Genomic DNA, 72,089 nt, shown 5'->3' with positions numbered 1-72,089 from the left:
GCCACCAACGACAATTACCCAGCGGTGGGGGTTCTACTTGCAGTACCGGCTCCTGCGGAAGTGCAGGGCATCCTGGAGAAGCCATCTCTCACCACCCCTCTCCCCCCAACGCCGCCCAGGGTCCCTAATGGGCAAGCTTCTTTTTCGGGAAGTCCACTCTCCCGTTCCTGGCTGTAGTGTTGGGGTCCTCAGAACACTGAGACTCTCCCCAGGCCTCCAGCAGCTCGATCACCTGCGACTTGGCTCTCCAAGCCATGAGGAAGCAGCCTGGTGGTCGTCAGCCTGGCAAAGCCAACGCAGAGCCCCCGTGCTGAGTGGCCACCACCAGCCACTAGGTTCATCAGAAGCCCCCACTCCCGGTAGCCTAGGCAGGCTGCAGCCAGCAGAAGCACCTGAGTTCTTTTTTATCCAAACAGCAAAACACCACAAACGGAGTTGAGAGAACCCCACTCTTTAGTATCCAAACTAACAAGCTTTCCTGATGCCCTGGAACCATGTGTCTTGCACCAAGTAGAAAATGAACTCCAAGCAGCCAGTAAAAAAGAAAGAAAAGACATAGAAAAATATTCAAAACATATTACTAAGTGAAGAAAAATTAACACTTTGTATAGCTTGATCTCATTATGCTTTCATATGTGTATATGTATACATAAATGAAACTTTTACATACACATACACATATTCATATAAATATATGCTCAGCAAAAATGCTGAAGTGATAAAATCCAAACTATTAGCTGTGGTTTTATCCAGAGAGAAAAACTGGATGGAAGAAGGCAGGAGAGAGGGAACTTTCACTTTTCACTCCATATAGTTCAACAAAAGTATAACTGTAAACTTTGAAGAACTAAATTGAAGCGAAGAAAATACCACTGAAAACTTCAGAGTCATATTTATCACCTCATGTTCACCACTGTTTATTTACTAACACATAGAATATTCCACCACTTTAAGGAATTGAGAAAATTCCAGGAAAGTAAGTCTAGCAGAGGCATGGGTCTTTCTTTCAATGTCTAAAAGCTTTCTTCCTCCTCCTACCTATCATTTATGAAACACTTTTGAGGGTTGAGCAATCTGTACGAAAGAGTCTATTAGTCAGAGTTCACCAAGAGAAAGAGAAATGGGAGACTTTTAATCAGGGATTGTCTTACATGATCGTAGGCGTTTGCCGAACAAGTCTGGAGTCCGCGTGCTGGCCGCTAGGAAAACAGGCTGGAGCTCTACAGCAGGAGCCAAAGCTTTCGCTCTCAGGTGAAATTTCTTTGTGGAAGCCTGGGTTCTATTCCATCCTTTAAACTAATTCAATCAGGCCCACCCAGATTATCTAGGAATCTTCCAGTGAACTGATTACGGACTTCAGTCTTATCAAGAGACTATCCCAGAGTAACAGCTGGGTTAGTGTTTGAATAGCCCGGCCTAGGCAAATTGACTGATAAAAACACATTTCACAGTACGTGTATGTAAAGAACAGAAAAAAAAGACATATATCAGAACCACCATTTTTAAACTTTTTTAGAAAAGATTTTTAAAAATTTATTTATCTGAGAAAGAGACAGAGTTGCACGCACAAGCAGGGGGAGGGGCAGAGAGAGAAGCAGACTCCCCATTGAGCGTGGAGCCTTACGTGGGGCTCAATCCCAGGACCCTGAGATCCCAGGACCCTGAGATCCCAGGACCCTGAGATCATGCTCTGAACCGAAGGCAGACGCTTAACTGACTGAGCCACCCAGGCGCCCCATAGTAACCATCTTTGAGTGCAGACCTTAGGCCCGTCGTGGGGCTAGCTGCTTAACACGTTACCTCACTTGGTCGCTACGGTATAACCCCACAGTCAGCTACCAAAGTAGATTGAAATTTAGGTACCAGTGACTCTGAAGTTTACTTCTATTAATGTAGCTCATATAGTTGCAGAGACCGGCTTGATTTACAAATAAAAAGGGGATTTCTTTCATAGCCACAGGTAGACTAACTGGAAAAGTAAGATGGTTTTACTAGCAACTGATATGGTTCTGTGACTGCCTACTTTTTCTCTTTTTCAGGGACCATGTGACCTCTGTCTCTCTTAGAGTCTCCTTTTTTCCCCCTAAGGCTTCCCTCTGTTCACCTCCATTATTTATTTATTTTTTTTAAGGTTTTATTTTCAAGTGAGCTCTACACCCAAGGTAGGGCTTTGAACTCACAAGAGTCACGCACTCCAGTGACTGAGCCAGCCAAGCACCCCCGTTCACCTCCCTTCTCAGCTGACTTTCTCTGCTAACTCCAAGTTTGTTTCATAACACTGAACTTGCATATAATCCCTCATGAATGCTCCCATCCTATTTTTTTTATTTGTAAACATTAAGGCTAATCGGCAATTTTTTCAAATTCCCCAAAGAAGGACAATTTAATTGCCTCGACCATCTTTTGGGCTGTTCAAAACATGTTCCTACTAAGGTGATATCAGCGGGAATTAGAAAGGAGAGGCATGAACCAGTTTATAGACTTCGAAGAGATGAGTGATTAGATATGAACGTTGCAAAGGGAGAGTGAATTCAAAGCAAATCACAGGTTTCTACATTGACTGGAGTGTAGACATTGAAAACAGCTGTATTTCAGAGAAATACATTGCATCTGAGCCCCTAGGTCTCACCCAGTGGTCCCCGTCCTTGCCTAATTGCCTGTCTCCCCATCCCCTGATCCCATAAGCCAGTGTGACTCATGCAGGAACCTAAGAGCACTGCAATTCTAAACTCTAAGCCCAAGGCCAGCCCGTGTTTCTCACCATCACCAGGACCCCCGTGGCTTATGTCTGGTCTGTCTGTCCTCTAAACTCAGTGTCATTGAATCACCTCAATTCTAATCTCTGTTCTAGGTTTTGCATCTGTGTCTATTCCTGATATTTCCATCTTGATTCTCCTCTATTCAACCTTAGCATAACTCTTCAGTTCCTAATAAAAGTTGTTGATTTTGGTAGGAACAGAACTCTATCTCAAAACTCTGGAATTGAATTCCATTTTCTAGTGACTATGGTCAGGCTGGCGATGTCTCCTTCAAAGCAGAGGAAGAGGACACTTCTGTTTGTGTATCATCTATCTTTTAAGCACCTACTATTTTTGTCAAACACTGTGGTGGGTACTCATGCTACAAGGTTAATGAGAAACAATCTTCCCCCTTCAAAAGCTCCTAGAAAAGCGAGAGGCTAGCAAGCCACAATGTGACACAAGTGCACAGACGTACGTGTGGAGGAAATTGTTTAAGTAGCTTGACGTTCCAAAGAAAGCTTCCCAGAGCAGAATACCCAGGAGCTTACTATTTTTAAGTTTTAAATAATTTTTAATTAAAATGTTATGCACATAGAGAAAAGTGCATGAATCACAAATGACACTCTGAGAATTTTCATGAATGTATGACAAACACCAAGATCAAGAAATAGAACATTACTAGCATTCCAGAGTTCCGCTTATGCCTCCTCCCAGTTCTCTTGCTTATGTCAAAAGTTAGGAGTGAAAAGTGGTAAGGATACACTTAGCAGAAAGAATAGCATGTTTAAAGACTGAGAGGTTTAAAGTAGTGCAGAAGATAGAAATTGGTGTGACTTAAGTGGTGGGAGAAGGGGGTGGTTGGAGATAAAGCCGATCTCCATAAGCTGGAGCCTGATCATGAAAACCCTTGTCTTTTTTTTTTTTTTAATATTTTATTTATTCCAGAGAGAGAAAGAATGCACAAGCAGGAGAGACAGGCCCAGGGAGAGGGAGAAGCAGACTCCCTGCTAAGAAGGGAGCCTGATGGACAATGGACGCGGGGCTCAATCCCAGGACCCTGGGACCATGACCCGAGCTGAAGGCAGACGCTTAACTGAGCCGCCCAGGCACCCCATGGAAACCCTTGTCTTGAGTTGAGGAGTCTAATTTAAAAACTAAAGGCTATGGAGAATATCTGAGAGAATTTTTTTTTTCCAAGGGGGGCTAATTTGATCCAATTTGCCATTTTGGAACATTCTGGCAGCAGGCTGGAGGATGAATGAGACAGGATCAACTGGAGACTGGAAGGTTTCTTAAATGCTATTGCAGTTAGGCCTGGATACCCTCAGTTTGTTTCCTATAGTTAAGAGTCTCTTATGGTTTGCCTCCCTCTCTATTTTCATCTTATTTTATTTTTCCTTCCCTCCCCTTCCCCTATGTTCATCTGTTTTGTTTCCTAAATTCCACATAGGAGTGAAATCACATATTTGTCTTTCTTTGACTGACTTATTTCACTTAGTGTAATACCCTCTAGTTCCATCCACATCGTTGCAAATGGCAAGATTTCATTCTTTTTGATGGCCTAGCAATATACCATCATACACACACACACACACACACACACACGTATACGGTATGGTATATGTGGTATACTATATATAGTATACCGTATCTTTATCCATTCATCTGTTGATAGACATCTGGGCTCTTTCCATACTTTAGCTATTGTGGACATTGCTGCTATAAACATTGGGGTGCAGGTGCCCCTTTGGATCATTATGTTTGCATCCTTTGGATAAATACCCAGTAATACAATTGCTGGGTCATGGGGTAGCTCTATTTTTAACTTTTTGAAGAACCTCCATACTGTTTTCCAGAGTGACTGTACCAGTTTGCATTCCCACCAAGAGTGTAAGAGGGTTCCCCTTTCTACACAACCTCGCCAACATGTGTTGTTTCCTAAGGACAATGGGTTCATGTTGAGACATGTTAAAGCAGGAAAATGGTTATAAATAAGAGATGTGGGTTGGAAAAAATAGATTTGGTAGCTATCAGCCTTATACTTTCCTAAATGAATCCATGCATGTGGGAGGTCCCCAAGAAGAAAGTATATAAAATGCAAACAAATGAGAGAGAACTGGGGGGCACAGACATGTAAGGTGCAGAAAGGGAAAGAATCATCTAAGAATGAGTCTCAGAAGAGACATCCAGAGGGAAAAAAGGGAAACCAAGGGAGCAGGATCCATGGAGGCAAAGGAGTGGGGAGTTTTCAGAAAGGAGTGGTTAGAGGCAGATAAGATAGTAAGTACTGACTGAATTTAACTATGCGGAAGTGAACAAGGGCTTCAGTGGAATGGTGGATGTACTAGGTTGAAGAAACAATGAGCAGGGAAGAATTGGGGATCAAGATCACTAATCAGAAATTGTTCTTTCATAAACTTTGACTGTATGAGGGAGAATTACAGGATTTGTATTCTTTTGTCCATCACTGTCTTAGAAGATCATCTGAAACATGACAGACCTTTGATATAGACATTGTTCTGATTGATTGCATCTTTTTTTTTTGTAAGAAAGAGAGCATGCGGGGAGGGGAGGGGCAGAGAGAGTAGGGGCGAGGGAATCTTTTTTTTTTTTTAAGATTTTATTCATTTGAGAGAGAGAGAGCATGCACAAGTGGGGAGGAGGGGCACAGGGAGAGAGAAGCAGACTCCCCACTGAGCAGGGACCCCCCCCCCCCCCCCCCCCCCGTGAGGCTCGATCCCAGGACCCTGGGATCATGACCTGAGCCAAAGGCAAACATTTAACCAAGTGAACCACCCAGGCGCCCAGTTGATTTCACCTTAAACCAGGCTACAGGTCAAGCTCAGCAGCAGATTCTTACTTCTACTGAGATTGCCTGCACCCAGGCTACAATTTCTCTTGTCCAGGAGGCACAAATAATAAATATGTGCTGCTTTGATGGAGAGCAGGCAGCTTTATCTTTTCTGTAGTGGATCAGATCAGTTGATGCCTGGTATCACAGCAAGCCAAGGATTGCAAGTACATTAGTCAGGGGTGAATCTGTCTGGTCTTACTGAGAGGAGGGCTGATATGATATCCATTAAAATTTGAGATTACCACAGCCAATCCCTCCTAAAAAATGTGAAGGTAGATAAAGGACATCATGAGATTTGGTAAACTAGGTTATTGCCTAGAGTCTCAGCTATCCTAGGCCTTATAAACTTTTCAGAGGTCTAAAAACTATTTGAGACCTAAAAGCGAACACCTCTAAAATACCCAGCTATCCATTGCCAAATTCCTGAAAAGCAAAGTAAATAAATACTTAATTAAACACCAACAAAACAGAGCATGCCAATTGGCCAATAGTTACTTAACTCACAAATAAATTTAATGTTCCATATAAACAACTGATACATAATAGGGTCCCCTGTGTTGTACATATATTTTTTTTAAAGCACTCTTTTCTTTTTTTTTTAAGATTTTATTTATTTATTTGACAGAGAGGGAGAAAGAGAACAAGCAGGGGGAGTGGCAGGCAGAGGGAGAGGGAGAAGCAGTCTCCCCGCTGAGCAGAGAGCCTGACATGGGGTTCTATCCCAGGTCCCTGGCATCATGGCCTAAGCCCTGAGCTGAAGACAGATGCTTAACTGACTGAGCCACCCAGGTTCCCTGTTGTACATATATTTTTTTAAAGATTTTATTTATTTGAGAGAGAGAGAGAGAGGGAGAGAACGAACATGCGTGTGTGTGGGCATGAGCAGGGGGAGGGGCAGAGAGAGAGGGAGCTGACTCCCCGCTGAGCAGGGAGCCCGATGTGGGGTTCAATCCCAGGACCCTGGGATCGTGACCTGAGCCAAAGGCAGACGCTTAACCGACTGAGCCACCAAGGCGCCCCTGTTGTACATATTTTTAAACTTTTTCTATGTATTATATTTTGACACCTTAAAAAGAATCATCTAGCTGGCTTAGTCAGTAGAACATGTGACTCTTGACCTCAACGTCCTGAGCCTGACCCACACATTGGGCCTAGAGATTACTTTAAAAAAACAGTAAAATTAAAAAACAAAACAAAACACAACCACCTTCTGGGTGGGAAGAGGCTACCCCTCCAGGGACTAGCCAATTCTTAGAGAGAGCAAGGACCCAGCATGTCCTTGACGTCAAACTAACAAATCCACAGCCATACCTCCCCTAGTTGGCCCATATGCCCCAGGAGGCAAAATTCCTCTTCCTTATTCATCCCAAGGCCAGATACCAGGCAAGGAGGGACGATTTCTACAGGTTAGAGCCCAAAAAAATTATTCAAACTAGATAGTCCTAAACTGTTTACCTACCCTGCCTTGCCTTTCTCCCTGGAAACTCCAATGCAGTCTCTCCCCTAAACCTTCTCCTCCCTCCAGTCTTCTGCTTCCTGACCACTCTGATGTTCTTTCATGGGGCCCTGTGTCACATGCTATGCCTCCTGTCTCTAGAACTTGTGAATAGAGTAAATTTTTCCTGAGTGTCTCAGTCTCTTCTTATGGCTGCCCTTAACTGATCATCTCATAAAAGAATATAAAGCATGCCCCAACAAAGGACTGCCTCATGCCTACAGGTCTTACAATAGCTCCTAGCTATCTCCTTGACCCATCACACATGACTGTATCTTAAACACGCCTCTTTCCCAAGGCCGTGAATGCATCTAGTTAGCGAGCCTGAGAATGCCCTCACCGCCCAGCCAGGTCATATACTGCACTGGGTATTCCCTTCAACCCCTGAGAGTGTCTCTTGTTTTATCAAACACAGATGGCAGATTCTTGTCATTCTCAGGTTTAACGTTTCCTGGTTGAAGGAGCGAATACGCCACCCCCAAATATTCCACTTCGGTATATTGACTATTGTGAATCAAAGGAACTTGAGAAACAGCTGGTGCAAGGAGGACGCTCTGACCCTCCTTCATCCTCCTGGAAGCAGAAGATAAATCTCCCGTGTGAAAGGTACCTTCCCTGGACGGGGAGGGTGGAAGGCATCCTTCTCAACAGAGAGAGAATTTAGGACCGAGAAGGCTGTATAAGCAAGTCTTGTTACTTCTTCACTATGTAACTGTCTGAAGCTCAAACCCTGTTGTCCTGCCAATTCTTCACAAATTTGTGTTTCTTTGTCTAAAAGTTCCCTGCTTTGGTCACTTCTTTGAGTCTCATATTTTAATGGGGCTACTGTACATATAAAATTAAATTAGTTTTCTTCCTGTTAATCTGTCTTATGTCAATGTAATTATTACACTGGCCACAAAACGTAGAAGAATGGAACATTTTCCATCCCTACACGGTTTTATTATTTCCTTAGAAGACGAAGTTTCCATGATATGCAATGAACTACCTTTTTAAAAATTTATTTATTTATTTATTTGAGAGAGAGAGAGAGCACAAGTGGGGGGACAGAGGGAGAGGGAGAAGCAGTCTCCCCACTGAGCAGGAAGCCCTTCCCAGGCTCGATCCCAGGACCCCGAGATCAACCTGAGCTGAACGCAGCTGCTTAACCGACTGAGCCGCCCAGGTGTCCCTGCAATACCTTTTTATTTTTATTTTTTATTTTTTTATTTTTTTTTAAAGATTTTATTTATTTATTTGACAGAGACAGAGACAGCCAGCGAGAGAGGGAACACAAGCAGGGGGAGTGGGAGAGGAAGAAGCAGGCTCATAGCGGAGGAGCCTGATGTGGGGCTCGATCCCATAACGCAGGGATCACGCCCTGAGCCGAAGGCAGACGCTTAACCGCTGTGCCACCCAGGCGCCCCCCTGCAATACCTTTTTAATTTGTGCCTCAACTTTAAGGCTGGTGTAAAGGACGTTGGCAGCCTCGAATCTATATTTCAGCATGGTTTTATTATTCTTTACTCATCATACAGGGAATATATGTTGTTTCAGGGACAAAAATGACTTGAAGTGATATATAAAACTTTACTGAAGGCTGAAAAGTTTATTCCCTTATGGTATAAGGAAGTTCTTAAGGAAGCATGTGACTCTCCATGGAAATGTGATTTGAGATACAGGTAGGAAAACTGTACAAACATTTCCCTCCTCAGGGATTTGGGGGCTCAGGAAGATATAGGGTAATTTTCCTTATTATTTGAAGACTTGAGCTTATTCTCCCTCTATTGCTTACCCGACTACATAATCTCCTAGACAGCTCTCATTTTAGATTATTCTGCAAAACAGTGCGCAAGCCCTCTACTTAATGACTAGTCAGAACCCAGGAGAAAGCCTCTGCCATTATTCTCTCAGAGAATGTGACTGACTCACCAACCTTACCTTCGCAGAAATCCCATAGAAGAATTTACTCCTCCATCAAGAGCACACCATTCTTCAGCAGTTCTGCCTTTACCTTAGGAACTTGCTCAAACCACTCCGCACTATCACAAGCCCGGGAAGATCTCCACCACCCACCAGCTTTTCTAAGATATTTGATAAGCTGTAGCATAAAGTGAAAACATCAAGTACTAATAGAAAATTCAAGCTACGGAAGTTGACTGGTTTGCTTCTTGATAGGTCTCCCCTACCTCCAGTCCAAGCTGGAAGACTGTCCCCTCCTTGTAAAGCTACTGTGGTGATAGAGTTAATAAACCCTTTAGATTCTCATCTCCAACAGCCCCTCTTTATTCAGATACACCCTTGCTGAAACTTCTAGCTCACAAACCGGCATCCAGCTCCAATAAAAATGAAAAAGAGTAGATGCTTGGGAAACTGCCGGCCTTCCTCTGAGTCCTTGGCCATCTCTAATACTTGATGCGGTGGGAAGACCATGTGACCCAAAGACAGGATCCAGTTGCTTGCACTGCATGCTTGGGTATACAAGAGGCGTGCTTACGTCCCGTTCCATACCGGTGTCCAAGCTGAGGGCTGGCTTTATTTATTTTCCTGGCTTTATTCCTGGCTCTGTAAGCCATAACGACAAACTGATACATGCATCCACATGCTAGTTCACAAAGACAATCACCAAATAGTGCGAGTGCCTACAAACCTGGGAGAAGCAAGAATGTATTTCCCATTGATTTCATAAAAACTATCAGAATGCCAGCAGCAACAGACGGCACACTTTAACTATTTACAAGGTGAGAATAGGACTTAAGGGAGCCAAAAAGAGATCATGAAGTGTCCTGGGGCTAGTAAGTGAAGTGTCCTGGGGCTAGTAACAGCTTAGGAGGGGTCCCACATCGTGGCTGAGAGGCAAGGGGAAGGTGCGATTGTCAGGACCCGGACAGGTGAGCTGTGGAGAGGCCAGCTCAGGAGAGAACTTGTCTGAAGTCACACACCATCAGCGAGACAGGCACAGAGCTGGGCTAGGTTGAAGCATAGCAAGCTGTTCTAATCTTCGGACCGTGAAACCTGCACAGCACAAACAACCACCTCTGAGTGTTAATCAAATAAAATCTGCCCCTGGGGTTTTAAAGCTGTCATGGTCCATGAAAATGGGCTTTTTTTTTTCCTTCTGATTTAAATCCCACAGGGACTGCTTGTACCCTTTATCAGAGATGAGATCCAAACCCAAAATTAAGCCAGGAGAGATAAAGAATATTGAAACCAGTGAGCTACAGAAGTTGGCAAAGGCCTTCATAATGATTGGTGAAGTGGAACTAGAGTCTTAAAAACGCAAAATCAGTCAACGAGAGAATGATAAAATTAGAAGGAGCTTGTGGTGGTCATCTACTTGGAGTATAAACTCTCACACTTTTTTTTTCCTAACTAAGAAAGTTACGATACTATTTTTAATGAAATGTTTTCACATTGGTTCACACAAAGTTGAGATTTCATATGTATATACTACAAAATAAATATGGCAATCACTTATATGGCAATAGCTTAAGCTCAGAATTCCATCCTGTGTCCCAGGATGGCTCCTCTGTCCCATATTTTAATTTTTTTAAAAAGATTTTATTTATTTATTTGACAGAGAGACAGCCAGCGAGAGAGGGAACACAAGCAGGGGGAGTGGGAGAGGAAGAAGCAGGCTCCCAGCGGAGGAGCCTGATGCGGGGCTCGATCCCAATGCCGGGATCAAGCCCTGAGCCAAAGGCAGACGCCCAATGACTGTGCCACCCAGGCGCCCCCATAATTTTAATCTATTCAAGCTACTGTTCCTCTTTCTTTGGTTCAGTACCTGGTGCTCTCCTTTAGACGTCTCTTGACATTGACACTTCTATTATAAAACAGTTATTCCAGATGATCCAGTGTATTCTTTTTTTTTTTTTTTAAGATTTTATTTATTTATTTGAGAGAGAGAGAAAGAGAATGAGCCAGGGAGAGGGGCAGAAAGACAGGGAGAAGCAGACTCCCCATTAAGGAGGGAGCCCCATGTGGGGCTCTGTCCCAGGACCCTGAGATCATGACCTGAGCCTAGCCTTAATGATTGGGTCCCCCAGGAGCCCCCCAGTGTATTTGTACATGAAAATTTGTAATTTGTCTCTGATGATTTACGTTTGGGAAACGCTGCCTTGCCAGTTTCAAAGGATGCCAGTTCTCAGAAAATATAGGGTCTCGGTGAAGCTAAGTGACTGTCATCAACACTAGAAACATGAATAGAATCCTTCTCATTATACTATGTAAAAATTATGTACTTTTTTACTTCTTTGTGGGCAGGTCAAAATTGATTATCCAGTTGTGTACATAGGTACACATATCTGTGTGTTCACTTGCTCTGAAGGTAGTTATTCAGAGAGTGATTCAAGTTCGTTAGTTCCTTTGACTCCAACTTTCACTTTGCTTCCAGCAGCATTCATTTCCTCTTTAATAATTAGGCAGAGAAGCAGGGCTGTTTGAGCAAACCGAAATGGTTCTATCTCAGAAAACTAACTGTTTATATTAAAATGAAGAATATATCTTTCATGATAAAGGATCAGATGTTTAAAAGATCAAAAAGTAAGTCAGCATCAGGGTCCTGATCCCAGGTATAATGAAAGGATATATTGTTATATCAACTAGCAGAACAAGTGTCCACAGCTTGTTCCTCCGGGGGATACTTTAGAATTGTAAAATCCAGAGCGAAAGAGATCTGACATATAAAGAGAGTTGTAAGAAATGCTCTTTATGCCACAAATAACTGCTTCCTCTTTGGTGAGGCTGCAGAGTGTTGTGACAAGGAGCTTAAGTCTGGAGGCACAGTCGTTTAAAACTTAGCAGCTACGTGACCTTGGTCAAATCCTTTGACCTTTCCGTGCTTGTTTTCTTATCTATAAAGTCGGATGAGAATAGTACTTACTTGATGGTACAGTTGCTAAGATTAAGTGGGGCCACACATATGAACAACTTATAACAGTACCTGGTATGTGATGAGTACCTTATATATTTGCTGTTTTTATTACTTTCCCCGATCCAACCCAGTACCTATAATCAAGTACATACAAAATTTGTTTGCCCGATTTGTTTACTAGGCTGTCTCTACTAATCATACTGAAACTTGTAGGTTTCCCAAGCATCCACAGTATAACTGAGGGTGGGGGAAGCCACTTAATCTATACCTTTGAAATTCAGGGGAGGGAAAGGTCAGGATTAGAGACATAGTTGTAGAATAATGAATAATAACAGCTTTCATTTATTGAGTGCTTACTATATTCCAGGCTGTTCTAAATGCTCTCCATGGGATTCTAACAACCCTAGAAGAACTCTATTATCTCCCACTTAGAGGATGAAACTGGAGCAAACAGGTAAAGTAACTTGCCCCAGGTCACACAGCAGGAAGTAACAGAGCTAGAACTCGAGCAGAGCAGTCCGGTGGTTCCAGTTTGTTCTCTGAACTCTCAGACATCATATTATCATAAGATATTTATATATTGTAGGTTGGGCTGATATTCAGCCAACATTACAGGGCAACCAGACTAGCTGTCTGATTGGCTGGTGCCATGTTCTGACTTAGTTGGTGCTTGGGGGATATCAACTGTTAATATATTATGACTATCATTTCTGATTACAGGTGGTAGTTGAAGCCACGGAGATGGATGAGACCTTTTGAGAAGTGTGTTTTTATGGTAAGAGAAAACTAGTATTTGAGCACCATGAAAGCAAAGGTGGGGTCTGTTTTAGTCACCGCTATTTTCCCAAATTGGTTTTACTCAATCTCTGCAAGTATGTACAGGAAGCCAGAGACTGAAGAGAGTCTCTGTCCTTAGCACAGGTATTCCAAAGGCGTTGAGGAGCAAAAGACAAGTAAATAAAATAATGGGTCTACACAATTACTTCAAGAAGCTTAGCTGGGAAGAAATGGACACATGACAGTATCACATTATTGGAAAATAGAGGAAAAGTTGCCTTTTTTACCTGGCATTTACAGCCTCATTAACGCCATTTTGAAAATTCTAACAGACCTTTAAGAATTCCACAAAATTATTCCAGAGTTCATCTACTAGAAGAAACATGGAAAAATAAATAAATAAAAATAAATAAAAGACACGTGAGAACACCAAGAAAAATTCTGACTTGTTAAGAACACCCAGAAAACAGCAAGACAATAACGGGGCTTACCTCTCAGTTACTTGACCTCCTCCTCCTTTCTAGTTTTCTACTCAAACTCAACACAGACTCCCTTGGTCACACCCTCAGCAATGGTATCAATTGTAGCTACTTGGCTTTCGAAATAGCTCACCCATCCTGTTTCTGACCGTAACATACTATTCTTCAAGCTCCATTGTTGAAATAACACTCACAAGACCTATTTAACGATCTTATCAGGATTTCCAGCTGGTTGACCTTTCTGACTTTTCCCAACCTACCAGTCATCTCCTTCATTTTCTTTCTTATCCAACTCAGATTCAGACTCATCTGAAGCTTTTTGCCCCTCACTTTTTTGCTCCTATCTGCTAAAACCCCATCCGCCCTCTCCATGCCTGCACCTTAGTAGCTCAGTGCGACTGGAGAATGCCGCACGAAAGGGAGATTAGAGACTATAAATTTAAGACCACCATCCCAAATGGGCCCTTGTAACATAGTGGGTCTACTCAGTTTTTCTTGTGAACTCTCTCCACCGACCTTGGGTGGGAGGAGGTGAAGATAAGTGAATATATTTATACTCTGTGGTAGAGGTAAAAGTCTTAAGAAGTATTGTCAAACAAAGTAAAACAATTTAGTATCAAGTTTGATTTCCTTCCCTCAAGGGAAAATCATCCATGGACTGGGGGAAGTCCAGTGCCTCACAAGCTATGTAGCACTCTTCCTGAGGGCTGTTTGGCCAAAAGTGAGTTTTGTAAGTCGTTAGAAGCCACAACTTGGAAACCTGGCATGATTAGCTAGGATGTCAGGGATTCCCTTATAAGGCTAGCAGACCCTGTTTTCTAGGGCAGGGTGAGCTGAAGCACAGTGGGGGTGGGGGTTTGTGATTAGTGTATGTGATGCTCCTTTAAGCGTGAAGCATGGCTCATAAGTACGGGCTGACTTAGGTTTCAGCTAGTTTTGTGACCCGGACTGGCCACCATTTTGTGGGTCCCTAAATGAGGTTCTGGACCCAATTCCAACATGGGAGGGAGATTATGCCCATATACACCACGAAGCAATGCCCAGGACACCAGCTGGCATCATCAACTCAATTCTGACACTATGTACTGGGAGATAGCACCAGATTCCACAGAATAAAGGCTCGGTCTCACAAGATTGTTGCATACCCCCCACACCCCCTCATTCTTGTCTTCAGACACCAGTGGCAGGCTTATTACCTGTGTTTTGACTGACGGGCTACAAATGGGGAGTTTCCAACAACTCCCTGCAATGGGATACCAATCACAAGTCCAGGCTGTCACCTGCGCTCTTGACCAACCGGCTATAAATCAGAGGCTCCCTCAACCCACTCCTAGGGTTTGATTAATTTGCTAGAGCTGCTCAGAGAACTCAGAGAAACCTTTTACTTACTAGAGTGCCAGCTTCCTATAAAAGGATATAACTCGGGAACAACCAGATGGAAGAGATACAATGAACAAGGTGTGGGGAGATGATGGGAGCTTCCACGCCCTCTCCAGGTACAATGCTCTCCCCAAATCTCCACCTGTTCACCAGCCCTGAAGCTCTTCAAACCCTGTCCCTTTGGCTTTTTAAAAATGATGGCTCCAGTGTTTAGGCAATGATGGATTAAATCGTTGGCCATTGGTGATCCATTTAACCTCCAGCCCCTCTCCCCTCCTGGAACTTGGAACTGAAAGTTCCAACCTTTTAATCACTTGGTCAGTTCCCTGGGCAACCACTCCTCTTAAGTGACCCAAGGCATTCCCAAAGCTACCTCATTAACATAACAAAAGATACTTTAATCCCTCATCCCTCCAGCCACTTAGGAAATTCCAAGGGTTTTAGAAAGCTCTGTGCTAGAAATATGGATGAAGACCAAATATGTATTTATTACAATTCAAATTATAATTCACAATATCACAGTCCCGATATACAAATTACCTTTGTCAGCATGATATAGAAACTAGAGATTTATATATTTGACTACATAAAATTTTAACATTTCTCCAAAGGGGAAAAACAAAAACAAAAACAAAAACAAAAGATGGAAAAATACATATGACAGAAATGTATGTTTTCTCTAATGTACAAAGCTCTCTTACAAATATTAACACAGGCGAGATGGCAAAACCAACAGATAAATGAGGAAAGGATAATAACAGACAATTCCCAGAGGGGCTGTTTTTCCATTACCCAGTGTTGGCAAGAATGTGGGAAAACTGGAAGTTCACTTTTTTTCTTGGATACATTCTTTCTGGACCTCTTTGCCTCTTGCCCCAAACTATGTAATTACTTACTGAGTCTACTATTATCCTGTGATCTCCCTTCACTATCTCCCTGGCTAGTTTATTCTCCTCTCTTCCGTGTTTAAAACTTATCTTTTAAAAGACTGACAACATCAGTCTTGTCTCACAAACAAAATTCAAGTCAACCTACTCTGTGGGGGAAAAAACCTACCTGAGTTGTTTCCTTTTAGCATCTTAGAGATCCTGAGCCAGGAACACCCTGGTAAGTTGCTCCGGAATTCCTGATGAAGTTGACATAATAAATATTTATTGTTGTCTCAAGCCACAAGGTATTGGAATAATTTGTGACAGGGCAATAGATGACACAATCCATGATACTACTGTTTGGTAAAATTTCTAGATTCTTTTTTAAATCTCTCTCTTTTTTTTTTCCTCCAGCATTATTGAGACATAGTTAACAAAAAAACATTGTATAAGTTTAAGGGGTACAACATAATGGTTTGATATAATACATATTACAAAATGATTACTATGATAAGGTGAGTAAACACATTTATCACCTCACATAGTTACAGTTGTGTGTGTCAGTGGTCAGTGTGTGTGTGTGTGGTAAGAATATTTAAGATCCACTCTCTTAGCAAACTTCAAGTATACAATACAGTGTTGTTGGGGTGCCTGAGTGCCTCAGTCAGTTAAGCGTCTGCCTTCAGCTCAGGTCATGATCCTAGGGTCCTGGGATCAAGCCCTGCATCAGGCTCCCTGCTCAGCGGGGAGTCTGCTTCTCCCTCACCCTTTGCCACTGCTTATGTGTGTGCTCTCTCTCTCTCTCTCTCACTGTCTCTCTGAAATAAATAAATAAAATCTTTAAAAAAAAAATACAGTATTGTTAAACATCATTACCATGTGATACATTATATCCCCAGAATTTATTCATCTTAAAACTGGAAGTTCATACCCTTTGACTACCTTCATCCCTGCCCCTGGCAACAACTAATCTTCTCTTTCTTTGTTTCTATTTTAGATTCTGCACATAAGTGAGATCATGTAGTATTTGTATCTCTGTGTCTATTTTAAAGAGCATGATGCCCTCAAGTTTCATCCATGTTGTCACAAATAGCAGGATTTCCTCCTTTTTTACGGCTGTGTAATATTCATGTGTGGGCATGTGTATGTGTACACACGTCTACATATGTGTGTGTGTGTGTGTGTGTGTGTAATATACATCACATCTTCTTTATTCATTCCTGTTGATGGACACATAGATTGTTTACATGTCTTGACTATTGTAAACAATGTTGCAATGAACATGGGGTACAGATATCTTGAGGTAGTGATTTCATTTCCTTCAGATATATACCCAGAAAAAACGTTGAATCATAGGGTAGTTCTTTTTTTTTTTTTTTTTTAGGTGGGCTCCCCNGGCTCCACTCCCAGCACAGGACTTGAACTCATGACCCTGATATCAAGACCTGAGATCAAGAGTTGGACGCTCAACCACCAACTGAACCACTCAGGTGCCCATATGGTAGTTCTATTTTTAATTTTCTTTTAATGTCCTAGAGTTACTTCAGTTATTTTTTTTTTTGAAGAGTTTATTTATTTATTTGAGAGAGAGAGCATTCAAGAGAGCACAAGCAGAGGGGAGGTGCAGAGGGAGAGGGAGAAGCACACTCTGTTGAGCGGAGAACCCAACGTGGGACTGGATCCCAGGACCCCAAGATCATGACCTGAACCAAAGCCAGATGCTTAACTCATTGAGCTACCTAGGTGCCCCTCTATTTTTTATTTTTTTAAAGATGTTATTTATTTATTTATTTATTTGAGAAAGAGTGAGCAAGAGAGAGAGAGAGGCAGAGAGAGAAGGAGCAGGGGGAGGGAGAAGCAGACTCCCCACTGAGCAAGGAGCCAATGTGGGGTGCAATCCCTGGGACCCCAGGATCGTGACCTAAGCTGAAGGCAAACTCTTAACCAACTGAGCCACCCAGGAGCCCCTATTTTTAATTTTTTTAGGAACTTCCATACTGTTTTCCATGGTGGCTCTACCACTTATATTCCCACAGTGTACAATTGTTCCCTTTCCTCCACAATCTCACCAACATTGGTTATCACTTATGTTTTTGATGATAGAAATTCTAACAAGTGTGAGGTGATATCTCATTGTAGTTTTGCATTTCCCTAATGATTAGTAATGTTAAGCAACTTTTCATGTAGGTGTTGGCCATTTGAGTATCTTCTTTGGAAAAATGTCTATTTGGGTCCTTTGCCCATTTTTAAATCGTATTGTTTAGTTCTTCTGTTTTATTATTTATTTATTCATTTATTTGACAGAGAAAGACACAGCCATCGGGAGAGGGAACACAGGCAGGGGGAGTGGGAGAGGAAGAAGCAGACTCCCAGCAGAGGAGGCCAATGTGGGGCTCGATCCCAGGGTTCTGGGATCACGCCCTGAGCCGAAGGCAGACGCTTAACGACTGAGCCCCCCGGGCGCCCCTAGTTCTTTTGTTCTTGAGTTGTATGAGTTCATCATATATTTTGGATATGTGCCCCTTATCAGATGTGTAGTTTGCAAATATTTTTTCCCATTCCATAGTTTGCCTTTTCATTTTGTTGGTTGTTTCTTTTGCTGTGCAGAAACTTTTTAATTTGTTATAGTACCACTTGTCTATTTTTGCTTTGTTTGCTTGTGCTTTTGGTGTCACAACCATAAAATCTTTACCAAGACTAATGTCAAAGAGCTTTTTTTTCCATGTTTCTGTCTAGGAATTTTATGGTTTCAGGTCTTGCATTTAAGTCTTTAACCCATTTTGAAATAATTTCTCTGAGTGGTGTAAGACAGGGATCCCGTTTCATTTTTTTTTTTTTTGCATGTGAAATCAATCTTCCCACTACCATTTATTGAAGAGACTATCTTTTCCTCATTGAATATTCTTTGCTTCCTTGTCAAATACTAGTTGACCATGTATGCATGGGTTTACGTCTGGGCTCTGGATTCTGTTTTATTGATCTATGTGTCTGTTTTTAATGTCAGTACCATACTATTTTGATTACACAGATTTGGAATACAGTTTGAAATAAAGAGTGGTGCTTCCAGCTTTGTCCTTTCTCAGAATTGTTTTGGGTTTTCAGGGTCTTTTGTGGTTTCATTTGAAATTTAGAATTTTTTAATATATTTTTTTAAGATTTTATTTTTATTTATTTGACAGAGAGAGACACAGCCAGCGAGAGAGGGAACACAGCAGGGGAAGTGGGAGAGGAAGAAGCAGGCTCCCAGCAGAGGAGCCTGATGTGGGGCTTGATCCAGGATTCTGGGATCACGCCCTGGGCCGAAGGCAGACGCTTAACGACTGAGCCACCCAGGCACCCCAGAATTTTTTTATATTTCTGTAAAAAATGCCATTAGAATCTTGATAGGGATTACATTGAATTTATGGATCACTTTGGGTAATATGGACCTTTTAACAATATTAATTCTACCAACCCATGAATGTGGGATATCTTTTCGTTTATTCGCATGTTCTCCAATGTCTTTCATCAATGTCACAGATTTTACAGTATACAAGCTTTCACTTCCTTAGTTAAATTTATTCCTAAGTATTTTATTATTTTTGATGCAGTTGTGAAAGGGATTTTTAAAGATTTCTTTTTTCAGATAATTTGTTGTTGATATATAGAAACACAAGTTTTCTTGTATAGAAACACAAATTTTCTACATTCCAGTGGCATTCACTCTTCTGTGGGTCTTCAGGGTGTGCAATGGAAACAGTGTACACAAGGAACCATTCTATTCATCTCCAAGTCACAGGAAGTTGTATCAACCCTGTAGCTAAAAGGACATGGGGTGGAATAGTTTGGTAATGGCAATTTTGAAGAGTAAGTCTGAACAATGTAAGCTGATTCTGATTTCTTCTTGAAATCTTTAAACAAGGAGGGAGACTCTGGAAGGAAAAAAAAGTTAAAATAATATTTTTCTTCATACTATTATTACCAGAAACATTTTATTTTATTTTATTTTATTTTATTTTAATATTTATTTACTTATTTGAGAGAGAGAGAGAGAGAGAGAAGTGTGAATGGGAGAGTGGGGAGGGGGCGGAGGGAGAGAGAATCCTCAAGCAGACTCCCTGCTGAGTGTGGAGCCTGATGTGAGGCTTGATCCCTGCACCCCAAGATCATGACCTGAGCCAAAATCAAGAGCTGGCCGCTTAACTGACTAAGCCACCCAGGTGACCCTACAACAAACATTTTAAAACAGTAGTTGGAAGACTATTGAACAACTTTGAAGAGAATACAAATGGGACACCTCCATTTCTTCAGTAGGATGGCACACACCAGTACGGGAAAGGAGAATATCTGCAATTCTGTAGAGGCAATAAGTGTTGTGATAATAATGATAATAATAATAATATCAAGTTAACGTGGAGTCCACATAGCTCTTAGACCAGTTTATCCACTCCCTTTTCCCTCTTTCTTCCTACAAAGAGATTGTTTTGTTCTCACATTTTCTTCAGATGGATCAAGTAGTTAATTAACCAAATTTCAGTATAAATGGCAAAGAGATGGTGAGGAAAGTACATGCCAATTCATCAGAAAAGAAGTTTGAAGACGGATGTTTCTTTTGGCATCAGAATCTCTGCCCCTTAAAGGAACTTACTAGAATTATGCAGTGGAGCTCCAGCGCATATAGCTTCATCCATAGCACAGGGTATCCTGGCCAGTGATCTTTCCCAGGTGGGTAGTTGACAAAATTCCTCCAGCAATGATCATATTCTAAGGAAACACAAATCTTGGTTTATTCAACAAATACAGCAGAAAGTTACTTTAAAGGGAGCCCAACTTATAGATATACTTCATGTAAAGCCCATTAGCCTCTTTGTCGTTGGAGAAGGGCTACACTCGCCCAGACTCCCTAAAAAAGAACAAAGATGAAGATGGCTCTGAGAGGTCATAGTGGCAGGAATGGAGAAAGGAGTCCTCCTTTTGATACTTCCTTACCATGAAATTTAGACACGGTCCTTTCTTATGTTATTTTGGACTTCCACTTCTGAGACTTCCAGAGTGGGATAATCAATCTCCTGGCCTTGAAACATGCCAGCACTATAGTCTCTCATGAACACTCAAGATTCTTTGTTCTTTGTTTTTACCTGGGACGCTCATAATCTGGATAGTCACACCACTGTTAATGAGGTCTCTGAGTCCTTGCCGGTTTTGTGGCTCCATGTGCCAGAAAAGCCGTGCTACGTAAATAACCAGAGTCACACTAGGGTGTTGACTCAAAAATGCTCTAATGGCCTTGGAGCATTCCCAACAGGGACTCCAGGACAGGAACCAGGTGACGGAGCAGTGGATGGACGGGCAATACTGTCTTTCCAAAGTAAATTTTTCTATAAAATTGATTTCCACATGGTTGGTGGTGTTTTTGCCTGAGTTTCGCCAGATCTTACGGCTTGTGCCCCACTGGATTTCATAGAGCAGGCAGGCCTCTTTACGGAGTTGTCTGGGGTCAAAGAAGACTTCAAATTCCCAGGGTTCGATTCTTCTCCTGAAACACAAAAAGCACTCCCATGTTGTCATGCTATCTTTAGAGGGATCTTGGAAATCATTTCCTGCTCCCCTCTTCTATCAGGCAGATCTAAAACATGACATCTCAGGAAACTTCTTTTTTTTTTTTTTTTCTATTCTATTTTTCAAAGTTATCTAGGGGGGTCCATTTGAATTACCAGAATTTCTCTCACAAGCATAGTGAAGAGATTGTTCTTAATTCCTGTTATTTGGTTACCACTCTTTCTATACCATTACCTGGTAATTTTGAATTCAGGTATAAATGTGTCCTTGTTTCTCTTTTAAAGGCTTCTCTTTAGAGTCTAATCTTTCTATCTCACCATGGAGTTGCCATGTCCCAAACATTAATCTTCACCATGACTCAATGCCCTAACTAGATTTTAGGTGTAGAAGTCTCAAATTGGGGGCGCCTGGGTGGCACAGCGGTTAAGCGTCTGCCTTCGGCTCAGGGCGTGATCCCGGCGTTACGGGNTCTAACTAGATTTTAGGTGTAGAAGTCTCAAATTGCCAATATGTTTCTATTGCCAAGCCTAAGAAGAGAGAAAGTTAGCTTCAGGATTCTTCCATATTAAATTCTGTATCCTAATTCCTCATAAGAAAAAAATTCAAACTTCTCCCAATGACATCTTTATTGATTTATTTTTTTAGGATTTTATTTTATTTTTTTTTTTTTAAAGATTTTATTTATTTATTTGACACAGAGAGAGAGACAGCCAGCGAGAGAGGGAACACAAGCAGGGGGAGTGGGAGAGGAAGAAGCAGGCTCCCAGCAGAGGAGCCCGTTGTGGGACTCAATCCCTTAACGCCGGGATCACGCCCTGAGCCGAAGGCAGACGCTTAAGGACTGCGCTACCCAGGTGCCCCTAGGATTTTTATTTTTAAGTAATCTCTACACCCAATGTGGGGCTCAAACTTACAACACCAAGATCAAGAGTTACATGCTCTACCAACTGAGCCAGCCGGGTGCCCCTCCCAATGACATCTTTAGATTTAATATTTTCCATGTGTCAAAGCTGGAACTCAGGGGAGACTCAGGATTGTGCTGAGGACTCTTTGCAGTACGGTTGAGTCACCAGCTTATTACATCCTAATATTTCCACTCATTCATAAAGTATTACATTTATTCATTACGTAGATCAGTCCTTCCATCAATCATGAAATAATATATTCCCTGACGGAAGACCCCCTGCTATAATGCTATGTCTGAAAAATGGGCATATAGTATAAAACAAAAAAATGAAATCAAAGTGACAAATGAGTTCTCTGGACTTTTCACTAATGGCTATACAACCATGTGATTTAAACAGAGAAGAAACAAAGGTAAGGCAATAATGGGACAAAGCTGGAAGGTAATTTATTTAAACAAAAACCAAAAGACATACAAGCAAAGATACAGAAAGCAATAATCCCAGAGAATGAAATTAGAAAAGGCAAAAAGAAAAAACTGGGAGCATGATAAAAGAAGAAAGGAAAGATATGGAAAGCTCTAGTCCTACGGCTCGTAAATCCACTTATTCTTGGCTGAATCAAGTGCTCACTATGATGGTATTATTCTTACCTCGAGGTGGCATCTCCACCTGAAGGACCTGTTGACCAAGAGATGATTGTGTCAGATAACACCCACATACAAATTTAGCTAAGAAAAAAATACTCTGTTCTTCCAACCCTGCAAACCATACCAGAAAATGGAGTTAAAAGATTCTCTCCTGTATTAATTGGATTAGACCATCAAGAAAAGCAAGTTTCTAAGGGCTTTGCTGAAATCTATTTACCTAATCCCAAGCCAAGCAATCCTCATTAAGGCTCCGACAAGAGTGATTAAGTGCAATGAGAAAGTCATTCCTCAGAGGCTCCTACATGTAATTTTTATGTGTTTCCCTAGCTTCTTATACTTCCTTCATCATAGCAATCATGCTGTATTTTGATTGGTATTTATATGCCTATAATAACACTGAATTGTAAATTATGTGAGATATGGATTAGGTATATCTTGTTCCAGACCCTATCACACTGCCTGAAACATGTTGGTTAGCAATAGATATTTGTTGAATAAATGACTGCATGAATCTCACTACTATCCATCATAGGATAGCTAGAGAGAGAAAGAGAGAGAGAGAGAGAGAACAACATTATGCCAAGAAAGTGGATCTCTCGTATATTGCTGGTGGGAATGTAAAGTGGTACAGCCCCTCTAGGAAACAGCTTGGCAATTTCTTAATTAAAAACAACGGGGGCGGGGGGCCTGGCTGGCTCACTTGGTAGAGCTGTTAATGAGGGGCCTACTAAATGTTAGGCACTCTTTGAAGTACAGGAACAGGGAACAAAACAAATCCCTATCTTTGTGCTCATGGAGTTTATATTCTAAGCCACACATTTTATTCGAAGTGTCCTGGGAAGCCATTAGAGCATGTAACGACTATTCAAGTTCAAGTATTGGAGTTTAGAGGCCCATGCCTCTCAGGACTCAGAGTTTTGGGGATGAAATGGGCACTGGCCTGACCTGAATTCAGAATACTCATGGTGCAGAATTCTAAAACTTTGAAAGCAGAAATGCAAGTCATTTGTTTTATTTGGAGGAACATGGACATTTATTTTGGCAACAAGAATTCATGTTAAAGGTTTGCTCCCTGGTTATTTGAAAGCTAAAATTTGGGGAAGCGGGAGAAAAGGATCATAAATCAAAAAGCTCAATTGTTGTTATTACCAATCCCTCTTTTCCAAGAAAGAGGAGACACAGAGCAAGAGGTTCCCCTACATGATACCCTTTCTCGGTGGGCCAGAGAGATGCACAAGTCATTGCCACCTCTGAGGGTAAAGTGGCTGAGTGGAGATGCAGGCAGGATGTTCAGTCTATCCTGCCAGCAAACCTTAACTCTGAGGTGGTGTTTTTAAGCCAAGAAGAGTCACAAGACCTGGAAGACACTTCCTCCAAAATGGGAAGCTTTTCGCCCCAAGGCTTTGTGTGTGTTTGTGTGTGTGTGTGTGTGTGTGTGTGTGTGTGTGTTAAGGGATCCAGAATGTGCCCCTGAGGCTTAAAAATTATTTGGGTCTCAAGATATTAAAAAATAGACTATCTCCCCCTGAAATCCCTTATTTTCCTACAAGCAGAGATTTCCAAAAGAACTCAAAAGAAATCAATTGTCGTAAGTCCTATACCCGGAACAAACCAGGAGAGATTGACTCTTACCACTCAAGATATACACCCACACAGACATTGTCACAAAACCATAATATGTCCATCTAGTCTCCCAAAGGCCCATCTAGATATCCTAAAAGTTTATTTGTTTTCCTATAAGTGCTTTTCTGCCTCTCTACTTTTCCTGTTAAGCTGGTATGTAAACCCCAAACTCTAAACACCTCTTTGAATCACATTTTTGTGAACTCTCCTGGGTAATTTTGTCTTTTCTTTTGCTAATCTGTCTTTTGTTAGTTTAAATCTGCAGGCACCCAAAAACAGAATCTAAGAGGGTCGAGGAAAAATTTTTCCTCCCCAGCTCTGGGTATGTGTGTGCCGGCTACATCTGTTTGTGCATTTGTACTAGATGGTAGAGGGGTTGTCCAGAGAGGGTCTATGGTGCAGTGCCCTGTAAATGGAAGATGATTCTAGCTAGAGTGTGGGACCTTTTTTTGAGAAAGAGGGCATGTGCTGGAGCAGTGGGGAGGGGCAAAGGGAGACAGGGAATCTCAAGCAGGATTTAAGCCCAGCATGGAGCCCAATTTTGGGGGGGGAAGGGGGGTTTGATACCCTGAGATCATGACCTGAGTCAAAATCAAGAGTTGGTCACTTGATTGACTGAGCCACCCATGTCCCTCTGGAGTGTGGGACCTTTAAAAAAGAAATTAACCAGATTTTTTTTTTTTTTTAAAGGACATGGAGCACCTGGGTGGCTCAGTTGTTAAATGTCTGCCTTCGGCTCAGGTTGTGATCCCAGGGTCCTGGGATCAAGCCCCATATCGGGCTCCCTGCTCAGTGGGAAGCCTGCTTCTCCCTCTACCACTCCCTCTGCTGGTGTTCCCTCTCTTGCTGTGTCTCTCTCTGTCCAATAAATAAATAAAATCTTCTAAAAAATTAAAATTAAAAAATAGTAAATAAAAAATAAATAAATAAAAATAAAAATAAGGACAGGGTCAAGAAACACTATCCTAAGTGCAACCTGAAGAATAAACTAAACCTCTTATCCTTAAGAGGATGTACAGGGAATTTTAAGCATTGAGATGAAGGAGGGAGTGGGTGGCTAACACCTTGGAATGGGTACTTCTCAGACAATCCAAACTGGGGCCTTTGAACCAGCAGGTCCACTCAGAGGGAGCCCTATAGAAACAGAGGCCACACCTGTAGAAGAAGGTCGTATTGATGGTGGGTGAAGCAGCAGTGAGAACTTCAGAGAGAGTGAGATATATTCTCAGTATCTACCCCTTCGATGCAAGGCAGTGATGCCAGCCACATGAGCTGGGATGGTTTGAGGGATAAAACACCCCACCTTCGGAGGAAAGTCCAGGGAAATTACCCGGATACTTCAACTAAATAATGTGTTTAGTCTTTTTTCCAACATGCCACTCATAAGAGAATTTTCATAGAGGAAAAGCATAATGGAGAAAAAATATATTGTTTTTTAAAACCCAAGACTGATTTGTATATCCTCTCCTATCATCATGCTCACATTCCTGTAAAGTCTCCTAATGGGTCTCTTTTCTTCCAAGTCTTTTCTGCTTCCAGTCACAAAGGAACCAAGTGCCAGCTAGGTACGTCTAAAGTACTATTTTAGGGACACCTGGGTATCTCAGTTGGTTAAGCATCCAACTTGATTTCGACTCGGGTCGTGATCTCAGTGTTGTGAGATCGAGCCCCACGTTGAGCCACCCTGGGTGTGGAGATTGCTTAAGATTGTCTCTCTCCCTCTCCCTCTGCCTCTCCCCTTCCATAAAAATAAAATAAAATAAAAAATAAAGCACTTTTTTAGTCATTGCTATGTTAGTCAAAAATTCTCCAAAGATTTTCTCTGACCAAAAAGATCAACCTCAATTTCCTTAGCCTGGCATTTAAAGCCCTCCATGATATCACTCCAGGTTTGCTTTCCTTTTTTTTTTTTTTCAGTTTATTTTCATTTATTTATTTATTTAAAGATTTTATTTACTTATTTGTCAGAGAGAGACAGAGAGAGCACAACCAGGGGGAGCGACAGACAGAGAGAGAAGTAGGCTCCCCGCCGAGCAAGAAGCCCTATGCCCAGACTCACTCCCAGGACTGTGGGATCATGACCTGGGCCAAAGGCAGATGCTTAACCAACTAAGCCACCCAGGCGTCCTTTTTTTTTTTTTTTTTTTTTTTTTAAGATTTATTTATTTGAGAGAGAGAGGAAGAGAAAGAGTGGTGGGGAGGACCAGAGAGAGACTCCTCAAGCCGACTAATGGCTGAGTGCAGAGCCCAATGCGGGGCTCCATCTCATGACCCTGAGATCATGACCTGAGCAAAACAAGAGTCAGTTGCTTGACCAGTTGTGCCACCCGGGCTCCCTCCAGCTTTGCTTTCTATTTCCCCAGACTCTCCCACGGCCTAACCAGTTTACTCTTTATATTTCCACACACGGTCTTTGTAATTCTCTCAAGCTCTTTGTGTCAGTCAACCAGCACTCTCTTCCCCTTTGCCAATCCAAATTCTACCCTTTTAGGATCCAGCTCAAATCCCACTTCAGCTGAAAATCATTTCCTTCCACATCCTGAAGTGTTCTCCCTCTCCCACGAATTTCTCCAACATTAAGTAACTGAACCTTAAATTGTCACTTAATTTGCCCTTGTGCTTTCACTTCTGTTGCTATTTTCAACTGCTATTTAACAGTTGTATTTTTTACTTAATTTTTAATTACATGAAATAAGCATTGATTTGGTGTCAGCTGATCAAAATCATTTATGGATGTGAATAGTTAGTGTTAATAACAATAATAAACCCTATTTAAGAATCATATCAATAGAGGCGCCTGGGTGGCTCAGTCGTTAAGCGTCTGCCTTCGGCTCAGGGCGTGATCCCGGCATTCTGGGATCGAGCCCCACATCAGGCTCCTCTGCTATGAGCCTGCTTCTTCCTCTCCCACTCCCCCTGCTTGTGTTCCCTCTCTCGCTGGCTGTCTCTCTCTGTCAAATAAATACAATCTTTAAAAAAAATAAGAATCATATCAATATATTAATAAATAGGAAAGTTGAAAAATGCCTAAGGACACAAGCACAGGCAGGACACACACACACACACACACACATACACACACACAAGTTTTTGCCCTTTTCAAGAATATGGAGCTTGCCAGGCCCCCGGGTTCTGTTTACCTTTGTCAGAAGCCATGGTGCTCCGTCACCGGACTTTTCCCCTGGAACTATATATTGTGCTGATCGCTCTTACCAACAACATGCCTGAACACGGTAGGTTTGACCCCTGCTACCTGGCTTGGGCAGAGGATGACTCAGTCCTGAGTCTCAGGCAATTACTGGGTATCTAGATTGTACAAGGTGTGGGGATTTGCATCAATGTGTTGATAAGAAAGCTTATGATTCAAATAATTAATCCCTTTTTTAAGATTTTATTTACTTATTTGAGAGAGAGAAAGCACAAGCAGGGGGAGGGGCAGAAGGAGAGGGAGAAGTAGGCTCCCCCTTGAGCAGGGAGCCTGACGTGGGGCCAGGTCCCAGGACCCTGGGATCATGACCTGAGCCAAAAGCAGATGCTTCACCGACTGAGTCGCCCAGGTGCCCCTCAAATAATTAATCTTATAGAGTGAATCACTGAGGCTATCTGAATTTCTAAGTTCTTTCCTGATAACATCTGAATTTAGTAACTTTTCCCTTTCCTTAAATTAAGGCTGACCCATCATTCCTCATTAGAGAGCACAAATGAAGAACAAAGGGAAGGGAGAATTAACCTGTTTGTGTAACCTGAAGAATTTCAGTGTTACCTGGTGAAGACACTACGGACTGGCCTTTCAGCTATTATTTACTTATTTCTAACTTCCTCCTATTTTGCTCTTTGCCCCCAATCCTGTTGGAATGGGGAAGGGCACTGTTAGATGCAAAATCAGAAGAACTTTGGCCTCTGATTTGGATAATTAGTGTACAAGTCTTAAGTGATCTCTCTTCCTTTTTGAAGCTAAGGTTAAGTGTATGGCCAAGTCCCTTTCTATTTTTTCATCCTTCTTGAGAAAGTGAATACTGTGCTCCAGATTACCACGGCCTCCTGTTGCCTGAACCCCGGCTCGGACATCTCTGGGTTGCAGCACAGACTCCCAGATTTGAAGCCGCTTTCAAGACCTAAGGCTCCCTCCCTCTAGCGTCTCAGATCTAGAGCTTCTGAATTTGAATCTCAAGTACCATGAACCCTGTACCTGAGCCCTAAATATAAGACATTCCTTAATTCCGAAAGTCGAACTAGAACTTCCACAAGTAAAGCAGTTGTTTGGAGTGGCAGGTGAGAGTTTTGAAGATGGGGCAGAAGGGCCACATCATAAATGACAATCCCTCGGAAGTCAAGTGTTTCAGAGTTGTATCGTGGTAAGGAGAAGAACAGCCCCAGAGACGTCTGCCTCCTAATATCTGGAACCTGTAAGTGTGGTACCTTACAACGGCATAGGGGACTCTGCAGGTGCGGTTAAGTTAAGGATCTTGGGGGTAAGAAGATTATCCTATCATGAGTACCCTTATCCTATTAGCAAAAGTACCCTTATAAGAGTAAAGCAGAAGAATTGGAGTCAGAGAAAGCCGTGTGAATATGAAAGCGGAGATATGGCCAGTGAGACCCTGCTGTGTATTGTTGACCTCCAGAGCTATCCGATAACTTACGTTGTTTTACACCACTAAGTGTGTGGTGATTTGTTGCAGCAGCAAGAAGAAACTCATAGGACCACGCTCACGGACGGCGCACATGCAATGGTTAAGGTGGAGTATGATTTGAGTTTGTTTCTATTAGAATTCCTATTGAATGCTTGTCATCAAGGGCACTCCTGATTAGATTTCGTGTTAGAACACTCAGAACTGGGGCGCCTAGGTGGCTCCGGAGGTCGAGTCTCCAGCTCTCGGTTTTGGCTCAGGTCATGATCTCAGGGTCATGGGATTGAGGCCCACAAGGGGCTCTGCACTCAGCAGGGCATCGTCTTCTCTTCCTCTCCCTCTGCCCCTCCTCCACTTGCTCTCTCTCTCTCTCTCTCTCAAATAAATAAATAAATCTAAGAGGAAAGAAAGAAAGAAAGAAAGAAAGAAAGAAAGAAAGAAAGAAAGAAAGAAAGAAAGAAAAAAAGAAAACTCAGGGGGTGCCTGGGTGGCTCAGTCGGTTAAGCGTCTGCCTTCCGCTTAAGCCATGATCCCAGGGTCTTGGGATCAAGTCCCATCAGGCTTCTTGCTCAGTGAGGAGCCTACTTCTCTCTCTGCCTGCTGTTCCCCCCTGCTTGTGCTCTCTCTCTCTGACAAATAAATAAATAAAATCTTGAAAGAAAAAGAAAAAAAGGAAACTCAGAACTATCAGATATGATAGACTGTCATGACATTAATTATTTGTAAGAGAGGCAGAAAACACTATAAAATGTAACCATTCAGTTTAAGTTAATGTCCTGTTCCTGGACATTTATGAGTTTTGAAAAATGTATATATATACTATGTAACCACTTCACAATCAAGATATTTAAGATTCTCATCAACCAAAAAAGTTCTCTCTTTGTGGTCAACCAAATGTGGGGCATTTCAGTTGGGTAGGGGCTGGTGGTGAGGAAGGTGAAAGAATTCACCTGAGGCAGAACAGAAAAGCAGTTTATTGAATATACCGAAAGGAAGTGGTCGGTGGGACAGCAGAGGTCTGTCTGTGACAAGGCAGAGGTGAGGGGCCATCGTTACATGGAGGAGTGACAGAAGTATGGGAACATACAGAATTTTCCGCTTTGTGGTAATCTTAGGAACTGTGCCTGGATGTAACTGGTCAGCTGGGGCCTATGGCTAGTTCAAGGCGGGTCGCTTAATGAGCCTGTTTGTATTCAGCTCGGCGATCTCTGTGGGCACTTTTGCCTTCATCAAGTTGCCATTGCTCAAGCCTGTTGCCTAAAAGTGTCCTCTACACTAATCACATGGATCAATTTTACAGAAACACTGAACAAAAAAAAGCAAATATAGAAGTTTACACACTGTATGATTCCATGTGTATGAAATCATAGAACAGTCCAAACTAAACTAATCTATAGTGGCAGAAATGTCAATGGTTGCCTAGGACTGGAAGGAAGAGGGTTGACTTCATCAAAATTACATATATATATAATATATATATAGATAATCTATATATATATTATATATCTCTCTCTCTCTCAAAATTTTGACTTCATCAAAATTAAAAGAGTACACTATCAAAAAAAGTGAAGAGACAATTCATAGAATGGGAGAAAATATTTGCAAGTTATATATCTCATAAAGGTCTAGAGTCACAATTATTACAATTCAACCATAAAAAGAAAATAACCTAATTAAATGGGAGAAGGATTTGAGCAGACATTTCTCCAAAGAAGATATACAAATAGCAAATGAGCCCAAGAAGATGATCAACGTCATTAATCATTAGGGAAATCCAAGTCAAAACCGCAAGGAGAGGGGTGCCTGGGTGGCTCAGTCATTAAGCGTCTGCTTTCGGCTCAGATCAGATCCTGGGGCCCTGGGATCGAGTCCCATGTCGGGCTCTCTGCTCAGCGGGGAGCCTGCTTCTCCCTCTCCCTGCCACTCTGCCTACTTGTGCTCTCTCTCTCTGTCAAATAAATAAATAAAATCTTAAACACACACACACACAAGGAGATACCACTTCGTAACCACTCGGATGGCTTTAAAAAAATTTGACAAGAGCAAATGTTGGCAAAGATATGGAAAAATTGGAACTCTCATGCATTGCTATTAGTAATGTAAAATGGTAGGTATAGCCACTCTGGAAAACAGCTTGATAGTCCCTCAAAACATTAAACATAAAGTAACCATATGATCCGACAATTCTAAAAGAATCAAAAATATATATTCACACAAAAACTTGTACATGAACCTTCATCACAGTATTAATCATAACAACCAGGGCACCTGGCTGCCTCCGTCCGAGGAGTGTGTGACTCTTGATTTCAGGATTGTGAATTGGAGCCCCGTCTTGGCTGTAGAGATTACTTAAAAATAAAATCCTTTAAGGGCACCAGGTGGCTCAGTCGGTCAAGCATCCGACTCTTGGTTTCAGTTCAGGTCATGATCTCAGTGTCATGAGATCCAGCCCAGCAGGAAACCTGCTTAAGATTCTCTCTCTCCCTCTCCTCTACCCTTCTCCTCCCTGTACATGTGCTCCCTCCCTCTGCCTCTCTCTAAAATAAATAAGTAAATAAAACAAAAATAAAATCTTAAAAAAAAAATTCATACTAGGGATGCCTGGGTGGCTCAGTGAGTTGAGCGCCTGTCTTTGGCTCAGGTCATGATCCCAGGGTCCTGAGATTGAGTCCCGCATTGGGTTCCCTTCTCAGTGGGGAGCCTGCTTCTCCCTCTGCCTGCTGCTCCCCCTGCTTGTGCTCTCTCTCTTTCTCTCAAATAAATAAATAAAAACTTAAGAAAAAAAAAAGATATGAGTGAGGAAAGAAAGAAGTGATGTGAGGAATAGGTCCCTTAAAAGAAATGGAATATTACAATTCGTGCGTACTCACACACAAGGGGTCATAAAGAGGAGAGAGAGAGGGAGAGAGAAAGAGAGAAAGAAAAGAAGAGGAAAGAAAAGAAATAAGGAAAGAGAAAGAAAGAAAGAAAGAAAGAAAGAAAGAAAGAAAGAAAGAAAGAAAGAAAGAAACCTGTCTGAAGAAGAATGTGTTCTTCACAGCCCTAGAGTTTACACTGCAGGGAGTCCATCAAGCAACTGAAATTATTTGCAAAATAGTGTGTGCTTATATGTATTATATTCTGGGGAGAGTCTATGTTTTATCAGGTTCTCAACAATACCTTTGATCCTTATAAAGAACCATGTATTTTAATAGATTTGCTCTTCCCTGTTTGAATCAGCAGAGGGCAGAAAAGCGATACAATTAGCAAATTCAACCCCCTATAAATTAAAACCTCAATTTCTGCCATTTCCTGCCTTTGCTCAGATTTTTTCTTTCTTTCTCTCTTTCTCTCTTTCTTTCTTTTCTTGTTTCCTTCCTCCCTTCCTTCCTTCTTCCTCTTTCTTTCTTTCTTTTTTCTTTTCTTTTTTTTTCTTTTCTTTTCTTTTCTTTTCTTCTCTTTTTTCTTTTCTTTTCTTTTCTTTTCTTTTCTTTTCTTTTCTTTTCTTTTCTTTCTTTTCTTTTCTTTTTTCTTTCAAGTAAACTCTACATCCAACATGGGGCTTGAACTCATGCCTCATATCGAGTCGCTTGTCTACCAGCCAGGCACCCCTTTGCTCTGGCTTTCTCGCTAAAACTCCCTACCTGCATACCCTGCATATGTTAAAGCCCTACTATCTCTGACTACCCATATCAAAAGCAGCCCTTCTTCTTTAATCTAGATGGATTCACTCCTTCCTTTCAGTTTCCCGAGTATTCTGTTGATATCTATGGGAGTTATCATACTCTTCCTTTCAAAATAGCCATTGATTTAATTATTGTTCTAGGGCACCTTGGGCAATTACCCATATTAATCACAGCATGATTATTTTTTTGAAAGATGAAAATATAGGTTGTAGCTAAACCAATCATTTTCAAGTAAGGTTCCAAGAGATCTGTGTGCATCTTTCTCAGAAAGATAAATTCCACATCACTGTAACATGACAAAGGTGTTGGTTGCAAAGTACGTGATAAGTTTTCGCCCCAAAGTAATGGTACCAGTTTGCTGTTTAATGTTGCTAAGCAAACAAGTAAAAGAAAGAGTAAGAGAAGGCAGTGCTTCCGGCAGACACATGGATTTGTCTCTTCAACAGTGTTTAGACAGAACAGACCCAGGGACACCCCTTTCACCAGCCTCTGACCACCCTCCAATCCTTTTTTCAGTCGCAACCTTGGCAGCCACCTTCTCAGTCACCCTCTGCCTCTGGGATCAGCCAACATCCTATTTTGAGCTTACCTACCCCAGGTATTACACTCACAAGCAAAGCACAGAAAACCCTGTGATAATACTTGAATCGCTTAATATTGTTTTGAGTAGAGAATAAATTGGTGAGAAAATAACCCCTGAGTAACCCTTGGTGTCCTGATATTTATGCCTCATTTCTTATTTTAAAAGAAACAAAATTTAGGCCTGACTTGATTTTGGAATGCATCATGTTATGGCAAAACGACCCGACAGCAGACACCGTGCCTTTCTTTCTACCTTTCAGGGCATTCCATAAGCATCAAACTGAATTGACATGAATTAACCAGATGGTGAAGTTTCAAACCTAACTGGCCCGTAAGTGAGTGGACAGACCTGCCAATATATAAGACTACTGGTCTTGAAATGCTCTGAAATAGCCATACACCTCGGTTCATAATTTATTTACATTTTGGAATAAGAAGTCCTACCCTGTGCCACCCTGCCCAAATCAGAGCATAAACGTGACTTACAGGGCCCATGCCTATTTGTAGACCAATTTGCCAGACATTGAATGTTCTAGTAGAGAAAGAGGTTGTGTGTCCCAAAGCCATGAAGCCAGTCATGCATGTTCATCTCTAACCCTGGGCATAATGGCCTCAGGAGGAAACTCGATTAACTCGGGAGTGAACAATCCTGCCAACAACAACAGAACTGCAAGCAGAAGGAAATAGCTACCCTCTTAATAGTTTTAAATAACTTTTAAAAATAATGTAGGGGCACCTGGGTGACTCGGTCAGTTAAGCGGCCGACTTGATTTCGGCTCAGGTCATGATCTCAGGGTCGTGGGATGGAGCCCCCTGTTGGGCTCAGGATTCAGCGGGGAGTCTGACTGAGATTCTCTCTCTCTCTCCCTCTCTCTCTGCCCTTTCCCCCCTCTAAAAGAAATAAATCTTTAAAAAAATAATAATATAAATGTGTTAAGCACAGAACCCAAATCAAAATCCTTAGCAGACTAAGGAAATCTAGCTGTAACAATTCCATTCAGTTCAGAAGTAAATTTAGCAACGCAGCCTCAGGAATCGTGGTCAGCTGGGCTTTTGATACATCCTTGCAACGAGCCCAAAGAGCTCAGGTGTGAGGTAAGAGAGGCCACGAAGGGAAGATCTCTGCAGGCTGGTGGCAGGAGAGCAGGAGCGTTGAAGTCAATGCTGTGCTCGGTAAATAGGCGCCAAGTCAGGTCCCAGGAAAGTCTAATAAAACATAAGCATGAAGACATTAAGGCAGCCGTGGGCTCCTTGAGGAAGGTCACGCTCAGCATGTCTCTGGTATCAGTGGGCTGCAAGCTGTAAGGAGATTTACTTTCGGCTACATTTCTCTTGCCTTTGTTCTCCTCATCAGGATGACAGGTTTGGGGACCTGAAACAGAGATTCTGGAATATCTATCATCTATCTATCTATCTATCTATCTATCTATCTATCTATCTATCTATATCTATCTATCTATCATCTATCTATCTATCTATCTATCTATCTATCTATCTATCTATCTATATCTATCATCTATCTAGATGTACTGGCCTTCCATACAGCTGACCAGCTTTAGCCTTGTTCCTGTTCACTGGGGAACAGCTCTCACTAGACTTTAGTTTTCTTTTCTTTTCCTTTCTTTTCTTTTCTTTTTTCTTTTCTTTTTTCTTTTTCTTTCTTTTTTTTTCTTTTCTTTCTTTTTTCTTTTCTTTTAAGATTTTATTTATTTATTTGTCACAGAGAGAGCCAGTGCAAGCAGAGGGAGCATCAGGCAGAGGGAGAAGCAGGCTCCCCACTGAGCAGGGAGTCCAACTCTATCCCAGGACCCTGGGATCATGACCTGAGCTGAAGGCAGACGCTTAATTGACTGCGCCACCCAGACATCCCTAGACTCTAGTTTTCTGTAGGCCCCTCTCCTTTGCTTTTCCCAGTAGAGGGTAATGGTACACTTAAGTCAGTGCTCACTTTCCTATGTATAAAGCAGACAAGGCAATGGAAAGGCCCCAGAGAAATGAAGAGTCCAGGAGTTCTGAAAGTGATTGAATTTTTCACTTAAATGCAGAGGATTGTCTGCATATAAAAGATTTTACTTAGTTGTGTGTTCCATGTCCAAGAATTACTATAACGTAGACTCAATTGTTTCTTAATTATCAATGAGTACTTTAAATTTAATTCAAACATCCATTTTTCCCCATTCTAATCTGAGAGTATTACTTCTTCAATATTTTCACTGTTCAATACTTTGGTTAATACCACTAACAGTGGCATAATGGCATTTTATAATTACTACTATTTTTTTTAATTTAATTTATTTTTTATCTTTTAAAGATTTATTTTTAGTTTATTTGAGAGAGAGGGAGAAAGAACAGGTGGTGGGGAGGGACAGAAGGAGAGAGAGAGAGAGAGAAAGAGAGAAGCAGACTCCCCACCTAGCAGGAAGCCGCATGCGGGACTCGATCCCAGGACTCAGAAATCATGACCTGAGCTGAAGATAGACAACTGACTGAGCCACCCAGGCACCCCTAATTATTACTATTTCTCTTCTAATATTTTAATGCCAGTTGATTTAAAGAATCCATTTTGATTCTGTGAATCTCTCTTCTAAAATCTCAAATTATCTCAAAACACTTTTGGCTCAGAGTACCTTTTATACTAAACGTAGTCCTTATAGTAAATTTCTACTTACATAGAACTCAATCAAGGAGAAGATTGAATAACCAGGTTTTCCCCTCACAATACTGTATAATAAGTTATTGTTATGCTGATACTAAAGTTCAGTAAGTATACTTTATATCATCAAAAAATGGTGTATAAAATTTTATTTCAATGCAATAAAACTGTAGAGATAATTTAGTTTAAAGAAATAATCTACACGCCAAGATGATTTGTTTTTGTGTTTTCAGGCGTTTTTCTGGCAGCAAACAAGGCTTATTGAGGGATAGTAAAGTGATGGTACAAAGCTCCCGTAGAGGCAGGGGACCCGAGAGGGTTGCCACTGCAAGATGATTTGTAATGTTTGTCCAACATGATTTGGGATCATCCCAATGAATATGAGCAGCTTATTTATTCAATAAAACAAGCTTAGCAAGTGATGTTATCAATAAGAAAAGCCATTATTCAAGCAAGCATATCGTTGCCTGATTAAAGAATATTAATAGGAGGGTATGATCTGAAATGACTAGAAGTCTTCTAGTGTCTGGACCTGGGGGTTAATCAATGTTGCCATTTAGATCATTTAACTAACTCCCTTCCTCTGATTTCCCAATACATATTCTTATGATAACTTGCTTTCCATGTGCACTTTTCCATCAAACCTACTATGCTGGCCAACCCTTTTCCCTTAGCATCTTACTGGAAGCCCATATATTGATGACTGGTTTGCAGGTGACATTTTATGAATTTTATGTTAATCAGACTCACTTGTTCAAGGCTGAATGCACTACCAAGAAAGCTGGGACCACGGTAGCCCCCCCAAAGTATTGTCACCTTTACCAAAGCAGCCATCTATCTTTCTTCTGTTACATTGACTGCTTAGCTCTTTCTTCAACAAATATAATTTGAAAGTGTTTCTGTAAACGTATTGACATAGGTTATGTTGGCAACATCCTGATTGTTCCACTAACTTGTTCTAAATGATATGTCTAAAGCCAATCTCCCCTTGATATCTGTCAGAACAGTGTTTCTGGTTCCAACGATGAATTTGACAAGGTGCTTTTTATAGATCAGTTTTATGTTCAAGGATATGCATTCAGAGTTGCTACAAGTTCTGCAGCCCCTTCTCCATTCTCCTGATAAATTACCGGTTGACTGCTGTGTTACACTTAAGTCTTAGCTGGAGGAGGAGATTGCAAAAAAAAAATTGTGTCCATTCTATTGAAATGATTGTAGCAGTCTGTTTGTGAATGCCCTCAGTGTTCAATAACAGACAAATCTATTGTGAAATATACATGTCATGGATTACTACTCAGCAGTGGGGGGAAAAATCAATTATATCCCTAACTCTATCAATCTCTAAGAATCTCTGAAATAGTAGAGGGGAAAAAAGTGGTAGAAAAATTTACTCCAATATTGTTTCTATAAAGTTTAAGTATTTATGCAGCAATGCTTTATACTATTTATGGTTCTAAACATAGTAGTAAAATTATAGAATGGGAGTGGGAAAGACATGTCAACTTCAGGATGGTGGTTTCATCAGGAGAATGGGAAAAGAGACTGGGAGGGTTATATAGGCATCTTTATGTGTATTTGTAATATAGTTAAATTATAATAATCAACATTTTTAAAAACCTAAAAATAAAAACAAAAATTAAGTTAAAAGTTGTGGCAGTAACTCAGGTGAGAGTGATGAAGTTGACAGAAGACAGAGACAAATGGCATTATAGAGAGGACTAAATAAAGCAGTGATTCACAAACTTTCACTTTAGTTCTCCCAACAGGGGAAATGAGTGAATTCATACTTCCTGGTACAACCCAAAGTATCCTACCAAGCCTAGAGTTTTGTATTTTGAAATCTGTGTGAATTTTGCATTTTACCCCAGAAGTCAACTTAAACCTTTGACTGTGATTCCATGTCTAAAATTTTTCTAAGTGGGGACAAAAGATCAACAATGACACATGAACAAAAAGTCATAACACTATTCTACCACAAAAACTGCAAACAATGTAATGCCCCATGATAAACACTCTTAAGTAAAATCTGTATCTAAATAATCATATATAATATAGCCATTAAATACAGCATGTTGGTGATTTGAAAAAAAATTCCTATGGTAATGTTGAGTACAGAAAAAACACAAAATTATATATAGAGTGTGATCAGAGCTATAAAAATCATATATAACAACAATAAAAGACCAGAAGGAAATGCAGATATCGGGTACTGTTTTGATAATATTTTTCATATTATTTTGTATTATCTCAAAATAATTTTTTGAAGATTTATTTATTTATTTGGGAGACAGAGTGTGTGTGTGAGCGGGGGAAGCATTTAACTGAGAGGGAGAGAGAGAATCCTCAAGTAGACTCCCCATTGAGAGTGGAGCCCGACTCAGGGCTTGATCCCAGAACCCTGGGATCATGACCTGAGCTGAGATCAAGAGTCCACCACTTAACCAGATGGGTCACACAGGTGCCCATCAAAACAATTTTTTTTTTAAGTAACATTGTTAGTCTGTGAGATCTCTCAGGGGAGGTTGATAACTTTAGGGAAATTTATTCACCTTCTCTATGAAGTATGAATAATAAGGCCTACCTCAAGAAACATCCTAAAACGATGTTTATAAGTAACACATAGAATAATAATGCCTGCCTATAATAGGCCACCAATAAATGGAAGTGTCCTTCTATCTAGAGTCTAATATACTGTCAAGTGCGCCATGACTGTGAGATCATTAGGGCTGAATGTGTGTGTGTGTGTGTGTGTGTGTGTGTGTAATTAGGGAGATCATTAATCATGATGGTTTTTCCAGGAAGACAAACTGTAAACACAAATATATTGATATTTCAGATCCAAGAAGTCATAAACCACGTTGCTAGTTTTATTAGAAGATTTAAGCTAAGAACACCCCTTCTGTTTCTAAGAGCCTACCCACATCCACATTCGTCCACCACCATGTCTTCATAATGTCGTAAAATGACATTGTCGTCATTGTCCTGATAGAGCATGGAAATGGGGGACAGCTTGGTGGGGATACAGACAGCCTGGGGGATCTCTGGGTCAACTGCATGCATCAGTGCTTGCATGAAAGCATAATTGGAACTGTTGAGGGAGGTGGAGCGAGAAAGGACAATCTCCATGGCAATAGTTTGCCATGAACCCTTTGGGAGCAATAATCCACTTGTGCCAACCTAAGTCCCGGAAGTTGACGAACAGCTGGTGACGATGGCAGAGGCTCTTGCAAGAAGCCTTAGGGGCAGCGATGGCTTCCCTCCTTCTTCGGGATGACGGGTGGCATTGCTCAGGGTTGAGAGTCACCACCAGCAGGGAAGCATGAAGGGACTGTCTCAGTCCGGCACAGGTGTCCTGAAGCTGAAAATTCACCCCCGACTCGCTGTTTCCTTTGACTAGTATCTCTAGCAACAAGCCTAAATTCTTCCGGGGGTTGTTACTCCAATCCTTAGCCACGTCCAGCAGGTTGAAGTGCACAACACCTTGTGGCCATGGTACTGACTGTAACACAAGCATTTTACCTGGTCTGGGGATGGACTGGCCCCACACGTGAGGCTCCTGAACCAGGGACAGAGCCAACTCCAGTTCCGGTCCCAGCTTATGGTAAGTGTTGGGCCCCAAATCCAGGCCCAGCTGGGCCATTGTCAACTGCTCCTTATCTTGAATGGCAGACAGGTTAAAGTGGAGCAGCTTCCGCAGGCAGGAGGAGGCTTGAGGAAGCTTCTCGGAGTCAAGAAAGAGACCTAGATGAGAACAGAGATGTGAGTCACCATAACATATGTCACTTCAGATCCACCAGTGTGATATAAATGTCAAATGTTATGTGATATCTACATATGCAAACTAAGGGCAGGAAATTATCAGTTGTATTCCAACCCTACCATTGGGAGGATTCGTTTCTCTCACTCCTCACTCAAGGCCAGAGATTCTTATTTTCACATCGGCAGGTCCCCAAGGGGTCCTGGACAGAATTTAGAAGGTCCATGAACTTGGATGGGAAAAAGAATTACATCTTTATTTTCAAGGAACTCTAAACGAAATCTAGCATTTCTTTTAACTATGAATATAGGTAACAAATCCCAATAATATTATCAGGACCTATGACACTGTTACCAATAAAAATCATAGTCATGTTCATGGATTAAGTTGTTGCAAATATCTTAAAATAACATTTATGCTCACACTACTTTGAATTTATGGTAAGTATAGTCCCATCCCTGGATCTTGTTATTTATTGCATTAATAAATGCATCCATGTATGTTACTGTACACACATTTGGTTTAAAATATTTTTATAAATGTATTTCTATATTTAATTGATTTCCTTGGGATCTTTTTTTTTTAAAAGATTATTTATTTATTTGAGAGAGAGAGAGAGCATTACCATGCAGGGAGAGGCAGAGGGTGAAGACGACTCCCGTTGAGCAGGGAGCCCCACACAGGACTCAATCTCAGAACCGGGATCATGACCCGAGTTGAAGGCAGACACTTAACCATCTGAGCCACCCAGGGACCCGATTTCCTTGGAAATCTTGAATATTTTATTTTAGGCATGTAAACCATTACTCTGAGAAGGGGTCCATCAGCTTTAACAGAATGGCCAAAGGGACCCATGGCACAGAAATGTTTAAGAACATCTTAGGCTGTCAGGTGTTGCTGGCCAAAAATTAACTACTTAGATTGACTTCCAAACAAGCTCCTCTCATCTAGGCAAGACTGGCCCTCTGGAGTCCTCTAGGTCTCATCCTTAGATGATTCCTTATCTAAGCCCACAGTTGTCAACATCAACAACTTCCGGTCCGGGGTCTCTGCAAATGTCATCTCCCACTTCACTGAATATTAAGGTACAGTGTGATTCTCCAGCTTCTGCACATGGACCCCTTTCTCTTACCTTTTGTCATTGTAGATGAACTCTCCCTGTTTTCAAAGCTGACTTCTCTGCCCAGATTGTCAAATCTATTCCTTTAGGAAAAGGCCCAATAGAGCTTACTTTTACCTTTTCTCTCCCCAGCTTCAATTTCTCCTCCTGTACAAATAACTTCTTTGTTATTTATTATTTATTTGTTTAGTAGGGATTTTGTTTTTAGGGGGCGTGGGGGGGTCAAGGGGACAGGGAGAGAGAGAATCTTAAGCAGGCTCCGCACCTAGCACGAGCCTGAGGCAGGTTCCATCTCACCACCTTGAGATCATGACCTGAGCCGAAATCAAGCGTCAGATGCTCACCCAACTGGCCCAGTGCCTGGTCCACCCAGGCAACCCAACCATAACTAGGGATTTTCTAAGACCATTCGGTTTATGGAGAAATTACAACAGAAGCCCAAACATTTCAGCGGTACCTGGCTGGTTCAGTCGGTAGAGCATGAGACTCGATCCCAGGGTCATGAGTTCAAGCCCCACCTGGATCCATGCAGATTACTTAAAAAAAACAAAACAGAAAAACAGAAAGCCCCCCTCAAGAAACCCTAACATTCTAACCATTCCCCCTTCAGTCTCAAGTCTCTTCATTCTCAAGTCTCATTTAAAAAAACAATAAAATTAAGAAGCCTTAGAAATTATCCAGCATCCTCTTCAAGCCTACCATATCATCTTTTTCTTTCTTTTCGTTTCATTGACCATCTTTTAAAAAGGTAGGTCTATATTTACTGTCTCTACCTCTTCATATTCTCCTGTTACTTTCCAGCTTTTTACCCCTCACTATTCCACTGAAACATCTTTCTTAAAGGTTGGCTAACTGTCAAGTGCAGAGATGTCTTCACAGTACTTCTCCACTTCTCTGAAATTGAGCTCTCCTGTTCCAGGCTAGAATTCTAACCCATGAGTCTCCCTTCCTCTTCCTAGCACTAAATCAAATTCCTTAAGCATAAAAGAAAAAAAGAAAATCCAAAAGCCAGAATGGAAAGGATGGACAGATTTGAGAGCAGGAAGATAAAAAAACTTCTATATTTTTTTTTTAAGTTTTTTTTTTAATTTATTTATTCGACAGAGGTAGAGACAGCCAGTGAGAGAGGGAACACAAGCAGGGGGAGTGGGAGAGGAAGAAGCAGGCTCATAGCGGAGGAGCCTGATGTGGGGCTCGATCCCATAACGCCGGGATCACGCCCTGAGCCGAAGGCAGACGTTTAACCGCTGTGCCACCCAGGCGCCCCAAAACTTCTATATTTAAAAGACATCATTAACAAAATTAAAACCACAAAGAACAACCAAGAAAACTTATAATGTGCATGAGTTAAAATTCATAATCTGAAAGAGCTTTTACAAATGATCAAGAAGGCTTACAAGTCATAAAGGAAAAGAAGACTCCTTAATAGAAAATGGCCAATGTGGGGGCGCCTGGGTGGCTCAGTCGTTAAGTGTCTGCCTTCGGCTCAGGGCGTGATCCCAGCATTCTGGGATCAAGCCCCGCATCAGGCTTCTCCACTAGGAGCCTGCTTCTTCCTCTCCCACTCCCCCTGCTTGTGTTCCCTCTCTCGCTGGCTGTCTCTCTCTCTGTCAAAATAAATAAATAAAATATTAAAAAAAAAAAAAGAAAATGGCCAGTGTGTATAGTCAATTGTTTGATAAAAAAAATAAGATTCATTATCCATTTAAAAATGCATTCCACCTTATTAAAGAAATAAAAACCAAAGCAATGAGATTATGTTTTGCTACCAGAGTAACAAAACTTAAAAGCTAAAAGAGTATTGTCACTCAACAGCCTTCCAGCATAGCAGGGATAAATAAGTACATTGTAATATATTCACAGAGTGAAATACTGCAAGCAATGAGAATGAGCTACAAATACACACACACCATGGATAAATCGCACAAACACAATTTAGAGTGAAGGAAGCCAGACACAAAAAAAGGATACATTTCACATTTCCATTTACATGAAGTTCAGAAACAGGCAGAACTGATTGGTAATGTTACAGGACGAAAGTTACTCTTGCAAAGGAGTCGTGATTAACCAGAAGGGGCCATGAAGCATCCTCAGAGGGTCACTGCTCCGTTCAGTTTCTCCATCTGGGTGCCTATTATTCTGTGAAAATTCACGGAGCTATTCTCTATGATTTGTGCACTTTTCTGTATGTATGCTATGCTTCAGTAAGTTTCTATAATGTTTCTATAAAGACTGCTGTCAAATTGTGGGAAAGTGAGAATTCTTAAACATTCATGATGGCGTGTAAATTTTGGAAGACACTTGCTCTATACAAAGTACAAATGTACCTTCTCTGATCCAATAATCCCCTTCTAAGAATTTATCCTAGGGAAATAGAAAAAGTATACACACACACACGTTTGATGTAAAGCTGTATTATTTATATTATGTCCATACTCATCAACAGGGCATCTGTTACATAGATTATAGCATGTTTATACAATGGAATCGTGTGCAGCCATTAAAATGAGACAATTGTGACTTTTAGTTCTGATTTGTATGAGATATTCATAATACCTGAGAAATGTATAGTATGACCCCATTTATAAAAAAATACAAGTTTCTATTGTAAATATTATGCAAAGAAGAAAGGTCTGGAAGAATATGCATGTAAACTATTAATGACGGCTTTCTCTTGGTGGAGGTTAGGGAGGGGTGATGGCAAGATTATGCCTTTTTCCTGTATCATTTGATAGGATTATGGTCATCACAAAAATCAAATTTTTTTCCATGGGGGAGGAAGGGAAGAATTCTTAGCTGTTTTCTACTCTTTCCATGGAAAATTCTTCAAACCAGCTTCCCACACCTTTTAACCTTCCTCCAGGAAATTTTCCCAGAACGCCCACTCTCAAGGCTTGAGTCTTTAACATAATAATACTTAGCATAAAGTATGGGAGTCTTATGTTTGTCTATTCGCCTTCTATAAACTTTTTCTTTTACCTTTTATAAACTCTTAAAGGGCAGACTTTAATTTCTACATTCCCATGGCGATACCCAGTTCCCAGCACATAGTAGGTATCCAAGAAATGCTTCCTGAACAAATAAATATTCAAATTTTATCTCCGGGTACTGTAAAATTAACCAACACGGCCCTCAATTCCTCTTCTGATCCCCACTCCCCATCCCGGGAAGCTATATAGAAATGCAAATTACAATACCCATCTCTGGCTTTGAATAAGAATTGAGCGGTAGGGGCGCCTGGGTGGCACAGCGGTTAAGCATCTGCCTTCGGCTCAGGGCGTGATCCCGGCGTTACGGGATCGAGCCCCACATCAGGCTCCTCTGCTATGAGCCTGCTTCTTCCTCTCCCACTCCCCCTGCTTGTGTTCCCTCTCTCGCTGGCTGTCTCTATCTCTGTCGAATAAATAAATAAAATCTTTAAAAAATTAAAAAAAAAAAAGAATTGAGCGGTAGAGTAAGGGGCAGGAACTGGACAGGAGAACCAACTATTTATTTATTTATTTAGAGAATCCACTTTTAACTATTGACCTAGGTAATTTTGGTGGGCGGTGTCAGTTTGATAAATTGTTGAATGGCACTCAGATCCTCATATAAAGGGTATGACAATGGCTATCAATAGCCATTTCCACCCAACAAAAGCAGTTGGAAGGTGTGGAGACGGGAAGCAAGAGTTGGGGCCAAATGGACTGGCAATGTTCTTCTCCCGGCTTGCCACACCAAAGGCACCGCGATACATAAAGTGTGGGCTGAAGAGTGAAGCCTATGCCATAATTCCACCCTTAATTCCATAATTCCACCCCATAATTCCATAATTCCTCCCACCTTAACTGTAGCACAAAAGCAGCGATTCAGAAAAAAACCCTATTTTGAATCCTGACTCTGCTCACGCGCTCCCGGTACGATCTTGAATAGTTTACGGGTTAATCTACTGACTGACTTTCCTTATTGTTAAAAAGCTGATAAGAATACCTGCCTTTGGAATCTCAGGATGTGGTCGGGATTAAATGAGCTAAAATACGTAAAATACCGGCACAAGTGCCTCTACAAACCCCTCGGTAATTGTTACCTTCCCCTTCTTTTCTTTCTTCATGCCATCTACTGCCAGACTTTTCTCTAGAAAGCACGCTCGTTTCCTTACCTTGATCCAGGAGAAGCCGGAGTATGTTCCCACGGGTACCGAGATCCTTTACGTAGCAGAAATCTCGGGAGTCCCCGTTGGTTGCGGCTGCCTCTTGATCCTGGAAAATTTTCTTCAAGATGGAAGGCACAGGTTGGAACTTCTGGGGCGAAGGCACTTTGTCTAAGCCCAGAAACTGGAGAAAGACATGTTCTTGAAATTGGAATGTCTGGCCCAAAGCCACAGTTAGCAGGAGGCGGAGAGCCAAGACGGTCGGGGAAGGAGTCATGGCCTCTGAGCGGAGACAAAGCTGCCTGGTGGGCTGGAGAAGGCTCGATCAATCGCGGGACTGCCTGGCATTCCAGGTACTGCTAATCTCTCTGCTGGAAGATAATCAAGTGTGAATTGCTCTCTTCCCAGCTCCTCAAAGGCAATTGGATGTGAAAGGACGGAGAATTTTTTTCTCTTCTGTTGCTCTACTCTTGCCCTCAGAAAGTTCACAAAGCAAAGATTACCAATGCATAGACTTAACTACAAAAATCTGAGGTTTGTCAGCAGTAGACAGAGTGGAAAGGAGACACGCATTTATTCACGTAACAAACATTTATTAAGTATCTATTACGTGCAAGGCTCTGAGAGAGGTGCTAGAGTAGTAATGAAAATGCAGAGTCTTGGCACTGACAGTCTATGCAGACAAACACATAGGTGGATTTCTGTTAGACCATATCCACAGCGGCGTGGGAAGCCAAACCAGGAAGAGGAAACTCCACCCAAGGAATTCGATCCACACTGTTCTCAGCTCTAAGAGGGACTGAATTTTATTCACCTAACTTTGCCCTTCCTTTTTATTTAAAGTTTTATTTATGTAAGTAATCTCTCCACCCCACCTGGGGCTTGAACTCATGACCCCAACACCAAGAGTCGCATGTTTTTCTGACTAAGCCAGCCAGGTGCCCCTAACTTTGCTCTTCCTGACTAAAAGTGAAAAATTAGACTGAGAGGCACCTGGGTGGCTTAGTCTGTTAGGTGGCTGCCTTCAGATCCAGTCATGATCCCAGGGTCGTCGCGATCCAAGGGCTGTGGGATTGAGCCCCGCATTAGGCTCCTTGCTCAGCAGGGAGCCTGCTTCTCCCTCTGCCTGCTGCCCTCCCTGCTCGTGCTTGCTTTCTCCACCCCTCTCTGTGTCAAATAAACAAAATCTTAAAAAAAAAAAAAATTCAAACCGACTGGGTTAATTCTGATTCCGCTACTTTTTAGTTACATGAAATTGGGCATGTCACTTAACCTTCTGAAGTTTTTGTTTTCTCAGCTGAAAAGAAAAATTGACCTTTTAATTTGAGAAAGTAGGCACTTTTCAATAAGACAATCTCGTGTTCAAGGCTGAAGGAATTAATGTGGACGGCACGGAGTTTATTGAGAAGTTTATGGCAGCATATATCAATTTCTGGTTTTGCATTTTGTTGTTTTACCAAACTCCTAGAAGATTTCCAAATGCTATAAAAGAATTAGCCAGTTTCTTGCCAAACTATTTTTCGTACTTTTTGAGAACAGGGACTTTTTCATTTTACATTCTTTTATACCTCCTATTCTAAGACCTTGTTTCCCCCAAAGGAAAAACAAAATGTTGTATCTAATATATAATAGTTTCCCATCATCTACAGGATAAAGTCAAGACTCTTTAGCTTGGCATTTATTTTTTTTTTAATTTTTAAAAAAGATTTTATTTATTTATTTGAGAGAGAGAATGGACAGCAGGGAGGAGCAGAAGGAAAAGCAGGCTTCCTGCTGAGCTGGGAGTCCAACATGGGTCTCGATCCCATGACCCTGAGATCATGACCTGAGCCAAAGGCAGACGCTTAACTGACTAAGCCACCCAGGCGCCCCGTTAGCTTGGCATGTAAAGACTATATTGGTCTGGCACCCCTATTGTTGCAGGATTGCAAGGTTCTTGTCTCACGGAGTTGAAGAACCGAGGAATGAATCTCACGGACACAAAAGGATAAAGTGAAGTGAACATTTATTAAGTGAAGGTGAGAACAGAAAGGAAAGAAAAAGCTCTCTAGAGTGAGAGGGGTCCCGAATGGGTTGCCACTGAGGGATTTTAGTGGCAGTCTTTTATTGAGAACTGACTGGGATGCTTGTGGCCTTGAGATTCTTTTTTTTTTTTTTTAATTTTGATTCTTTTTTTTTTTTTAAAGATTTTATTTATTTATTTGACAGAGATAGAGACAGCCCAGCGAGAGAGGGAACACAAGCAGGGGGAGTGGGAGAGGAAGAAGCAGGCTCATAGTGGAGGAGCCCGATGTGGGGCGCGATCCCATAACGCCGGGACCACGCCCTGAGCCGAAGGCAGACGCTTAACCGCTGTGCCACCCAGGCGCCCCTGGCCTTGAATTCTTGTGCCATCTTGGTTTATTCCTTTATCTCTTGTTCTGCTCTGTCTCAGCGTCTCCACCTGCCAGGAATAGTTTCGGAGCCCAGTCAAGGGAGTCAGGGCCTTCTATCTCTCCTGCCCATACCTTAACCCCTTCCTTATTCATGGGATGGGATCTGTGGGCAGAAAGAGCTATACTGGGATTGTGAAGAGTGACTGTATATTTTCTAATTTTTTTTTTAAGATTTTTTTTAAGTCCTTTTTTTTTTTTTTTTTTTTGCAGAGAGAGCTCGAGCACAAACAGGAGTAGTGGCAGGCAGAGAGAGAAGCAGGTTCCCTGATGAGCAAGGAGCCCAATGCAGGACTCTATCCCAGGGACCTGGGATCATGACCTGAACTGAAGGTAGACGCTTAACTGACTGAGCCACCCAGGCGCCCCTGTATACTTTTTAATTAGTGGGGGTTAAGGATAGTGCAAGTCTCCAAGGAATCTGGAAGCAAGGCTTTCAGGACCTTGAGGGGGCCAGCTGCCGCCAAGACAGGTTACTTTTAAGCATTAAGGCACTGGGACAGCCACGAGTTCCTTGAGGAAGGTGACGCTCTGTATGTTTCAGGTACCTATCAGCGGGCTGCAAGCTGTAAGGAGATTTTAATTTCAGTTACATTTCTTTTGCGTTTGTTTCCCACATCAATATCACTAGCCAGGCTCCTTTCCTCCTACCCACCATCAGCAGTGGTAATGCTCCAATGAGACAGACCTATATGTCTTCCCTGTGAGCTCATTACATCTGAGAGCCTTGGCCTACCAAGTTCAAAGTTTACTTTCACTGCAACAACTTCTTGAGTCACCAAACTAGATTTAAAGGTTTCTTCTTCCTCCCACTGGGCCTCGAGAGGGCACCCATCACAGTACTTGCTACACTGCATTTCACTGTGTCTTTTGTCTCTGTCCCTCCCAGACGATATACTTCTGAGGAATCGGAATCATGTGTTTTCATTTAAGTATCTCCACTGTGTATTTTCCACTAAGTGTGTCCATGGCCCAAGAAAGCGTCTGGGCAGTAGTCGACATTCAGTAGATATCTGTGCAACAAATAAATGAACAAAATGAGTTGGTGCTATTCCAGAGGTCTCATTCTTCTAGATAGCCAAGTTTCTTCCATTCCCATTTCTTTTTCTTTTTTTTTTTTTTTTTTAGATTTTATTCATTTATTCGACAGAGATAGAGACAGCCAGCGAGAGAGGGAACACAAGCAGGGGGAGTGGGAGAGGAAGAAGCAGGCTCATAGCGGAGGAGCCTGACGTGGGGCTCAATCCCACAACGCCGGAATCAAGCCCTGAGCCGAAGGCAGACGCTTAACCGCTGTGCCACCCAGGTGCCCCCCTCTTCCCATTTCTATCTCCTCCTGCTTGCATCCTAAAAAGCTAAAAGATAACACTTTTCAATTCATCTATAATCTTCACCTGTTTTCAGCAATAAGTGTGGGTTGCATTTCGTTTTTCCTTATTCAACTTAGTTCTGACTTAGGGTCAGAAACAGGGGCACCTTGGGTGGCTCAGTCGGTTAAGCGTTGTCTGCCTTTGGCTCAGGTCATGATCTTGAGGTCCTGGGAGGGAGCCCTGCATTGGGCTCACTCTGTAAGGAGCCTGCTTTTTCCTCTCCCTCTGCCACTCCCCAAAGCTCATGCTCTCTCTCTCTCTCTCTTTCTCTCAAATAAATAAATAGATAAAATCTTTTTTAAAAAGCCAGAATCAGACAAACTGGTTTAAATTCAGGTTCTGCTGCTATGAGTTGTGTGAGCATGACCAAGTCACTCAACTGTAAAGTAAGAATAAAACGTTCTTTGTGATGGTGCTGAGGAGATCTGATGGGATGACGTGTACTCAGGCTCAGGGCAATGTCTGCTATTGAAGCATTGATAACGTTCATTAGTCTATCGGGACCCACAAGATGGAGGCCACCCTAGTGGCCTGGTGCCCACATCACAAACCTAAAGGTAATTAAGCCTGCATTTATGAAAACAGCTATGAGGAAAATCTAACATACATCAATCACAGGCCTCCAGCTCAGCTTTAGCTAGCTCACCTTTCCCTGGAAATTAGGACTTGCTAGCCTTCTAAGGAAACCCCCAACCTAGCCAACTTGCCCTGTTCTCATGTTGCCTCTTCTAAAGCTCTATAAAGCTCTATCAAACTTGCATCAAATCCCTTGGGAACAGTAGCCCTTTGCTGTGAAGCACTGGACTCTCCCAATCTATGGTTGTTTTTTCTTAAATAAAGGACATAAAAAAAAAAAAAGACATCAAACTTGTTACTAAATGGTTTTAGTTTCGTCATTTGACATACTTGATAAAAGTTAGCTGGTGTTAATTATTGTTATCATTTTTTGCTTATTAAAGGGGAGTTTAATCAAGAGAAAGAAAATAATTGAGAGTATGCAATATAGCAATATATATTTAGCAAGATAAAGTACCACATCAAGCAAGAGTCCAAAGATCTAAGGTAATCACAGCTCCTGCAATGACCATGTAGTCCTGGCTGTTTCACTCAGTGTCAGTGTTTTATGATACATACCCAAGCATGGAAATTCTTTAAACAGAAAGATTTAAATGGTCTACGATCTCAGAAAAGGTTAACCTATCTGGGCCTCATTTTTTTACCTATGAAATCACAAGATTGACTTGGATTGTCTTTAGGGATTTTACAAAAACATGTGATTCTGCATTTTCAACCCAAATCAGAAATTGAAAAGTGAGGCAATATGGCTAAATAGCATAGAATTGGTTCTGTAGTCAGGCACTTAGATTAAAACCCCAGCTCTATCATTCACCTTCTGGGGAGTCCTGGACAAATTGTTTCTCTGACCTTTGGTTTTCTAATCAGTAGAACAAAAAAGATACTAGTTCAACAAAATTATTGTGATCATAAGTATAAAAGATATTCAACCTCACTGGGGAAAAAAAAAACAACAGATTAAAGCAATGAAAAGTCTATCAATTGGCAAGATGAGAAAAGACAATAGCAGGGCACCTGGCTGGCTCAGTGGGTGGACTGTGCAACTCTTGATCTTGGGGTCGTGAGTTCAAGCCCCATGTGGGGTGTGGAGATAAAGTAAAAAGGGGGGGCACCTGGGTGGCTCAGATCATGATCCCAGAGTCCTGGAATTGAGCCCTGCATCGGGCTCCCTGCTCAGCAGGGAGCCTGCTTCTCCCTCTCCCTCTGCTGTTCCCCCTGCTTGTGCTATATCTCTTGCACTCTCTCTCAAATAAATAAATAAAATTTTTTAAAAAATATAATGAATAACTTTAAAAAAATGATTAAGATTATAAATTTTGTGTGATGTACATTGTACCACAGTTAAAAAAAAATTCATGTCCTCTTATCAGCAATTCTAATTCTGGAATATCATATCTAAGCCACTAGAATATAAACTACAAAGGTCAGGGACAAATGATGAGCACTTGATGGATATTGGTTGAGTGAATTAAGTATGAGAGTGGACAAAGAATTACAAATTTATTCATTTTAGTATTATTTATTATCAAGAAAATTTGAGGGACACCTGGATGGCTCAGTCATTAAGCTTCTGCCTTCGGCTCAGGGCGTGATCCCGGCGTTCTGGGATCGAGCCCCACATCAGTCTCCTATGCTGGGAGCCTGCTTCTTCCTCTCCCACTCCCCCTGCTTGTGTTGCCTCTCTCGCTGGCTGTCTCTCTCTGTCAAATAAATAAAATCTTTAAAAAAAAAATTGAAAATAACCTAACTGTATATAGTGGTAAACACATTATAGAGCATTTATAAGCTTGATATCATTCAACCATAAATAAAGTAAAAAAAAATTAATGGCATAGAAACTTAGACATGAATATTATTTTCTTTAAAAGCTTTTATTTATTTATTTGACACAGAGAGAGAGAGACAGAGCACAAGCAGGCAGAGTGGCAGGCAGAAGTAGGCTTCTAACTGAGCAGAGAACCCAACAGGCGGCTCTGTCCCAGGACCCTGAGATCATGACCTGAGCCGAAGGCAGACGCTTACCTGACTGAGCCACCCAGGCGCCCAAATATTTATTAGCTTTACCATTAGAAAAAGGTTACTTAAAACAACATAGTTACAACCACCAAAGCACAAAGCGATTTGGATGCTTCTGTCAGTCAGTAAACAAATATTAACTGATTGTCTAGAAAACTGTTCTAAGGATTTAGGGTATAGAAGTGACAAAACAGGGGCGCCTGGGTAGTGCAGTCGTTAAGCGTCTGCCTTCCGCTCAGGGCGTGATCCCAGCGTTGTGGGATCGAGCCCCACATCAGGCTCCTCCGCTGGGAGCCTGCTTCTTCCTCTCCCACTCCCCCTGCTTGTGCTCCCTCTCTCGCTGGCTGTCTCTCTCTGTCAAATAAATAAATAAAATCTTAAAAAAAAAAAAAAAAGAAGTGACAAAACGAAGTCCTACAAGTAAGTAAAGAATTGTGTATGGTTATACTAAGAACTAAGGAGAACTTCAAGGGGCATCTGGGTGGCTCAGTCGGTTAAGTGTCTGCCTTCGGCTCAGGTCATGATCCCAGGGTCCTGGAATGGAGTCCCTCGTCGGGCTCCTTGCTCAGTGGGGAGCCTGCTTCTCCCTCTGCCTCTGTCTGCCACTCCCCCTACTTGTGTGCACTGTCAATGAATAAATAAATAAATTAATTAAATCTGTTTTAAAAAAGATTTTATTTATTTGAGAGAGAGAGCGTGAGTGGGAGAAGCAGAGGGAGAGGGAGAGAGACCCTCAAGCAGACTCCCCACTAAGCATGGAGCCCAACAGGGGGCTCATCTCACAACCCTGAGATCACAACCTGAGCAGAAACCAAGAGTTGAACGTTTAACCAACTGCACCACCCAGGGTCGCTATTTTACTAGTAGGTATATTATTTATTTATAGTTATATTTAGTGGGAGAATGAATGACAAGAACTATAGTATGAGTAGAACTAATAACAAGATGTTGGGGGAAAAACCCAGAAGGTACACAGGGTTAATATTTTTAGATTTTTCTATATCCTATAAGACCTCATTCTTGCCGTTTATCAGTTTGGATATTTTATCATATTGCCAAAAACAAAAGCAAAATAATAATGAATAAAATCCCTTAGAATCACATTAACGACTATTAATAATATCACTTTGTATGTACCATATTTTACTCATTTAGGAATATTTTTAATCTTTAGACACTAAATAATTATGCTGCATTTCATCACATGCCAATTAAATTTTATCTGCAGTTTATATTATATTCTTATTAAATTATAAGTCTAATTATTGCACAAAAGACTGTTAAGGGTCTTAATTCTTTTGGACAAATTGTATTAGATAATATTTCAATTTATACTGCCAATAGTTGTAAGAGTTCAGTTGTAATAACCCTGGCCACCCTTGGATACTTTTTCCATCCTTAACTTTTTTTTTCTTCAAATAATCTCTACATTTAATGTGGGGCTCAAACTCAGAACCCGAGATCGAGTCGCATGCTCTATGGACTAAGCCAGCCAGACACCTCTCCTTAACTTTTTAAGATGAGATATAAATGATAGATCCTTTATACTTAATTTACTTTTTTGATTATTAAGGTTGATTTTTTGGAAGCCATTTGTATATTCTCCTAAAATCAAACATTTCTGTTGTTTACACTTTTTTGGACTACAGCAAATAACTGTCTATTCAAAAAGGGGCATTTCCAGTAATGGTCAGCATCAGGTGATCAGAAACCCCCAGGAAGCGTTTTGCTCCTCCTGTCTGATGACCACAAAAGGGCTTGGATGTTCTCCTGAGATCTCTGGGCACTCTCACCTCAAGAGGACACCACTCAATCTTAAAGTCCCCTGAAACAAAAGCTACTCAGAATGTGAATCGTGGACCCATGCCTGTTTGGAAATTGCTACCTGAGGACACAGGGCAGAAAATGAGAGTAAGTGTCAAGGGATGTTTACAGCAATTTGACAGAGTAATGTTATGTCGGATAAATGTATCATTGTACAAATGATGCTTGTATTTTGTTTGTGCTAAATGTTTGCTTTCTTGGGGCACCTGGGTGGTGCAGTCAGTTAAGCATCCAACTCTTGGTTTCAATTCTTATTTCACTTAGCATGATCTTGGGGTTGTGAGATCAAGCCCCATGTCGGGCTCCACGCTCAGTGCAGAATCTGCTTAAGACCCCTCTCCCGAGGTACCTGGGTGGCTCAGTCAGTTAAGCGTCTGCCTTCGGCTCAGTTCATGATCCTAAGGTCCTGGAATGGAGTCCCATGTTGGGCTCCCTGCTCAGCAGGAAGCCTGCTTCTCCCTCTCCCCCAGCTTGCGCTGTCTCTATTTCTCTCTCTCAAATAAATAAAATCTTAAAAAACAACAACAACAACAACAACCCTCTCTCCCTCTCCTACTGCCCCGGCCCCGAGCTCCCTTTCTCTCTAAAATAAATAAATAAATCTTTTTAAAAAAGTTCCTTTCTAGTCATTTTTTTAAACAAGATTTTGTTTATTTATTTGGGGGAGAGAGAGAGAGAATGCGAGAGAGCATGAGGGAAGGATCAGGAGAGAGAGAAGCAGGCTCCCCGATGAGCAAGGAGCCCAATGTGGGACTCGATCCCAGCACCCCAAGATCATGACTCGAGCCGAAGGCAGACACTTAACCAACTGAGCCACCCAGGCACCCCTTTCCAGTCATTTTTAAATTATATTTTATAAATGTTTTGGTCCATGATTGGAGATTAAAACAACAAGCTTAAGCTTTACCATAGAAAAGCATATTCTAAAATACGTTTTACTCAATGTATTAGTCTCTTATTGCTGCTGTAAAAAAAAAATTGCCACGGGGCGCCTGGGTGGCGCAGCGGTTAAGCATCTGCCTTCGGCTCAGGGCATGATCCCGGCGTTCTGGGATCGAGCCCCACATCAGGCTCCTCCGCGATGAGCCTGCTTCTTCCTCTCCCACTCCCCCTGCATGTGTTCCCTCTCTCGCTGGCTGTCTCTGTCGAATGGATGAGTAAAATCTTAAAAAAAAAAATTGCCACAAATTTAGTGGCTTAAAATAACACAGATTATTATCTGGATAGATATTATCTGGATAGTTCTGAAAGTCAGAAGTCCAAAATAGAACCTAATGGGTTAAAATCAAAGTCTAGGAGGAACTGTTTTATTCCCAGAGTTTCTAGGGGGAAATCAGTTGCCTTGCCTTCTAGCTTCTAGCTGATGCCTGAATTCCTTGGCTAGTGACAACTTTCTCTGTTTTCAAAGTCAGCAAGTTAACGTCTTCAAATATCTCTGACTCCGATCTTCTTCCACTTACAAGGACCTTTGGGATTACATCACTTCAATACAGGATAATCTTCCCATTTCAAGACCCTTCACTTAATCACATTGATGAAGTCCCAAATTGAGCAATAATTAACAAACTCTGGATATTAAGGACTTTTGTCTGGCATATTTGTCAGTTTTTCTTCCCAGTTTAAATCAGTCTTCAAGTTTGCTTAAAATTGTTCTTGCCACCTGGAAATTTTTAACTTTTATTTGGTCAAGTTGTGAAATCTTTTATGGTGTTTGATTTTGGCTTAATGCTTAGACAAGATTTTTTCACCTTGAGAATATAGATTGCCATCCACATTTTCTTTCTAACGTATACCTTTTTTTTTTTTTTTCTTATGCTGTGTCTTTTATTCCCATGACTTACTCAGTCTGGAACTGAAGCCCGTGTCTCCCTCTCCTCTTCACCCATTTTGCCCAACCCTCCACCTTCTTCCCTCTGGCCACCATCAGCTTGTTCTCTGTCTTTATAAGTCTGATTCTGCTTTTTTGTTTATTTATTCATTTGTTTTTGTTTTTTAGATTCCGCTAATGAATGGAATCATATAATATTTGTCTTTCTCAGTCTGACTTATTTCACTTAGCATAATTCCACTTTGTTTCAAATGGCATGATCTTCACCTTTTTTATGCCTGCATGACATTCCTCTGTGTGTGTGTGTGTGTGTGTGTGTGTGTGTGTGTGTGTATCTTCCTTATCCGTTCACCTATTGATGGACACTTAGGTTGTTTCCTTATCTTGGCTATTGTAAATAATGCTGCAATGAACATAGGGGTGCCTATATCTTTTCAAATTAGTGGTTTTGTTTTCTTTGGGTAAATAGAAGATTTATTGGATCATATGGTATTTCTATATTTAATTTTTTGAAGAACCTCCATACTGTTTTTCAGAGTACCTACACCAATTTACATTCCCACCAGCAGTGCACGAGGGTGCCTTTTTCTCCACATCCTCACCAACATTTGTTATTTCATATATATATATATATATATGATTTTATTTATTTATTTGTCAAAGAGAGAGCAACAGAGAGAGAGCACAAGCAGGGGGAAGCAGGCTCCTCACTGAGCAAGAAGCCTGATGTCACAGACCCAGGACCCTGGGATCATGACCTGAGCGGAAGGCAGACGCTTAACCTACTAAGCCACCCAGGTGCCCCGATTATATTTTTTATTTTTGCCATCTAATGTGTATCTTAATCTAGAGTGACTTTAGGCAAGTTAATTAACAGCTCTTTGATTCAATTTTTTTCATCTCTAAAAATAAATACATAATCCTAAGGTTATGAGAAATAAATGTGTTGGTTCATGTAAACCACTTAGAATAGTGCTCAACGTTCACTGTCATTACCCCTGCATCAATATCACACAGCTTTGAACGCTTCAAGAATCTTACTTGTGTTTTTGAAAGTAAATACTGCTTGAAATAATTCAAACAATAGAAAATAAGAGAATAAAAATAACCTCATCTGCAAAGATAACCGCTGCTAACAGATTAGTGATTATTTCTCTAGATATTTGCATACCTTTATTTTATTTTAATAGTTTTTTTAAATTTTATTTTTCAGTAATCTCTACACCCAACGTGGGTCTCAAACTCATGACTCAGATCAAGAGTCACATGTTCCATTGATATTACCTTAGTAATGTACAAATACAGAGAATTATTGTTTGACTTGGGTTTTTTAAAAGATTTTATTTATTTATTTGACAGAGAGAGAGCACAAGAAGAGGGAGCAGCAGGCTCCCTGCTGAGCAAGGAGCCCAACGAAAGACTTCATCCCAGGACCCTGGGATCCTGACCTGAGCCAAAGGCAGACGCTTAACTGACTGAGCCACCCAGCTGCCCCTAATGTTTGATTTATATAAAAATGACATCATACTTTATATATCGCTCTGCCTCAAACTGTTGCTTAATAACATGTCTTGGAGAGTTATACCCAAAGATTAACTTCATTTTCTTTATTTTTCTGTAAAGATTTTATTTATTTATTCGTCAGAGAGAGAAAGTGAGAGCGCACAAGCAGGGGGAGTGGCAGGCAGAAGGAGAAGCAGGCTCCCCACTGAGCAAGGAGCCCCATGAGGGACTTCATCCCAGGACCCTGGGATCACGACCTGAGCTGAAGGCAGATGCTTAACTGACTGAGCCACCCAGGCGCCCCAACTTCATTTTCTTTAATGGCAACATCCTATTCAGTTCAAGAATCTTTCATGTTACAAACAACTCTGTTTATTAGCACAGACCTCAATGGGGAACCATACTGTATTTCCCGGGTTAGGTCTTCTCCCAGTCTCGTAACATGTCTCTGTCTTTCCTAAAACTGCTATCCTCTCTGTCATGCTCACTCTGAGCTTGTTCCTTATTTCCCTTAGAACTGGAGCAAGCAAGAGAACTTGCAAAGCGTCTCAAAACCACGTGGACCTCCTCACCCACATATGCACCCAGAGGGAGAAGCTCCTTGTCCTGTGTGGGACCATCCAAAGCCAGTCTCTTGGCTTGTGCACTGACTGCATCCCTCTTGCTTACCCCAATTCATCACTCAGCAGTTCTCTCTTCACCTCACCCATTTTCCCATGTTTACTGGATCTGTCCTAGTGGTATACAAACATGCTATCATTTTTCCCACCTTAAAAAACTAAAAAAAAAAATTTTTTTTGAGGGAGGGGCACTTGGGTGGCTCAGCCAGTTAAGTATCTGCCTTCGGCTCAGGTCATGATCCCAGGGTCCTGGGATTGAGTCCTGCATCAGGTTCCCTGCTCAGTGGGGAGCCTGCTTCTCCTCCTTCTGCCCTCCCTCATCCCCACTCGTGTTCTTTCTCTCTCACTCTGCACTCTCTCTCTCAAATAAATAAAATCGTTAAAAAAAATTTGGGGGGGGCGTCTGGGTGGCTCAATCGGTTAAGCATCTGCCTTCGGTTCATCTATCTTTGGTTCAGGTCATGATCCCAGGGTTCTGAGGTTGAGCCCCGAGTTGGGGGAGGGGGGGGTCCCTGCTCATCGAGGAGTCTGCTTCTCCCTCTGCCTCTGTGATCTCTCTCACTTTCACTCTCTATCCAATTAAATAAATATAATATTAAAAAATTTTTTTTAAATCTTTTAACCCCACTTATCACATTACCTACTGATCCATTCCCTGTTCCCTTTTGCCAAAAACTTCTTGAAATAATTCATTGTATTTGCTCATTCTTTTTTTTTTTAGATTTTATTTTTTGAAGTCAATTATTTTTTTTTAGTAATTTCCACACCCAACATGGGGCTTAAACTCACGACCTTAGATCAAAAGTTTCATGCTCACCGACTAACCCAGCTAGGCGTCCTCAGTCCTTTTTTTTTTTTAATGATTTTATTTATTTATTAGAGAAAGAGAGAGAGCACGAGCAGAGGGAGGGGCAGAGGAAGAGGGAGAAACAGACTCCCCACTGAATGGCAGCCTGACATACGTCTTGATCCCAGGACCCTGGGATCATGACCTGAACCAAAGATAGATGAACCGAAGACAGATGCTTAACCGACTGAGCCACCCATGCACCCCAGGTGTCCTCTGTCTTATTCTTTCATTCTACAACACTGCTCTTGTCCAGGTCGCTGATAACATTCACATTAACAAATCTAATACCAATCCTTTTTTTTGTTTGTTTTTTTGTTGTTGTTTTTAAAGATTTTATTGATTTATTTGAGAAGAAGAGAAAATGAGCACTCGGAGGGGCACAGGGAGAGAGAGAGAGAAGCAGACTCCCTGCTGAGCAGGGAGCCCAATGTGGGGCTTGATCCCAGGATTCTGGGATCATGAACTGAGCCCAAGGCAGACGCTTAACTGACTAAGCCACCCAGGCATCCCTAATACCAACTTGTTGACCTTCATCTGACTTTAACCCTCAGCAGCTTTTGACCCAGTTGATCACTCCCTCCCACTTCCTACCCTTACTTGGGTTCCTGAAGAGTGCTCTTTGTTGGTTTACCGCCTATCTCACTGGTTGCTCATTCCCAGTCTCCTTTCTGCTTCCTCTTTCCACTGGTCTGTTAGAGTTGGAGTGTTCCAGATCTTGGGTCTCAGGTCTTTTTTCTTTCATAATTACACTCACTATCCTGGTGATCTCATCTAGTCTGTGGCTTCAAATACCATATATATGCTGATGCCTTTCTGTATGCTCAGACCTTCTCTGTGTTCCAGAACCATTTTACTAAGCTATCCACTCACCTCCTCTTGGGTGTCTAAAAATCATTGTAAAAGTTTCTACTATTCAAAGTGGAATTTCCAATATCCATACCCTACCCTCTGCATCACCACCTGCAAGCTTTTCTACCTTAGCTAATTCCAACCCTGCCCTTTCAGGTGTTCAGTCAGAACAAAGCCTTGGAATTCTCCTTGACTCCGTTCTCTCATTCCACATATTCCGTTCATCAGGAAATCCTACTACCTCTATCTACAAAATATTTTCAGAATCTGTACTCCACTCAGCCACTCTAATCTGAGACACTACTATTTCTTTTCTAAATTATACTGTAACCTCTAAATTGATCTCTGCCTTTATTTGAGAGAGGGAGAGAGAGAATGCATGTACACGAGAGCAGGGAGGGGCAGAAGGAGAGGGAGAGAGAGAATCCCAAGCAGACTGCCCGCTGAGTGCAGAGCCCAACACAGGGCTGGATCCCACGAACCTGAGATTATGACCTGAGATGAAATCAAGAGTAGGACACTCAACCGACTGAGCCACGCAGGCACCCCACATCAGCCAAATTCTTTAAAAACGTCAGTTAACTCATTCATTCATCTGCTCAGAAACCCTCCACTGGCTCTGTTTTACTCGGAGGAAAAGTCGGTGTCTGCAGGTGCCTCATCTACTAATTTTGCCTCTTATTCATTTGGCTCCAGAACAGTGGTTTTGCACTAGTGTGTGTGTGTGTGTGTGTGATCTCCCCCCCCTCCTCCCCTGGCGCTACTCCAAATTCTTTATGTACTCGCTGCTGCCTCTGCCAGGAAGACTCTCACTAGATGGCCCCCTGGCTGACTTTCTCACCTCCAAATCTGTACACATTCTTCCCCCTCTCCTTAAAGCGTATTCTTACCATTCCATTTTACTTTCCCACTTGTGCTCTTCTCCCACACTTGCAATCTCCTTTACCCTGTTCACAGCATGCATTTTTTTTAACATATTAATAATTTCATTCACCTGTTCAATGGATATTTGTGCTGGACATTGTTTTACACATTTGGGATGTACAAGTGACCTAAACAGATAAAAATCCTGACTTCAGGGGCGCCTGGGTGGCACAGTTGTTAAGCATCTGCCTTCGGCTCAGAGCGTGATCCCAGCGTTCTGGGATCGAGGCCCACGTCAGGCTCCTCCCCTGGGAGCCTGCTTCTTCCTCTCGCACTCCCCCTGCTTGTATTCCCTCTCTCGCTGGCTGTCTCTCTCTGTCAAATAAATAAATAAAATCTAAAAAAAAAAAAAATCCCTGACTTCAAACAACTTATGTTCTAGTGCAGCAAGACAGTCAGTACACAATAAATATAATAACATAAGTAAATATTATTTGTTGAATAAATAAATAGAAATACCTTCAGGCACTTATTCACATACTTCTACAGAACAATTTTCTAGAAATGGAATTGCTGGGTCAAAGAATGTGCATACTATACGCTTTTGTAAAATGACCAAATTTCTAATCAATAACCAACAGAAAGGCACGCCTGCTGCAGCAGCCGCCGAGAGCTTATGCTAAGGATATAACAGGAAAACATGTTTGTGACCTTGCGGGCTTTAGCGGAACCTGCCGAGCGCAGTCAGCAACGACCGGCTTGCCCAGCGGCCGGGAACAGCCAGCTCACTCGGGGTGGAACGCTGCCCTCAGATAACGAGCGGCCAGGAACGCCCGGTCCACTAAAGGGCAGAACGCTGCCCCAACTGAAACTCTTGACAGTAGCCCGCGGGGTCCATAGAAACATGTTTAAGAATAGGCCTCACTTGCTGAATGTTACATCATCTACCCCCGTGACCTTCCCTGTGATGTACTACTATTCACTAGGCGGTAATATGGATCATCCCCTTGATTGATTGTTTATTGCCAATAAATCCGCGAGGTTGCAGCTTTTCGGGGCGATGGCAGTCTTGGCGGTGGCACGCCTGGCAGTCATCCCCTGTACCCACGCTCTTTTTCACAAGCTAACCTGTCTGTGCCTCGTCCTTCTCCCGAATCAACGCCAGGGCTCCACGGGCAGTGTCCAGCAGGCTGCCTGGCTCAGTCGGGTGGTGTCTGCCTTCGGCTTGGGTCATGATCCCAGTGTCCTGGGATTGAGTCCTGAGTCGGGTTCCCTGCTCGGTAGAGAACCTGATTCTCCCTGCCGCTCCCTTTGCTTGCGCTCTGTCTCTCTCTCTCTGACAAATGGATAGATGAAATCTTTAAAAAATAATAATAATAACCAACAGGAAAAAATTGGGTCGGGCACACTTATGTATACGCACATATATGCATATATTCATATGTAGTACTAGCTTTCTTTTCTAGGTGTGGCCTGGAACTTAATCTGAGAAGGTGTTTCTCTTTTGTATTTTATAAAGTGATACTGAGACTAAACGGTGGTATTTTTTTCATTAATGGTCTTACTGGGGGAAAAAATAGTTGGAATTTTTGTGTGTGTAGAGAAATGGGAAATGATACTGGTTTTTTAAGTCATAAGGTCTGAGAACCACTGACTTAGGATACTTGGTATTACCAATCTTTCTCTTTCATAATTAAAATGGATTTTAAAATTTAAGACTATTTAATCTTATCAATGAAATTGCTACCTTAAATCCATAAATTTATATACTCAGAAGATTTTCGTAATTAGAATGGCCTACCTCAAAGTATTTGTAAAAACTAATCTGGAATAAAAGTAAATATAAACACATAGCAATAGTCAATTATATATTTTACATAGGATAAATACAATTATAAAATAAAATAAATATTTGACACAGAGTTGAATCTTTATAAATTAAAATTAGGTGAGAGATAAATGATATTATAAAACTTTATATTTAATATTTTGTACATTATGATTAAGAAATTGCTTGAATGGCAATTTAAAATTTAAGTAAATGGTTGTGAACAATTTCTCTTCTGGATCTTTTTGGTTTCTCCAAGGCAAGGAAAATAAAAATATTAATGCTATGTCTAAATTGTGTATCTTATCTAAAACATTACCCCGAGAATGTCTGGGCCTAGAGCAAAGAAAACAAAAAATAGTCCTCCTTTCCTCCAAGGGTATAAATTTGCAGCTGATAAGGGTTGGTGGGGTCATTCTTATTGCCTTGGATAACAATGTTTTGTAAGCCTTGCATTCTTAGATAACAATTTTTTTAAAGTATTCTTGTTTCCGAGGGTCAGAAGATAATAGAAAAGATGTTGCTCTTGACCTTTACTCTTAGGATTAACATCTTTAACCTGTTGAGATTCAGGAGCTCCAAGTTTATTTTCGTAGTTTCAAAAGTAGTGGCAGAATTTACAATTTTAAGGGAGAGGAAGAAAGAACAAAAACCAAAACAACCTTGAAAACGAATGTACTCATTCTTCAAATACTTATGACTTAGTATATATGAGTATGAAATATACATGGCCATTGATTTAACAATGAACAAAGGAATGATTCGACAGATATTATGATGTCCTAACTTTGTTCTGGGCAACGCACTAGGGAGGTGTTTTCAGTGTTTGAGTCATTAGTGAATGGTGAAGTAAATTTTGTGTGTCAGCATTGAAAAAAAAAGAATGTAGATAGGGGCGCCTGGGTGGCGCAGTTGTTAAAAGCATCTGCCTTCGGCTCAGGGCGTGATCGAATCCCACATTGGGCTCCTCCGCTGGGAGCCTGCTTCTTCCTCTCCCACTCCTCTGCTGTGTTCCCTCTCTCGCTGGCTGTCGCTCTGTCACATAAATAAAAATCTTTAAAAAAAAAAAAAAGAATGTAGATAATATCAAAGCGCATTGTACAATGGCTAATGATCTTTTCCTGAAATTTTTTGCTTTAATATTTATCTGTATGTTACTGGGTATATTCCTTTTCTCTTTTTTGGGGGGGGGGCTTTACATTTTTTATTTTTTAAATTTTATACTGCGTATATTTTTTTTTTGAAGATTTTGTTTTTAAGTTATCTCTGCACCCAATGTGGGGCTCGAATGTACAACCCCAAAATCAACAATCTCGTGCTCTACCAACTGAGCCAGCCAGGCACCCCTAAATTGGGTCAATTTCTTAATGTGTGTCCTTGGCAAGACGGTGTGAATGCCACCTTACTAATGACATTCTTGAAGGACTCCTTTCTTTCCTGGAGTTTACATTCTGGTGAGGGAACAGATAAGGAACCAACAGCGATGAGGGGATAGGGTGAGTACATCATCTGAGGCAGCATTGTGAAAAGCACCTTCCTTACCTAGAAATAAGGAGTTGGGACTTCTTCCTGGAAAAAATGACATTTCAGTAAAGCCTGGTGGAGTGGCTAAGAACATGTACTCTGAAAGCAGACTGCCTGGATCCTTCCAGGGTGCCATCATTATTTCCCATGTGACTTTGTGCAAGTTACTTAACCTCTATGCCTTAGTTTCCTTATCTGAAGAAAGAAAAAATAAAGGTCCCTATCCTACAGGGACATGGTTAGGATTAACTGACATAATAAAAGTAAAGTGCTCAGCTTGACCCCTTAAAAAGTATTTACCCTTAGCATCATGGGATCTGGGGGACCAGCGGGACAGGAGAGAGAAGTGCACATGTGCCCTGGCCCATGGGTTGGACTCCGGATGGGGTTGAGAATGGAGACCCGCATAAGCCAAACCCTGGGAGAAGTAATAAGATGGTAAAGTAAAAGAGGGGTTAGAACATGAAAGGCCTTGTAAACCACAGGGAAAATGTGGACTATCTGCGGACATGGGGGGCTTTGAAGAGTTTAAAGTGGGCCTGACATCACCCTGGATCTCATGAGGCCAAGATCTGCTTGATAGCACACATTAACTTTAGTACATATATATTTTTTAAGATTTTATTTTATTCTTTACTTTTTGTGAGTAAAGCAATAGAAGTTTATTAAGTGAAGATACAGAAAAAGCTCTCAAGAGGGAGAGGGGTCCCGACAGGGTTGCCCATGAGGGTCTTTAAGGTTGGTCTTTTATAGAAAGCTAACCAGGGAACTTAAATCCTTTCAACATCTCTATTGATAACACCTTAAATGGCTTCCTTCCTTTTTAAGGTCTGGTTATTCTTTGTCATCAGAGTTGATTATCATAAAGACACACCCCACACGACCCACCCTACACGCCTAGGGTAGGATAGTCCTCCACCCTACTTTTTAAGATTTTATTTATTTGAGAGAGAGAGAGCACAAGAAGTGGAGGGTCAGAGGGAGAGGGAGAAACAGACTCCCCATTGAGCAGGGAGTTTGATGGGGCGTTCAGTCCCAAGACCTTGGAATCATGACGTGAGCCGAAGGCAGGTGCTTAACCGACTGAGCCACCCAGGAGCCCCAGTACACATTTCTTTTAAAGATTTCCTTTCTAGAAAATGGTTTAGACAACCTTCTTCTGGACTAAATAGAGCCCCATAGCAGGGCACAGGCTGGATTTCCCCAACAACCTTTCAGCAAAACATACTCTCAATGGGAAAAGAAATGGACTGTAGAGGACTAAATAACACAAGGAGGTCACCCAGGGGACTGGCTCAGTGATTCAGACTGGAAATAAGGGATTCAGACTGGCTGTAGCAGCGAGGATTGAAGAGAGAGACATGAATACGTAGAATTAACCAGAATTGGTGATTGAGTATCCAGGCTGAAGAAAAGGAAGAATCCTATATGGTAATGAGGTTTTGGGCCTGGGCAATTGGATGGATGGGGTGCCAATCACTGAAGTAGAAAACAGGAAGTAGAGCAGGTTTAGGGATAAAAGTAAGCTGCCTCCCTAATGTCCGAAGAGAGATGTTCGGTGGACAGTGGCATATGCCAATGTGGAGCTGAGAAGGGGGATCTGATTACACACGTGGATTTAGGAGTCATTGGATTGCCCGGGAAGCTTACTCAGAGCAGCGGATTGTTAACTTTTATGACTCATGGACACTTAGGAAAATATAATAAAAGTAATCTATCTGCTTTCCAGAGAATACACATACTCGTAATTATGACTGCATTTTGAGGGAGTTCTTTAACTTCTTAAAGCACATTCATGAAATCTTTGAGGACATCTGATGTAGCATGAGAAAAACAATGGACACAGGGCAGAATCCACAGAGAGAACTGTTCAGTTAATTAGACAAGGAGGCCACTAGACTGATGTGGCCTAATGCCATGGAGCCTACGTAAGCACACCAAAATCTAAGCTCGTAAATGCCTCAAGGGTACAAAATCACAATTCGAGGAACAACCAGCACAGCAGAAATCAATTTTTGCTCCAATAAACTCTTAAAATTTCCAATATGCCTCAGTTTATCTTTCCTTTTTTAATTCTTTTTAAGTAGGCTCCACGCCCAATGTGGGGTTTGAACTCATGACCCTGAAATCAAGTGTCATATGCTCTACCAACTAAGCCAGCCAGGTGCCCTTGCCTCAGTTTATCTTTTAACAGAATGAAATACAAGGCAAAACTGTCGTTCCTTCTGGGTAAAAGGAAATCCTGAAGAATGTGGTGTCATGTAAGTCAAGCGATGTTTTAAGAAAGACTTTTTGAATGAGTCAAATATTTCTGAGAATAAGGCCTGAACAGTGTCTACTAGGTGTTTAGAGGACTCTGATAAACATGAACAGAGCAGCTAGAGAAAGTTGTTCAAGGGAGCAGGTGTGCCCCAGATTGAGGGACAAAAGAGCAGAAAAGGAAAGGAAAGGGCAGATACTTGGAAATCCGTCTTGAATGGCAGATAAGAGAGGAAGTGGAAGGAGAGAAGGAAAGAAAGAGGTATTTGGGGTGCACCTGGATGGCTCAGTCAGTGGAGTATGCAGCTCTTGATCTTGGGGTTGTGAGTTTGAGCCCCATGTTGCGTGTAGAGATCACTTAAAAATACAATCTTGAAGAAAGGAAGGAGGGAAGGAAGGAAGGAGGGTTGGAAGAAAGGAAGGGAAAAGAAAGAAAGGAAGGGAGAAAGAAAGAAAGAATGAATGAATGAAAGAAGGAGGTATTTTTTGTAGGAAGGGTCTTACACATGTTCAAACATATTCATGGGAAGGAACCAGAGTTGAAGACATAAGGCAGGGGTGGGGCGGGGTGGGGGGTACTGCCCTCAGGAGGAGAGGGGCTTAGACAGTTTGTCCTCTTTCCTTGGTCATGGCTCCCCGATTGCTTTGCCTTTTCTCCTTCTGCTTCTGTTGTCACACGGTTTTCTCCGTGTGACCCTCCAGCTTCCCTCTTATAAAGACCTTTATCATTACCTTGGGCCCACCTGGATTATCCAGGATCATCTCCTGATGTCCAGAATCCTTTTTTTTTTTTTTTAAGATCTTACTTATTTGACAGAGAGAGAGGCAGCGAGAGAGGGACTATAAGCAGGGGGAGTGGGAGAGGGAGAAGCAGGCTTCCCCCTGAGCAGGGAGCCCAATGTGGGGATCGATCCCAGAACACTGGGATCGTGACCTGAGCCTAAGGCAGATCCTTAATGACTGAGCCACCCAGGCACCCCTGATGTCCAGAATCTTAACTTAATCACATCTGCAAAGTCTCTTTTGCCATGGAAGGGCACAAATTCACAGGTTCCAGGGAACAGAATGTGGACATCTTTTGAGGGCCATTTTTCAGTCTGCCACATGTGACTTCAGAAAAACCTCATATCCTGCAAAATTATGTGTGTGCATATGCACATAACCAGAAACACACGTGCATACAGTCATGATGGAGAATATAGGGTAAAGGGACAAAAGCACTCAAAGTCTGCACAACTACTCAAAACATTAGGAATTCTAATACAAACAGGGGTGCCAGGCTGGCTCAGTCGGTAACACATGAGTGTGTTTTTCTTTTTTCTTTTTACTTTAAAGATTTATTTATTAATTTTACAGAGATAGAGCATGTGAGTGGGGCAGGGGGCAGAGGGAGAGAATCTTAAACAGACTCCATGCCCAGGGGAATCTGATGCAGGGCTTGATCTCATGACCCTGAGATCATGACCTGAGTCGTCAAGATGCCTAACTGACTGAGCCACCCAGGTGTCTTCTTTCTTCTTTTTTTAATACTTCTTTACTTTCTGGCACTACAAAGTGCTCAGAATTTATTTTATATACTTTCTGCCCAAATGCTAGAAATAACCATATCCTTGAGGAGCCTTGGTTCCTTTTCAAGAGAAAATGGTAATAGAAACCAAGAACCTGGGGCACCTGGGTGGCTCAGTCGGTTTAGCATCTGCCTTTGGCTGGGGTTATGATCCTGGGGTCCTGGTATCGAGCCCCGCATCAGACTCCCTGCTTAGCAGGAAGCCAGCTTCTCCCTCTCCCTCTGCCTGGCACTCCCTGTTTGTGCTCTCTCTGTCAAATAAATAAAATCTAAAACAAGAAAGAAAGAAAGAAGAAAGAAAAGAAAGAAAAGAAAGAAAAGAAAGAAAGAAAAGAAAGAAAGAAAGATCCAGGCATGAGGCATGCTCATTGCTCCTGGGGTCATTTCTGCAGGCCCTCTTGTGGACAGGGCAGAAAATATATGTGCTTACACTAATACCTGTATATACAAATAAAAGCCTTAATTTTGAAATGACTTCATTCTTGAGTTGTATGCACTGGAGTTTCTTTAAGGGTAGAAGATCAGAGGAAAAACAATGCTTGGTCCCTGCATTTTCTTAAAAACCCGACACTGAGGCAGAACGTCAATTGGACAATTTGTACAGTCGTATGGATGGCACTGCTCTGGTCTCTGGCCAGGTTGTTTTTTGTTTTTTTTTTTTAAAGATTTTATTTATTTATTTGACAGAGATAGAGACAGTCAGTGAGAGAGGGGACACAAGCAGGGGGAGTGGGAGAGGAAGAAGCAGGCTCCCAGCAGAGGAGCCTGACGTGGGGCTCGATCCCGTAACGCCGGGATCACGCCCTGAGCCGAAGGCAGACGCTTAACCGCTGTGCCACCCAGGCGCCCCTCTGGCCAGGTTTTTAAGCTGACTTAGAGTCCTCATTAATGCCCCCAAGTATTTTGCAATGCAATACCTCCAAGCTCTACTTTCACCTCCCTGTTCCAATTTTTTGTTTCATATTATTAATATTTCATCTCAATTTACTGACGTTAGAATTCCACAACACTTGCATCCCATGGGTCCTGATGTTTCTTCTTGGGGTGAATAAATAAAATGGAATAAAAACAAATTGAAATCAGAAAAGCTTTCAAACTATGCTGGCTTATAAAATGAGGATAATGAGATGGAACCAACAGAGCTGGAGGGAAAAGACAACAGGATCATGGAAACTGTACTATGGGAAGTTGAAATGGATTGGTGTCCAATCTTCCTGCCCTGTCCTTCTGGAAGAGGTGGTAGGGGCTTGGTACCAGGGCTGAGGCCCTGTGCCAGCATTTCTGAGCCTGAGGCTGGTGAAAGGAGACAAAGTAAATAAAATATATTGGGGTGAAGTGCCTCCCCTGGAAGTCCCTTGCCCCTCCCCCCAACCCCTAGTCAGACACCCTCTTTAACAAGCGAACAATGGACTGCACTAGACCCTCTTCAGGGATAGACAAAGGAAAGACAACAAGCCTCTGTGTCTGTGTTCCTTTTCTCAAAAATAGAAGTCAAGGAGGAAAGGCAATGAAACAATAGGGACAGAGACACAAGGCACTCCTTTGATCTTGGGCTGGGTTTCCAAAGCTGAAATAGAACGTTCCACTAGGACTGTGCCTCACCAGCATTACTTATTTGTCTTTCCTGAAATCTCGTCTTTAAGCAAACTTGGGAAAGCTGACAGCATTTGCTCCTCTCTTCTGATAGGCCTAATTGACTAGTTAACCAGTACCTTCATGCTTCCACTATCTTCATTCAAACCACAAAATGTTGGGAAATGTACCGCCCGGTGCGCGTACTGAGCTCTTTCCATCATAACCCTGGCCAGCAGGCTGCTTTTCAGCGGACTCTCATATTGGAAAGTCGTTAAATGTTTTCCACTAAGCTGTTCAATAATTTATCATAGACCCAGGATTCAATCGCGGGGAGTATTGATTCTTCCTTGTGGAATTTCAAGAACTAAGGTGGGTCCGCGGAAAGGAAGGCAACCGCATTCTGTGCGGGGAGAGAAGAGGCAAAGCGCGGGTCGGCTGGGCTGCGGAGCCCTCGGTCCCCAGGTGGGCGCAGGTGCCGGGCGCCCGGCCGCTTGCCCCCACCCCGCGTGTCAGGCCTCAAGGCCAGACAGACTTCAGGGCAGATGGCCTGGGACACCTGTGGAAACATCTTTCTCGACTCGAGGCGCAGTGGAGAACCTGAGCAAGAGCAAAGGGGACACACTGGTGGGGCTGGGGATGTGAAGCCCGCCGGGCAGAGGGACCCAGGCAGGGGCGGGGGTGAAGGGGAGTGCAGGGGGACCCGCCCCGCCAGACGCGAGCTGGAGCAGTGCAGGGAGCACAAGTAATTCATTAACTGTGTGTTTGGGAGATTTTCCAAAACAACAACTTTCCCCTCTTTGGCCAGGCTTTACTTCTCTTTGGAATACTTTTCATAACCCACCCTATATTTTGGATCTATGGTTTGCTGTCTCGATCCACCAGAATGTTTGCACTCTGAGGACAAAACTGTTATTTTGCCTGCGGCCCTATTGCAAGACCTGAAACAACCTGGCATAGTTGGAGGGAAAAATTTCTGAGCTAGAGAAGCCACCGAGAGGGAAAAGGTGGGCTCCACAGATAAGAAAGTACAGCCAAGATTCTGGCTTCATCACTTTAAACCCCTCAGGCAGATTAGAATTTTAAATTCCGTTCGTCAGATCTTAAGGGCCTTCCCCCTCCTCCCACCTCCAGTAAATGCTGTTTATCATTCCCCTTTCCAGAAATGAGTCTGGGGACTGGACGGTTCTGTATTGTTAAAAGACAAGCTTAGGCAGGCAGTGTGGGACAGCGGGTGGGGACGCTGCTGTGGCGCCCGGGAGGGGAGGGTGCTGCACCTGGTTGGGGGGCTGCGGGCTGCGGGGTTGGCTGCAGGTGGGACCAGCGCTCGGCCCCACCTACCTGACTCCTGGACCCGCGTGCCCTGCACTGCAGCGGGAGGCCAGGCTTAGCTGGTGGAGGGGCAGGCGGTCGACTCAGCCCGCGGAGTAGTGGCGGGAGTGGGTCCCCTGGAATAGGGCATCGCACATCGTTCTGGCCCTAAGTTTGACATCGGTATGCTGGTTTTGCTTTTGAGGCTAGAAAATGCAAGAGACATCTGTGAGATAAAGGGTCCAACGGGAATGAAATATACAGATTACTCCGTGATGGGGAGTGGAACGTCCACCACTTAGCTGCCATGGCCCTACTACACTGTGAAAACGTACAAATGCCTGAAATATGAAAGTGGGCCTCGTAGCAAGAGAAGGGAAGGACCCTGATGGTTGGCTCTGTGTGAGCTCTGGCAGCATGGTAATTCATTAGATGCCTCCAGAAAACAGAAGCCTGTGAATTTGAGAAATTATGGACTCTACCTTCTTGTGATGACCAGTTAGCTAAGGTAACACCTGCGATGTTACCTTAAGACTTCATTCTTGGAATGAAAAGAGGACACCTCATCCCTGAGTCCAGTGGAGTTCAAATAGGAATAAAATTATATCAACTGATATAGTAAGGAAAGAAAGAAAGAAAAGAAAGAAAGAAAGAAAGAAAGGAAAGAAAGAAAGAAAGAAAGAAAGAAAGAAAGAAAGAAAGAAAGAAAGAAAAAAAGAAAGAAAAAGAAAGATAGATGAATTTATGCATATTCAAAACTGTAAGAGTTTATTTGAGCAAAACTCAGTTCAAATGGGTAAGCATCCAATCCAGCAGATAGAAAGAGGCTCCAAGGGGCTGTACAAAATGAAAGATTTTTAAGGCAGAAGGGAGCAGGAACAGGTCATTATACTTAGGCAAAAAGCAGTTTGGTTATGTCAAGGTTACTTACCTGTAGGGGATAGCAAGGGCCTATCAGATTCTCTAACTAGTGCTGATCAGGTGATCCCTGATTGACTGGTTTGAGATTCCATTTCCAGGCAGAGCCAACATTGTAATTAATTCTTGGTTTGGTGAGGTGGGGCTTAGCGCAAGTGACTCCATTTTGGACCTGTTGTCTTGTTCTTAACAATGCATAGTTAGGGGCGTCTGGGTGGCTCAGTCATTAAGCATCTGCCTTAGGCTCAGGGCGTGATCCCAGGGTCCTGGGAATGAGCCCTGCATCGGGCTTCCTGCTAGGCAGGAAGCCTGCTTCTCCCTCTCACACTCCCCTAGCTTGTGTTCCCTCTCTTGCTGTTTCTGTCAAATAAATAAATCTTAAAGCAAAACAAAACAAAAACAATGCATAGTTAACATAGTTTAACAATATTAAACAGATTTAACAGATTTTCCTTTTGCCCCCTGTTTTGCTACTAGAAGGACTTACACTCCCGCTTCTGGCTTGAGGAGGTGTACTTTTATTCCTCCTTCAAGGACCGGAAATTAATACAAATCTGAAATTTCCCATTGTCAAGAAGGGGGTTATCATGTGGAACCTGGGAGGCTCAGTCGGTTAAGCATCTGCCTTCAGTTCAGGTCATGATTCCCAGGGTCCTGGGATTGAGCCCCAAATTGGGCTCCCCGCTCATCGGGGACCCTGCTTCTCCCTTCTCCTTCTGCCTCTCTCCCCTGCTAGTGCTCTTTCTCTCTCTCTCAAATAAATAAATAAAAATATTTAAAAAGGGGGAGGAGGTTATCTGGCTTATCTATGTCTTGTCAAAAAGGGGTTTATCTACCTTATCTGTGTCTTCCTGTTAATTTTCTTCGCTGCCCATCTGTGAATACTCCAGTTCAAGGTAAACTTCTGTGGTGGGTCCCTGGAGCTCTAGTCACAGCTTGAAGTTCCACGTAGATCTGAAGAGATCTGGATCTGACCTCCTCCCAGAGGTCTGAACAGAAAGGTGACACTTGCTTCTCGAGTTGATCTGAAAAGAACTTCAGCTCAATTAGAGCAGACTTCCAGTAAAATGGTAGGTGGGCCTGGCCTAGAGATTCAATTCTTACCTCCTTTTAGCCTATCAAGTAAACCTATCTGCCAGTCCATTGAAAAATAAATGAACCATTGACTGAAAGAATTAGGTGGGTGGGTACTGAGATTGAATTAGAACTGATAGGCTTCCAATTCCATTCTCTCACAAAAAAAGACCAATTCTACAGTTCTTTTGGATAATTTAAAGAGCCTATCTTTTCTAGCTCTATCTCTTAGAGATTGCCTAAAAATCTCCTAGCTCTGCAAACTAGGCCTAAGTATTATGGGATAAAAGGAAGAATAATGGCAAACGTCCCCAACACACAGAAAAAGTTGAAGCCAACTGGCACTGTTTTCTTAAGGCTTTTCTTGTCAAGCACTTTTCCACCTCCTGTGCGTTTCCTACTTTGTCTTCTACTGAGAGCAGCGGAGAACAACCAGAAGAAACAAGTAGCAAAGCACTAAGTTACTAGAAGAGTAAATCATGTGCACCTAGTGTATAAATAAGTTCTGGAACTCAGATGTACAAAATAGTGATTATAGTCAACAATACTGTGCTACAAACGTCAAGGTTGCTGAAGGACTAGATCTTAATTTCTCTCCTCACGA

The 72,089-nt window shown here is 42.0% G+C and overlaps 2 protein-coding genes across 2 annotated transcripts; both read right to left on the bottom strand.

Moving 5' to 3' along the window:
- Positions 1-19,211: 19,211 nt before the first annotated feature.
- On the bottom strand, positions 19,212-27,319 carry APOBEC1 (apolipoprotein B mRNA editing enzyme catalytic subunit 1). The gene is made up of 5 exons (XM_011237199.3): positions 27,304-27,319; positions 22,544-22,571; positions 20,568-20,965; positions 20,078-20,193; positions 19,212-19,361 (listed from the first exon to the last, which is right to left on the bottom strand). Exons 1-5 carry the CDS (start codon positions 27,317-27,319, stop codon positions 19,212-19,214), a joined length of 708 nt encoding a protein of 235 aa, XP_011235501.2.
- Positions 27,320-38,540: 11,221 nt separating this feature from the next.
- Positions 38,541-45,223, bottom strand: GDF3 (growth differentiation factor 3). Its single transcript, XM_002929202.4, is given in 3 exon segments — positions 38,541-38,797; positions 38,799-39,435; positions 44,710-45,223. Coding segments are annotated over 3 exon segments (1,095 nt in total). The 5' UTR covers positions 44,978-45,223; the 3' UTR covers positions 38,541-38,607.
- Between the last annotated feature and the right edge of the window lie 26,866 nt (positions 45,224-72,089).

This window comes from Ailuropoda melanoleuca, chromosome 16, assembly GCF_002007445.2.
Source record: "Ailuropoda melanoleuca isolate Jingjing chromosome 16, ASM200744v2, whole genome shotgun sequence".
Classification (NCBI taxonomy): Eukaryota; Metazoa; Chordata; class Mammalia; order Carnivora; family Ursidae; genus Ailuropoda; species Ailuropoda melanoleuca.
The sequence above is the reverse complement of the archived record's forward strand: the minus strand, read 5'-3'. Positions and strand labels throughout refer to the sequence as shown.

Excerpts from the sequence above, each read along its gene's own strand:
- APOBEC1 (XM_011237199.3), bottom strand. Across the intron at positions 20,194-20,567 it reads CCAGATTATGAGCGTCCCAG|AATATGATCATTGCTGGAGG; the intron begins GTAAAAACAAAG and ends GTGTTTCCTTAG. Across the intron at positions 19,362-20,077 it reads AGCTCCACTGCATAATTCTA|AGTCTCCCTCCTTGTTTAAA; the intron begins GTAAGTTCCTTT and ends TTTTCCTTCCAG.